At 43.2% G+C, this 72,089-nt stretch overlaps 1 protein-coding gene across 1 annotated transcript; it reads right to left on the reverse strand.

Moving 5' to 3' along the window:
* Window positions 1-3,743: 3,743 nt before the first annotated feature.
* Window positions 3,744-44,733, reverse strand: LOC128307080 (uncharacterized). Its single transcript, XM_053044800.1, has 5 exons — window positions 44,670-44,733; window positions 16,687-16,840; window positions 14,372-14,717; window positions 12,957-13,263; window positions 3,744-5,149 (listed from the first exon to the last, which is right to left on the reverse strand). The coding sequence occupies exons 1-5, from the start codon at window positions 44,731-44,733 to the stop codon at window positions 5,055-5,057; spliced, it is 966 nt and encodes a 321-aa protein (XP_052900760.1). The 3' UTR covers window positions 3,744-5,054.
* Between the last annotated feature and the right edge of the window lie 27,356 nt (window positions 44,734-72,089).

Genomic DNA, 72,089 nt, shown 5'->3' on the forward strand with positions numbered 1-72,089 from the left:
TATGGTTGGTTGGTGTGGAATGGATGCCCAAAGGCAGGAATTGGATATTATGCAGGGTACGTACTTCTGCCTGCTTCTGTAGTCATATGTAAACAGTAACGTTCCAGGAGTGGTTATTCAAGCAGGACCTATACCTAACCAACCCTGTTTTGAAGCGATATTATTCTCGAAACCGTGCCGTGAAGCATTGACACATTAGTTTCGAGGCTATTTGGCACAATGATGTTACGATTCATCATCCTGCGGCTAACGTTGCGCCCGCCTCTTGTGCTGGCAGTTGTTCCATTCCACCATTTGCGCTGCTCATCGTAGGCTGGCAAGCTGTTAAAATTAATCAGTATTTAAAAAACTAATTACCTTAATCAATACAAGCAAAACAAACCCACGGGGTAGGCAGCAGCCGGCTGAAGTTTGTTTTCCATCTCGACACCGCTCCGCGCAGTTTCGCCTTAAGGACATTCATCCGCATCGTCGTGTTGCTGTCGTGCGGCACCAGCTGGATCACGTTCACGGCCGCCAAACCCCGCGGATATGCGGGAGCGCGTTGCGAGGTTCGGGAAAATCTGGCTGGCAGAAAATTGCTGGTACAGGTTTCGGAATCACATTGCTGCGCGTAAAACGTCGCCCGGAGAGCAGAGGTTGAATCAATTCGTCTCAAGTTTATTTACATAATAATGAGTGTCACTGAAAGTTGTATAAACATTGCTATCAGCCATTTTTCTTCTGCGAGGAAATTAAACCAAAGAGAAAGGCAGGCGTGAAGAGTGTAGAGTCAAGCCCGAAACCTCGTCTGTCGGTTTTGCACCTTCTCCCGGCATACATACTAGCACATATTGTTCACTCGGCCTGGAGCTGTTACCGCGAAGCAAGGCGTCTATCAGTCAGATTTTGGGGCAGAATCTGTGCAGAAGTAGTAGAAGCAGAAGAATGAAGTGCAGAAGTGTAAGGTAGATGATTTAAAGCCCGATTAGGCGAAGACAAAACGCAGCTTAGCGGCGCATTGAGCGCTGGAACCTCTCGCCAGGCAAGCTTCACCTTTCGCTCGTCTAACGGGCAGAAAGCAATAATCACCGTGACCGGTGATACTAGTCCGCCCTTTTTCTGCCAATACAGGGTACAAGTACGTTCCAAGGTTGACTAATTGAGTACCGGCCGTGAAAATCTTCGGCACCTTTCCGAACACTTCCATTTCGTACCGGTTAGCGCCGTGGTGAGCAGGTTGATTAATTGCCATGCGGAATAAAGTCATTACTCGGGCGAGGCTTCGACCGCTTTGATGCGTTGACTAGGGGGGCGCTGGACGGTCTCTGAATCGATGAAGCGCATCGTTGTGGTTAGCAATGTCTGAGGAGATCGTAAATAATTAGCGTCCGGTGTGTGGCTCCGATCTCACCTTCCGATTTTCCGATGACATCAGAAACTACATGCCGATGGGAATGTATCGCGAGTCGAATTCTGCTTAATTGGATGCAAGGTGATGGATATAGGGACGATAATTGAGGAATTTGGTGAGTGTTTACTTAGAAGGTAGATTAGTTAGCTGTGGGTGCTGATTTTTCTATTGCTCTGCTGGAGTCTATTGTCCGTCCTAGCATCCGTCATGGTGTTTATTTATGATTGTTTTATGATCGCTATTGTGTTTGGGTAAAAGTCAGAAGGAGATATTTGTAGCATTGTACTCATTTTTGTGGAATTTTAAAATTCTAAAATTGCTTCAAGGCTAAGTTGAGATATTAAAGATATGTTGCTCAGATGAAAGTTGTCTAGAGAATCCAGCAAGGAACTTGCAACGATGGTCAATAGTGTAAGTTTGGGTATTCAACACAATAACATTAAAGGGCTTCCGATCACGTACATGGCAGAGCCATTTTCCGAAGACCGAAGAGCGTGTTTAGTTATTTATGCCAACGAAAATTGTATCCACAGATAATAGCACAAATCTTCAATCAACTAAAGCTATTGTGAAGATGTGGAGAGGATGGGGTTTTGGTTCCCATGTATGTTAGCAAACATCATCCTGATGATAGGGGAATGGCCCAACAGTTAAATGGCTAGTGTGTGTCCGATACAAATTGTTTTATTTTCACTTTCAATCAATATTACCACATTGACATTTGACCGCCACTCGAGATTATTAAGAATTGATTAAGATATTATTGGTCACACTTACACAGGTTGTTAAACAAATTGTTTACACTTTGAAGTGGTATTATTTTGTGTGGAAAAGAAGCATAAGGAGTTTTTCTTACAACTATTAATATAACCATGGATTCAAGTCGTTGGTATAACATGTTAATTTTTCAACATACTACACCAATCATTCCATCAATTTTATGCATTGGAAATGATGAGTTTGATTTGTTTGATTTAGGAAATTATTTCTACTATATCATCTCCAGCCGCAACTCTTCGGAAAACGAATCAAACCCCAGTGCATACGTGTCGCATAGTAAACAACAAGGAAGATGGAAAGCCTCACAGTTCGGAAGCAGTAATTGTTTAAGCACATTCGGTAGTGCTCCATGGGTTTGGAGCAGAAGAGAGGGTACATGGTTTATTGTAGGGCAGTTCAACTGACAACTTAATCATCACAGTGCACAGCTCCGGTAGGTAGGCTCGCATTCCGGCAGCAGCAACGTGAAGGGTAGATCGAATCCACCTCACCACATCGGTTATTCGGTCAGTTCTAAATCACTCTTGAGTGGGGTTTACCCCCTAGTAGAAATGTTCCCATGCTTCCGGGTACTTCCAAACCATTTGTCCCTCTCTGTTTACGTACATGGTAGTGCCTTTTTTGGTGCGTGTGTGTGCTCTCCTTAGCATAAAGGGTGGTGGGAAATGAGTGAGACATGTGGCAAATACCTTTTCCTTTGCACACATCTTCCTTGCCCTGGTTGTGTCTGGCTACAAATGTGGCTAAACGGTAGTACAACGGATTGACGATGCGGTAAATCCATGGTAAAGGTTATGTTTTATGGTATGTTCAATTGCATACCGCTGACCGGTGATCGACACACAGCTACATGCAGGGGCACGTACAAATGGGCACACGCACCGCAACAACAGTTGGCTTTTTTTGTGTGTGCGGGGCAGGGTTGCGCTTTTCGGTGTTTAGGGAAAGCCAAATCAACGAATCGATTGTGCTAAACCACGGAACACGTACATGCACCTAGTTCCGTTCCGTGTTGTCTAAAGCGAGCAAAGATGTCAAAATCGTGGTCAGACGTATGGTATTCCCAAAATTTTGGTCTCACAATGTGTGCCAGCTTTTGGGCTGGCGTCCAGACACCGTATCCGGTACAAAATGGTGTGATACAACGGGGGAAAAAACGTGTTGATGAATAGGGACTAATGCTACAGGAAGGGTTTTGGTTCAGTGAGTGATACTGAAGCTGGAAACTTGATACCATTTTACTGACTTTTTTTTAAATAAAAGAAAATAAAATACCATAAAGAAAATAAGAATTTATTGAATTAAAATAAAGCTAAGTAATACAAAATAAAATAAAATAAAATAATATTAAGTAACATATAAGGTATTTAATAGATATTAAAAAAACTGAAATATATGTTCTCCTTCAAAGTGATCTACTAAAATCATAGTAGAATAGTTTTCTGCAATACTACTTCCCCATTTCGTTGGTCATCAATACGTGAAACAAAGTACCCAAACAACTCCACCAGCAAAAACTGCCAACAAAATTCAACAAATGCAAAGCAAATCACTGCGGCTCTTTCATGTTTTCATTTTATTTTATTTGTTTTTGCTGTTCTCGTTTCGTTTTCGAACTGTTCGTTCCCTTTTTTTTCTTGTTGTTTGGTTTGGTTTCATCTGCGCAAATTGTTACATACGCTCCTTCTTATGCAAGTGTGTGACTGTTGCTGTGTATATGTATGTTTGTTTGTGTGTGTGTGTGAGTGTGCGTGATAATGTAATTGCCTTATCTTTGCCATGAAAAAAAGTTTACTTTATGTTTTACTTTCGCTGCGAATTTACCGCCGCCCATTGCTGCTTTCGTGATTTCGTGTGTTTTCTGTGTGTGCGTGTTGGCTTGATCCCCTTTATAAGGGTGTGTAAATGAATGTTTATTAATTTCCTTTTCGTCGCTGAACTCCAATATTTACAAATCCTTCTTCTAAACTAAGTTTCTTTTTTCTTGCCGTACCATTGCGTTACCATTTCGCTTCCTTTCCCGTGCATCCGTCCACTGATTCAAATGTACGCTTTCATATTTTCGGCTTTTCTATTTCGTTTTTTTTTCTCTTTATGTTGCAAAAAGGGTTTTTTTTGAAAACAGTACACACAACGTGTTTCATGTTTGCTGCCCAAACTTTACCCAAAAAGTTGTTTATTTTGATCGGGGAGACCTTTTCCTTGATGGTACAGCCGTGAGTCTTTTTTAATGTGTGTATTGGTAGCACGTGAAGCTGTTGTTGTTGTTGTTGTTGATGTTGTTGTTTGGCGCAAATATTTCATCATTTTCTGCTGTACGGGGATAAAAGGAAAGGGCAAAGGAAGTGTTTTAAACCTTTGGGGGAAGCATTCTCCGTCTGCATCAATCTGTTTCCATCAATTTTACATTCCATCAATCTTTTCAATTAGTTTGAATGCTTCTCTCGGTAGTTCTAGGAGACCACGGAGACCGTCGTCTGTCATCATTGGCTGCCTTGGCCAATTCTAGCGTACGACGAAGGAGTCTGGTACCGGTGATATTAGATGAGAATTTTGTATCGCTGCCAATGGGACTGCCAGAACAGATCCATTGGAAGGTTGAAATTTAGCCTAGCCTTAACAGCTTATTTGGGTGCGACAATTGTGGCAAATACGAGAGCCTTTTCGTGTACTGAAAGTCTGTTTTCCCCTCAACGGCTAAAACAAAATTGTTCTTTTCATTTACTGATACCATTTCAAGATCATCACTGGAGTGATAACAGCTGGTATGAATGGTGCTGGCATCCGTTGGAACCCAGCCGAAGTTGTGGAGCAGTACGTTTTGTTAAATTGCCGTTTAATTGCTGCTGCACAGCTGAAACCGATAACGGATGATTTGACTTCAGGGTCGGTTGTCTAGTAGGAATCGATGATCCTGCCCACTGTACCACCGCCAGCTGGCGATGGCAATTGATGTCAGTAGTAGAAGGGATTGCGCTGTAAAAACATGCAAATAAGGAGACACATAAGACTGTGTATTTTCATAGTAGCAAGCAAAATAAATTAAAGAATATTAGCTTCCAAGAGAGAGCTAAGAGTTTTCCAACTGTCCATTTCGCTCAATATGTTCCTGCTTGATGAATTCAGTCGTAAATAACGTCAGCGCTAGCATACATTTAATGGCTCTTGCGATTGATGGCCGAGAACCACCGAGCATAAACAAGATCGCCATGTAATCTAACCTCTCGGGCGTTGAGTGTTCATTCACACCCTTCATTAAGGCCCCCCACCCTCAATTTATTGCAAACCCAGCCCGGTCACTAATCTTCCCCACTTCGCGACTTCAGTTGATCAAATAAACCCAACGATTCGTGTGTATGGCGAAATAATCCAATTTCAATTTATGTTTACCCTTATTCCACCCAGCTCCCCTTTTTCGCACAAACACACACACGCTGGAAGTGCTTTGTTCCGCGAAGCACAGGTGCACCGGTGTGCATGATGTGATTCATAATTCAGTGCGAATTTTATTTCCTTTCATTTTTATGCTCCTGATCCTTCGCACTGACTGTCGATGGGAAGCTGGCAGCGTGTGTAATGTTTTCCCAAGCAAATTACCATCCGCGTGGCGCGCTTGACGCAGACAAAAGTATCTCCAAGAACTGCTAGCGACACCGAATTCGGCAGCATTCGGCGAAGGACCCGTAACAGTGGGCTGAAAAAAATGTTACTCATAAATGATTGTATAACTGCGTAAAAATCCCAATACCCAGTCCTTTTACAATATGAATGCAATGCAGTAAAATGAAATGTGTATTTTTGGTGTTGGTTTTTCGTTCACATTCTTGCGTACGAAGCACACAGACGAATTATGAACAATACATCTCCCATCTGCCGGCCACACGCTGCGGAGAAAACAAAAATCCGTTTCCGATCAAATCCACATCGGACGATGTCGTAAAATACCTTTTCAGCTTGCCATTTTACTCAGTTGCCACCACGCGTGTGTGATCGGCTACCGGCGAAACGCTTGTGGTGCAATATTGTTTTTCCTCTTTTTTGTTGTGCAGCTATGTATCCGCACGGGTCGCTAAAATCACCGACAAACTAGCGATACACGACGTCACCTAATCCCCGACCGCTTTAGAAGGGCTTCGGTCTTGTTATCTGCTTTTATGAGCCCCCTGCTTGGTACACCGACTGGGTGGGGTTTAATGGCTTAACCTGAATATGTTGCACGAGCATATTGGTCGAATGGGTAAGGGATTTCTATCGTAAGTCTAAGGGATAGCATATAATGTAGATGCAACAGCCTTCGGGATAGCATGAGTAAGGATTGTTTAAATATTATAATTATTCAACTATTTATCTCAAAACACATTTACACATATACAAAAAAATATTACGGAGCCTCAAGCGGTTTTGTGGCAATCAAAAATGGTTGTTCTATTATGAATTATTAAACCATATGAACTAATAGCTCTGTAGTGTATTTGGATTAGAGATGTGCACGCTGAGTAAGAGTGAGTGAGTGATTTAAAACCTTCGAGAGAGTGAATGAGTAAAAATCAGCACGAAGAGTTTTTATGACTTTAACCACTCTTTTGTGCCTATACTCACTCTCACTCTCTGTCCCGACTAGAAACTCACACAGGAGTGAGTATCACTCTTTGGATTATAATCACTCCTCAAGAGTGAGTAAAAGAGTATTATCACTCTTTTGAGATTGTAAACACTGATGACTGAGTGAGCAAACGTGTTTTGTACGGTATCAAGGTGAATGAAAAAAAATCTTGCTATCTCTCGGTGCCCATAAATGACCGATTGCATCCTATTGTTTTACAATATACCATTTTAACTTTTTACCATTTTACTTTCTTTATAATAAACCATTTTAAATAAAAAAGATGTTAATAACCATATTTTTTCATAACAACATCATTTATTCATGGAAAATTATTCGTATATAACATCCATCAGTTAATTATTCATTATAATTTTTTAATATTAATCACACCTACTGAATTATTTGAATCCAAAAGGAGTGATAAAACACTTTTACTCACTTCTATTCATCGATTTCATTCCAAAACGTATAATAAAACACTGTCACTCTCTTTCATACTATTCCTATTTTACTCAATGTTTACAATCCAACAAGAGAAACAACACATTTTACTCTCTCTTGCTAACCCGAAATCCCCTGGCGGGCTTTAAAATCCAAAGAGAGTGACAAAACACGTTTGCTCACTCATCATTAGTGTTTACAATCTCAAAAGAGTGATAATACTCTTTTACTCACTCTTGAGGAGTGATTATAATCCATAGAGTGATACTCACTCCTGTGTGAGTTTCTAGTCGGCACAGAGAGTGAGAGTGAGTATAGGCACAAAAGAGTGGTAAAAACATTAATGCAGTGTAATACTTTTAATGAATCTCAAAAGAGTGAGTAAAGGTTTCAACTCTTTAAACCCACTCTTTGACTCTGATTCAAATCCTTGAAGAGAGTGATTATTCTCATCTCTAATTTGGATGGTATTTTTTATATCGACTGCTTGATAGTGCAAATGGAAAACCTCAAAAGACTCCATAGCAGAATAAACGAATCGGCTCAACATTCCAATATTTCCGACCGTCCCACTCAAACTTCTTATCGTTGACCTTATCAGGAACCATTCAGTAGTAGAGGACACCCTTAATTGCGCTTATTTATGATGCTGGACGAGATTGTGCCGAAATGGGAACATAAAAGTAACGGGTGACGATTTCATAATTTTGTTTGCTTCGAGCGTGGGAAGAATTTGTCTGGATGTTGCCTTATCTAACGGCCAATCGTTTCAAATAGGTCTGTTTTACTGCTAGTACCATTACTCCACTAAAACAAAATTCTGCGTACCGATGAGTGGTGCTGAAGTTGAAGGCACCCTGCAAGTTGTTTTTCTCTTTCTGCAATAAATGTTGATAAAAGCACCCTAATGTAGCATTGTTGTACGTGAGTGAAAAGAGTTGCAAACAACGATCGCGTCCAGTTCGATTCTTCTATGGTGCGAAGGTAGTAGGGTATCGACACTTGCAGCTATGGCAAGAAGGGGCTATATTGGATGCAAAAATCAGTGTTGCCTCTGTGACTTTTCTTTTATCACAACGAACACCGCACTTCGTGTGCTTACATCCGCATTCGATATTATAAATTTTAAATAAACCCCAATGAGTGTTTGCTTTCGCTTCGCTCGCTGCTGTCCGGCTATAATTCATCCTCACGGAGTTCACATCCTGCAGCATATTACGGTTTTTCGGGAGGGGTTTACTTTTTGCGCTCGTTATGTGGAGTACAGCCGATGCTTTAGCAAACGCCAACGTTTCGTACAGAGTTTCTTCCGGTTGCAGGGTTTGGCACGGTTTGAACCGCGCCGGTGCCGGTGAGTATCATCACATTGGCGAAAGGGGCACCCTCCCCACTGTCCACGGTGTCATAACCTTTGTCCGCTTGCCCAAATCCAACGATTTTCCCAACGTGCTTGCTTGCTTCTTATCTGCTCATTGAACGGTTTAATTTGCGTCTTTCTGCCTATGTGTAAGGGAGCAAGACCATGTTGGTTTTCTTGCTTTTGTCATATTTCGTTACGGTTGGCCCTTTTGTTTTGCTACCTTTTTTATGAGCTATAGAACGGGCTAGAAATTTTTTGTCACCGAATATACGAACAAAAAATAAATAAACTCGAGCAAATAAAAATCATGCAAACAAATGCCCTCATCCCCAAACAGCCTGAGGGAAACAGCAAATATCGGGATGCAGATTCGGACCGTTCTCATGATGCTTTAAATTGATGGCATTTGGCCCACAGACTGCCCCCAATATTCATGCGCCACCCCATCGTTTCGTAGTTTGTTTTTTTGTTTTGTTGGTAGCAAAATTTATGTCACTCGATTTCGTAAGGATCAATCCCATCACCGAAACGCCCATCCCTTGCTGCTAGAGACGAAGTTGTAGTGCAGAAAGAAGTGGAAGAATAATGTTGCAATACTTAAGATGCACAAGTATCGCTATGCGAAAATGGGAGAGTAGAAACAACTCGGAAAAAAACAGAGGGGAAAGGTATCGAAGATCAAAAGTTTTCCGCAAACGCTCGATAGAAAAATCAAGAAGGAGTAACTTGATTTTATTACTGACTTATAAAATATACGGGCTCCTTCCTCCCTTGAAAAGGAGATTCATCTTTCGCAAGAGAGTAAGTGAGAGAGAGAGAGAGAGAGAGAGAGAGAGAGAGAGAGAGAGAGAGAGAGAGAGAGAGCACACAAGACGCTGGTAAAAATTATATCTCAAAGCTACCGACAAACGGCGGATACAGATTACACGATTCTGGATTTTCGATTATCTTAACTTTTAGTGCTGGGCAAGTTATTTTTAGGATTCGTTGTTATGCGCATCGCTAAACCCGGATTGATTATTATACGCTTTCATTAAAGCTAGTGTTTAAAAAAGTTACTTTATGGTTGCCCTTGTTGAAATAAAATCGCGTCACGGGGTTGACCCGCACCGTAAGATTTGTCGTTTCACGCACACCAGATTGCGTGTGTGTGTGTGAGTGTTTGTTTTATTCTTGCTTTATGGTTATATTTAACTACAGTGGCTTATCAATTTTATTGTACGTGCGTGTGTGTGTGTGTGTCCTTTCACGACTGCACAGAAAAGATTTACGGCAAGTTGTTTATTTTCCTTTGCTTCTGCTCTTACTCAGCTTTGTTTTACGACCACTGTAGCATGGTTTCTAGTTTGGTTTTTGATTTTAGCTTTGAAAATTGTCTCAGAAGTATAAGAATAGATACGGTCGTTAACACGATTTTATGAAGGTTTAGTTTTTTGGTAACCGTTGCAATATGTTGTGCTTATTGAAATTACTAAAATTCAATTAAAACGAAATGCGTAAAGGAATGATGCAAATTGTAGCTCATTGTCTAAAGCGGCCTCAAACTGCCCACATTATTTCGGTAAAGCAATGTTCAACGCACGTTTTAATGCAAACTAATGCCGGGGGCGGTGCGAGAACATGAAACCCATCTCCTGCACACAAAAAAAAATAAATAAACCGTTTTGCCCTAAAAGCTTTTCGGACGAAAAGTCGCTACTAGATGATGTAGTATCGTAAATTTTAATATAAAAGTTAACACGTGATTGATCACCGTTTCCATCCGCCCGAAAGCGTGCGCTGTTTTCACCCGAAACATAAATATGAAACACTGTATCGGATGAGCAATTTATTACGTAACAACGGAACGAGGGTCTCTCGAACTGTTACATTGCTGAAATCAATGCCTTGCTTGCCCGACTATATCGATACCAATTTCTACCCATCGAAAAACCAATACGTGTTCGTCTATTCGCTGTTAGCTTTGTTAGCGTCGACCGTGCCCTTTTTGTGTAAAAGCGGTTTGAACTATTCCCGGTCGGAATGTGGTGTTGCCCCGTAAAGACATATTCTAGCATCGGATAAAGATGAAGTTTTGTGCGTTAGGTTGGGTTTGACTTGGGGTATTGGGTGAATTTTTTTTCTCCATATCATATCCACAACAGAAGCTTGAGCAATATGGGTGAGCGTTCATCGCACATCTTACCATAAGGAAGATGCTTTACTACAGAAGCCTGAGTCGCAGATCTAGGAAGTATTTGGAAGTAATTCTAGAAGTATGCTTTTACTCGGCAATGCAAGAAATATGATAGCATGATCAGAGTCGAATCAAAAACCTAAACTAAACAACTTGAGTAAAATTTCACGTACGCACGAAGTAAAGGAAAGCCATCGGCATTGTAATGGGGTACAAGCGTGAAGAAATAAGAGTGGCTTGCAATCGAAATCATTGGCTGCTTGAAGCTCGTCCATTCCTTTAGAATGCACTTGCTGTTTGGGAGAAGGAAATGGAAAACTGGACCATTGTTTCCACCGCTTCGGTGCCGGTCGTTGCGTTCTGCTGGGGCCCTGTACCTTGGTTGCCGCTGACTGCAAATAGCCTGATCTTAGCTCCATTGTTTTTGATCACAAATAAGGGATCTGTTACAACTCGAGCCCATCCGTAGCTACTGTGCCGAGAAGTTACCGAAATACGGTGCTTGATACGGTTTTTGGGGGTCGGGCCGTCGGTATTCGAAACCGAGTGAGGGAAAATAAAAATAATGAACTCCAAACGGCAGAGCAACGTTAATCTTGAATCTGTGCATGAGCTTGGGCTGCATCCGCAAAACTTATGCTTCCGCTGCAGAGATTACACGCTCCCGGATGCTGCACGATACACGAAAACGCTGTTGGCCGCTGCTCGGCCAAAATGCGCCCGAGCTCATGGTGCTGGCTGGTAAGTTAATCTATCGATTCAGGCCACTCTTCAATAGCACTTGACTCTGCCCACACACAGACACCCATCAAGGATCGTCTCAACCGGCTGACTGTGGGATGGGCTGCGCTCGATAATAAGCGGCATGGTTGTGTAGTGCGTTCGATGCTCTGCTGATTCAGCGTGCAGCGGTGTAAGATAAAGGAATGCGCTCTCGAGCAGACCACAGATCCGGTTTGAAACTATTACGCAGCAGCCACAAGCGGTTGTGGGGGTAGTTGCTTTTTTTCTGTGTGTGTGTGTGTGAGTATAAAAGAAAATTTCTCCCAATATTCGGTCGATTGCTACTGACCGTAATTCGAGCATTCTAGTCAATTTTAGCAAACGATAGTTAAACGATGAAAAGGCTGAGAGACGACGGACGGACGAAAAAAAAAACCCCTCTCTACTAAACAAACCAAACCTACTACAAGCGGGCATGCGAGTAATTCAAAAGATTTCCCGGCTTAAGAGTGCTGTGCAGTTTTAGAGTAGCTTAAGGAAGGGAAAATCGAGAAGACCATAAGGCAAAACCAACCACTCGGTCGGTCGGATGTGGAATCCTCTGCTGAAGGTGCATGCTGCCGTGTTGTTTTGTATACGCTGCATAGAAGAAAAGAAAACTGCTAAAGCCATCGTTTCTTCACCGAGATAGGAGATAATAGGTTTCGATGTAATTCTGCCCAACAGGATGAGACGTAGGGCGCCTGTTTGTGACGCGTGGTGTGTGCTTTTGAAATAAAGGAATACGGGTTATATTGCAAACCGAAGCAACTCAGCTGATTGGCAAACGATGCAATGTATGCTTCTAACAGCTATTGCTAAACTCAAAGTTGATGTGGATTCTTTGTACGATGTGGACAGGTAAAAGGTACAGTTTTTGTTGTTAATTTCGCTTCATGTTTCCATGAGCTATCTAATTCCATTAGCTTGTATTTTGTAAGAAACAACTTAAGGTCTCTCCTCCAAATATCGGTAGGAAGTAATTGTTGATGTTGAACACTAGAACTGTGAAGAGTTTGAGAGTTTTGACTTCGTCTAACAGACAAGATATGTAAAAGTCGCATATCAACTATGCGGAAAAGTTAATGGTCCTGTGGCTCTAGTATCATAGGGTTCATGAATCATTGAGGATTCATAACATTTTGAGGTTTAACGAATCTTTAGAATTTATCTGAACATTATACTTAACAAAAGATCATTCATTTGATACCATGATAAAAAAATTGGATAAAATACAATGACAATGGCATTGAAGTACTGCTTTAGATGGAAACGTTCTCTTGGAAAACACTGGAACTCTCTGCATACAACAACAAAAATACAACTTTGTTAAAAAAACAATTTATATAACTGTCTAATCATGTAGATATTTCTACAAAACAAAGGATACACGCTCGAATGAACCCTTCACGTCGGACAGTTGCATATTGTAACTTACCGTCTTTCAGGTCGGAATTAAGAACAAGCCTCGGTACGATGTTGCTCCGGCCAGCAGCCCGGCTATGGCCACCGAATCCAAACAACGACGAACGATGGCTGCGCAGCGCCACCACCGCCTTCGCTTCCCGGCCGACCGACGGTATCGCGTCCACCGAGGCCATGCACTTGATATGGATAACGTTGTCTAATTCGCGCTGGACAAGCTTATCTACTGGTACACGCATTTCCAGCGTGCGGTAACGCAGGTAGAAGCCATCGCTCTCGAGCGTTGTCTCCTGCTGTTGCTGTAAGTACTCCATCGGAACCTGCAAATGAAAGGGTCGTTTGTTGGAAATAAGATCCAAACCAAAAACAACAAACGCTACCCCCCCAAGTATGGGGCTGGGCGTCTCGGGAGCAGTGGGAGTCTTCGGGCGTGCGTACTAATTATGCTGCCACTACACTGCGGTGCGAATGGCTTGCGGTTTGCTGCCGATCGGAAGTCGGCTGAAATCAATACCTCTCGACTCTGCCAACCGCAATACATTCGGTTGAGCAAACCGAACTGGAACCTGGCGTTGGCTTTGCGGTTTAGGTTGGTCCTTCCCGAAAGAAGTGCTCATTTCCGCTTTGACCGGTGACTCCCTGTAACTGCTTTGTGTGATATGTTGTCATTACAATTTAACCATAAGCAAGCGAGGGAAAGAAATATGCACGGACGCACCTTTTTTTCCAAGGATTAGTGGTAATATTTCTAGCAAATAAATAATGAGTTCTGGAAAGGTTTATGTAAAGTTGAAGGTATCATAAAAAAATCAAGGCGCAAGGAAAGGTAATTGATCGATTTATCCAACTATTCTCAAGATCAGACAATTAAAACTTGTTCGAAAATTACACGTTTGTGTCTACTTCCGATCGTATCATGTGGTGTACCATGGTGGTAATATTCAAAGAGTAAACTACAAAATTGTCCAACAATCCCGGATACAAGTATTACGAGCGGAACCCACATGGGAACATGACCGAACGGGCAAAGATAATCTGTTTCATGTTTCACGCACTTTCCACGGCCACCCCGATCAGATAAGGACAACAAACGGGATTAAAGAGCGGGTGTACAAAAATAGATTTTAAACGCGAACAACATGTCGCGCTGAGCTTCCGCATTACTTGCAGATACGCTGCGGCTGACATTCCATTTCTGTTGGTGTTTGGAAATGGACGTCACGAGTGCACTCCCCACTTGAACTGCTTCGCGCTATCCACTGATTGAAGGATCGATTTTCGCACCCCAATGCTGGGTATTGGTAAGTTGACACACAGACACACACACATGGACATTCCAAACACCCGGAGAGTAGCACCGGGGGGGTGGCGTGATTTTAATTGTCAGCTTCGTTGAACCTTGGAGCATACTGTAATGGTGCTACTTACTGTACGACCGTTGATGAACCACAGCAGTCGTGTGGCGAGACTGGACCGATCGGAGGTACAGTTGGCGGCGATGAGCTCGTTCGGTAAATAGCTGGCACTGAGTCCGTTGATGGTGGGATCGTCCTGTGGTAGCACCTCAACCGTCATGTTGCGCGTCCCGTTTGCCAGTTTAAACTCGGGCGCGTCACCTGATATTTCGCACCGGAACTCGCCACTCGAGGAACGCTGAAGCTCGGTTAACCGGATCGAGCAAAGATACTGGTTGCAGATGGTTGGCCGGTCGGTCGCGATGACGATGCCATCCACCGGGTAGGTTGTTACCTTTGGAAACAACATTGGCGCGTACCTGACGGGGAATGGAGTTTAAGCATCAAGCGTATTGGAATTACTTCTTGTTTGTTTTAAAACCCAGTTGTTTGTAATTGTGCAAATATACGAGCGTTGTAGAAATTTAGAGGATACACGACTACCGTATACATCTGATTTTCTCTAGGAACTAGCTGTAGACCACATTTTCCAGGTTTGTTTTGATGATTATTCCACAAAACCAACGTATTTCCTGAAGGATACACTTAATTCCTTTTTATTAAAAGTCCTGCCATAGTAGCACCTTCTTCGGATGAACGTGTAATCTTGAGAGTTGTCCACGTTTATCTCGCTTATTTGGGTTGCAAAGTTTCCGGCCCTAACGCTAGCCATATCTAGCATTTTTTCTTGGAGTTATTGTGATGCTCCAAGCGAAGGAGGTCGAGTTTCATTAGTATGCGAATACTTCAATTATCTATCTACTCTAATCCCCAGTGCTGTTGCTCAGACCTCCCGTCGATAGTATGAGATTGCTTCTCATATTACACTGTAACTGGTAATATTGCTGCTGCAGAATATTACAAATACCAGCTATAGCCGGAGTCTTCCAACAATCTTCCAACTTCTGGAGTAATTTTCTGGAATATCCTTTACGGCGGTTTAGAATCTTCTATATTCAATTAAAATTTGCTATATTGTTCCATGTGAGATGCCTATGATTTATGCTATTACATCCACAGAGGATCGTTAATACACGCTTAAACTCCAAAGTCCAATACCAGTCCAACTGTTGGAAATGAAGGAGAAGACTCCTTGAATACCTTCACTATCTTTGCTAGATGTTGCTACGAAAACGTTTTGGCTAACTCAGTATTTGTTATCAAAGTGTTACCCACTTACAAGTATTCTTGAACACCGCGTGCATCATTATGGTTCGAAATATAAAAAAATGATATATTTATCTAGTTCCAGTGGGTTTACGATGAGCCATTCGCCAATCATGCAGTTGATTGCCATCTCAACAAACTTCCGTCGTCCGTCCGGGGGCCGGGTGCTCGATAGGCTCAATAGGTCCAAAAGGGCTAGATTAAATGGGTCTACGTCTAGTTCGAAGTGTATGAAATGAAGCACGGTCTCAAACGATGTTTCCAGTATGTCGTTGTTTGGTCCTAGCGGCGCAGCAGGGAGTGAATGATTCAATCAGATCCCCGATATCACGTTCATTATCGTTCCGAGTTTCTTTCTCGCCTGTTTGCCATCTGACGTTGACCGGCGAATGGCACTAAATGTAATGGATACGCGAGGCGAGATCACCACCGAGCGTGTGGTGCGCAGAGAAAATGGAAGGTTTTTGCACGGTCGATGAGCAAACTCAATCGGCTCACGAGGCAGAAAAAGAACAACTGCACCGTACCGACCATTGCAGGTTTCAGGTGCAAGCCGACCAGTCGTCACTGATCGGATGTGTGTTAGTTGCTGTTGTCGGTGGTAGGAAGTTGCACTGGGTCGACGGTAACAGGCAAACAGGCACCAGCATGCCTCACCCCACGGGAGAAGCGCAAAAGCAGGGCTGGTAAAGCATAAACAAATACCCAACTCCCAGAAAAACAAGCAAATCCCTGGCTGCAATCTGACACGCTTCGTGAAACGAACTCATTTTGATGATCCATCCTGTTTCCTTTATCTGTTTCTTCCGCATGTAAGGGGCGGTTTTTGCTAGTAGATGCCGCATCAGGGTGAGCTGCCACAAATTGAACCGTCAGCGTTCGGGATATATTTAAGGACCTCCGACCTGATACAGCATCCAGGGTGAGCATCGTATGGAAAGACTGTGCGATGCAATTTTATTATTCCCCGTTCCAGCCTTCGCTAGAGCACACCTAGTAGATGCACCTATTTTTAACCTTCCGCGTTTTGTAAAGTAATGCGGAAAAAAGCAGATATGGGGCAAACAGTTTGCAGGGGTTTTTGTCGTCTGGTTGGATTAGTACCGAGCGATGATAACGTACCTGTAAAACTCCTTATTGCCCTTGTACCATTTGACGGAGTTTAATTGGTGGGCGCCCAGATCGTAGCTGCAGGACAGCGTTATCGTATCACGGTAGTCGACCACCTCCGGGACGTTCATGTTTGTCAATCGCAGCGCTAGCGTCCGGTGCCATTCTGTAAATAGAAGTAGAAATTTCGGACAATGTTAGGACCACCGGTTATGCCAACGGTTTTTCCGATACACATCGATGGAAATCTGGCATGTCGAAAGGGGTTTTTTTTTTTGTTGGACGATGAATGGGGCGAACACGGGCCGCTGTGGGTGGCTGCTAAATGAAAGTCAAACATTTGCACAATGAATCAAAATGTCCGCTCGCGATATCAACATTTTCCTGGCCCGTTTTCCGGGCGGTTGTTGCGGTGGTGGTAACGTACGGGGACGGGGCAGAGGCCATTGCGATGAATTACAAACAAAAAGCCATCACTGCAGGCAAACTTATCATAAGCTTCGTAGGGAATAATCACTGCAAACAGTGCGGCCATTGTTGAGTTACCACCCGTCCATCCATCCAGCGTGGGCCGTTGTAAAATGCATTGTCACAGAATTAAAAAACAAAAAATATCGATCGGGTAGTAAGAACATTTCCCAGCAGCAGAAAACATAACAAAAACGAAGTTCAGAGTATTTTCAGGCAGCTGGGCAAACGAATCCACCACGCAATAACGATTGCAATTAGTTTGTTTTGAATTAACGTTGTTGCACATCGTTCTAAGTGCAAACGCACGTGACTCATGTTTTGGGTCAAGCAAGGGTCTGTAACATGTTCAAAGCATATCAGTCATCATGTTTTAATGAAGCAACTAAAGTGAAAGTTACATTCCGTTTGGACGGTGCAAACCATTTTCCCTTGTTCGCACAAATGTACATTTCGTAAACAACTCGCGAATGCTTTAATATTGATGCTGTTGAACACGCTTGCTGGAACGATGGGGAAACAGAGCGAAAACGGCTTGTGTTTTTCCTCATCAACAATCGGGATTGTGAATGCACAAAAAAAAGGGAAAACGAGTGAAAAAAGTACACTTCCGATATCAACGTTTTTTCCCCCTCCTTGGTTTACCCTCTTAATCACTATTTGCAGCTTGGGCGTATGAAGCGCTACCTGGCCATAATGTTTCTGCAATGCCAATTCTTTAATGTTCTTCCATTGCATATGCGAGTCGAGGCTTTTTTTTTTCTCTCGGCTGTAGCGCCACACTCCATGCCGTAGCTAAACACCGGTGCCGGATTGACTCCGACCAGTCTAATGCGCTCACCGTGTTATGGTTGATCGCATTCAGGGCATGCAATCATTATTATGAGGCGTATCGGATCGCCTGTTCCTTAGCCCGGTACGTGTGCGGTGTCGTTTCTTTTGAAATTAAACCTGCACGCAAAAAAAAAACAAACTGGTAGCCGGTAGGCAAAGCTACACGAAAAGTGCATCTATTGATTGCGACCGTGTGGGCATCAAAAGGATGTAGATAAAAGTGACGTCAACCATTCAGTGGAACTGCAAAACAAGTGCAGCTATGCAAAAAAAAACGAGAGCGAGAGAGAGAGAGAGAGAGAGAGAGAGAGCGGAAATAATAACAGGAAAATGATGTCCCTGTACGAGAAGCAGCTGTACACGATACCACGGGTAATGCTGATGCTGATGGTGATGCTGGAAATCAAACATTGAAAGGCATAAAGGAAAAAAAATCGGGCACAGTGCGATGGAGCGAGCATCTCACACATTATCGCAATATTGCTTTACGGTGTCGTCCTTCCAGATCCGCACCGCTTGTTGCAGATTCGCCCGTACGGGCCCGTGTTTACTTTTATCTGTTTCATGATACAGGCAGTAAAACAGAAACAGGAAGGTGAAGATGAATTGATGGTACTCATGTCGCCCCCATCGGTACCCACTAGTCGTTTATTGCCATTGGCAAAATTATCGTGACTCGCAAGGGAAAACTACAACGAACGTGAGGATAAAGAGAGAGAGAGAGAGAAAAAGAAAATCAGAGAGAGAGAGAGAGAGAGAGAGAGAGAGATAAAATAAAACAAAAAACCGTCCCGGCCCCCGATGGAGAGTTGAACTCTTTGGGGTGCAATTATAGTAATAAAAAAAATATGAATGTGAATTTTCATGCTCATAATCCTTTAATTCGCTCCGGTGACATAGACCACCTGGAATGCGCAACATGAGGCAAAAGCTCAGCCCATCCGCCATCTGTGCTGAAAATGCATTCTGCTGAAATGTAGGGATTAAACGATGATGCTGCTTTCCATCACGCTGTGGTGTTTCACCGACGAATTTCGTGCTTTACGGTGGTATTTGCTTTCATCGATTGGAGTGTGTGTGTTTTTTTTTATTATGTATTTAATTTGCACTCGAGCGGAAAGAGTTGTGCATTAGTTTTTTAGGATTCTTATTGGCGTAAATGTTTCGTAGGTCATGCATGCCATAATTTAGTTTCGCAACGACAACGCCGTACGGTTTGGTTTAGAGGAATTGGCCCTGACGAGTCATTCTGGCCCCAGTCTAAAGGATGCTTAGACGTAGTTTTTGTTGTGTTGGAACTCTATTGTGCAATGAGGTTTATATCTTCCCGCCCGTTTAGGGTATTGCGGAGATGAGTAAGAGTAGATTTGATTCACAAACTCTTCCAGATATTCTTATATCTTCAACATCCTGACAACACCTGAGTTGGCAAACTCAGTTGCTTCTGAGACTATTCCTCGGCGAACATGCTAACCTAGTTCCGTTCCCGAAGGTAAACTTCTTTTACTCAGCATATGGAACCTCCTATCTTAGATCTCTCGTATTGGATGAGTACTAACTGCTGGTAGCTGATCAAATATTCCAATAACTCCAACATCTGCTCCAATGATTTACAATACTAGTATGCTCCTCTAGAACACATACCTAAGATATATCAAATATCATCTGCCTATTCAATGGTGGTAGGATTAGGTGCATGTGTGAATAAAAAATAATGAATTTCACTAATGTGAAAGATATTAATATTATGCTGTCTCCTCATATTAATTTTGTGCCACTGAGCTATTTGCTCTTTCACTCTGGATGAGAGGCATTCCAGCATTGAAAAAAATAAACGTAAAATTTGCATCGATGAGCAGAAATATTCGTACGCCCCAACATTCCTCCTACCACATAGCCAACATTTATCGGAAAGCATGGGCTGCGGCTGAAAAAGCACTCCCTCGATGGCCATTGAGTGACATTTTACGGTGAGATTAGCATCGAGATGGGTTGAACACAATAGAAACGTTTGTGTTTTGTACACGTTTGTTATATATCGTAGTGCATTAGTGTGTGTGTGTGTCTGTAGCAGGACAACAATGCACATAAATAAGTGCTTACATTGCACCGCTGCATGTTTTCAACTGTTGTATTTTTTTCTATCAACAGCGTCGCATGAGGACGAACGAGAGATAGTGGAAATTGGGTGGAAAGGAAAGGGGGAAAGCAAGGGGAGTATTTTACCATTTCCTCGAGAATACAGTTTAAAACAGTGCAGTTTTAAACAACTGCATGCAGAATAGCGAAATTATTATGGACTTTTCAAAACTACCGCGGCGCATCTCGTTCATATTGTTCTGCAACTGCTTCCACTATTCTTAAAATACAAAAAAAAAACAATGCAAAAACGCTACGATGGTAAAATAATAGTACTAGCCAGACATGTGGGATTTGTCGGGTGTAAGCACCAGGAATTTACTGCGAAAAACATTCCCTCTCTTTTCTTAACGATTGCGATGAGATCGAATGAAAAAAAAGGAGGATAAATGATTTATTTCACTGTAAAATACTACGAGCTCTGAATCGTCAACCTGTCGCTTGTATAAAACCCAGTTTGTGATGGTCTCTAAATAAATGTAACTTTCAAAAATCCATCTAATTTAATTTTTCTACCTCCCCTTTGCAGGGAAGGAAAAATATGAACAACAAATTTAAACAAATCTGACAACAGTCGGAACAGGGGACTGTTTTAATGTTACAACGTGTTGATGCTTAAACTTATTGTACAACGATGTCGTTATGGTTAATCTTCCGGCTTCTAATTCACCTCATTTCCTATTAATTCTTCAATTTCCCAAATGAGTTTCCCTTTGCAAACACTTTGAAACAACACCGAAATCGCACACAGCACCTCAAATAGTGAAACTTCACCACAAGCTCAAGTGCCCCAACTTCTTCTCACTTATTTTCAATGTGTTTAGCGATAGAAATGCACGTTAGTGTAAATGAGACTTCAGTTTTGCGAAAAGCAGCCTGTAATCAAAATGTCATCGAGTTCTCGGAAACTCCACGCAAACGAATCGCAGCATTATTTGTTTTAAAACTTTACTTCTCTACGTGCTACCCATTCTTCATTCTCGCACGCCTAATTGTTGGCAGGAAATAAAGAATCTCGTCCAAAACTTAAAAACATTCATGCAGTACATGCACACCTTGGTACACGCCATAGCAGCACACACCTGCACGGGGGAAAAACTAGGCTGAAATCGGCATGTTTCCCTGCCGGTGTACGTTTGTACATGGGAAAGTAAGCGCGGGTTGTAGCTTGCAGGTTTGCAGCATTCGGTGTATCTTTCTCCGACACGACCCCGGAAATTGCCCACCGCACACCCGTTTACCAAACGTCGAACCTAATTATGATCTGTTTTTCTTCCATTTCGTGCAACTAGCTGCGTACCAACGCCTGCGGCTTAGTTCTGTGCCTTCAAACCGTATTCCTCAACCCACCCGCACCGTGTTCCTTCCATTCCACCGCTATTGCCATTTTATACGGGGCGCTAGCGCAAACAGTTGTGAGTGGAAACGAAGCTAGAAGCTCGGAAAAAGAAAACGGAAATTGAGGTTATGGAAACACGTTTGCTCCCTGCCAGTGTGTGTGTATATGCACATATGTATAGCATGCTGTGTACCTCCACCACGTGGCAGGATTTCTTTCCCTGGCACGTTCACATGGCGGTTCGAATTCCGGCATTGAAAACGTGCCGCTAAACGGTGGAAATTCGTTAACACACAGTGACACCGGAACGTACCGGAAACATTCACGCGAACAGCACACAAGGAAAGGGACGATGTTTGCAAGCTGTCATGAGAATAATCCGTGCATGAGCCTAACTCAATGTGAAGCACCGTGATTTCTCTTGTCTTCGATGTGATTCATCATGCAAAAGGTTGGAGTTTTTTTTCTTCTTCTTATTTTACAGTTCTTTATATTCCCCCAAAAGTAGTCATCGTTTTCGGTAGGGAGAGGGGATATTGGGAGAAGGGGGAATGAGTAAAGTGCCTTTTTTTTTTTGCTTTCTAAGGTTTAAATGTCCCCAAAGCATGAATCTTCGCACGAAACGCGCTAGGTGGCGATGAGGACCGGCACCGCCAGACAAATTCTGAGTAGAAATGATATTAAGAATAATTGCTCCCCTAATAGCCCTTAGCGTTCGCTGTTGAGTTTTGCTTTATTTTGTATGAGTGTGTGTGTGTGTGCTTTCTTTTTTCTTGCACCGTTGGCTTCCATTTTGTCCTTCGCTAAACGATCAAACTTTGCACCACATCAAACTGTGCGCATTCATTTAACTGAGCCATTTACAGGGCTCTAAGCTTTGCGGTTCGTGGTGGTGAAAAAGTTGTTGTGACAGGAAAGAGTGAGAATGACAAAGAGAGAGATACAGAGAGAGAAAAAAATAATAAACAAAACTTGAGAAAAAACACACACTCTGGATGGCTGGAACAGAGATGAAGCGACCGCCGATAAAATGGACAAGATGATCCACAAAACATGGAGATTGTCACGGGATTATGTCTTCAAAAACCTGATGAGTACGAAGCATATTTATGCGAACTCTGCGATGAAGAATGCCCACCAATAGTATATCCCGATCCTGCTTGATGATCTTGATGCATAATAAAACCTTTCGTTTGATTATTTTTTAAGTTAGTAAATTTAACTCTAGCATCACTAAACCACAATACCTTCCACATGAGAACAAACTGCTAGAGCCTCAATAAAATGACGAAGAATCTTAACACAAAAATAGTTTTTTTTCCGGAGCCTAAATACTTACCAAAATGTGTTATAATTCCGTTTGCAACACAGCAACTCTGTGGCAAAGTGGTAATCCATCTAAAACGTTAATGGTAACAGTAAAGACGATGTTGCTAGAACACATATCAGTGCAGTTTCTAAGCATCTTGCGCGATAAGCATGGCTGCGCACTGCCAAATCGGATATCTGTGTCCAAGGGTGAGTTACAGCGCAGTTGGCGTTTCGTTTGTGTGCTTCGATGTACGAAACAAATCGACACACCAAGCGCCAGACTGTAACTGGTTGCTCCTAACGAGCTGGAGAATAAATCAGATAATTGGATGTGAGTAGTGGGCCACCTCCGCGCGTAACATCCCTGCACCCTGACGGCGCTAAATTGACTCTCCGGTATCCTTCGAGCGCGACATGCAGGGCTACTGCCCTACGCGAACCACAATCGTGGCTACCACACGCGACTACACCGGTGACGCGCGGGTACAACATTGCCAACCCGAGAATGCCTTGGCATCGTTGTTGGGGTGGATGCATTTAACCGTCGTGCTACCGTTAACATCTCGTCTGTTCTACTGCAGCTTTCGGTTCACAATACCGCGCGTAGTCAGTCAGCTAGTAGTTGGAAAACTTTGCCGTGCGCTAGGATGCACATGAATGCGATACCGAGGCGTTGTGAATCGTTCTACTAATTTAGCAAAAGATTTAGCACTCGTACGTACCACGCCTATCGGCACGCCGGGCACACCACGGGTAGCATGGTGGAAGGTGCCGCGAAGTGCGCGGGATTTTCGAATACTTTTAAAGTTGCATCATGGTGCTCGCGGTCGGTTCTTGGGTTGTCATCGTTAATTGGCTTGTCACGTGAGGTCGATCCTTCTTCGTATCCCGTTGACACGAAGTTGGCTCGGTATGTGGGTGACGGTGCTGGTTCCGGTGGTCCTTGGGACAGGCTAATCAATCAATCCTATAATTAAGGTCTGGAGAAACCGGGATGAAGTCTGCCTTTTTTGTGTTAATTGATGAGCGACTTGGGGAAAGCGTGTCGATCAGATGTACACCGTTAATAACTCAACCATAGTGACGGTTCAGAGCGACTCGTCGTGATGTGAAGAGTTTGTAAAATCGTGAGCTATTTTTATAGCAGAATGTTATGAAAACTAACTACCCTTTTCAATATATTGCACATAATCCTTACATCACAAAACCAACGAGAATTCCGCAACAAAAAGAAGATATTTGCTATACTCTATCCAGTCAAACACTCTTCACTTACAGGCCGAAACGCCCAAGTGCCATCGTGAGAAAATTGACATCAGGCTGTCAAACCGTAAAGAGAAGTGCTTCATGCTTACTGCGTTGAATTGTTTTAGAGCTAAGTATCAATCATAAACGGTGCCGGGTACGGAGTTTGAACGCAATGAACCCATTATCTTGACAACCTGATCGCTTACTGACGTCCCGGTTTGCGGTCGAACGCTTTCGATTTCTCACTGTCTGTTACGCAAACATTAGCATGATTTGCGAGACAAAACCGGCGCCGAAACCGCCGGCTGCTGCAAAGCCGTCGACTGGCCTTTCTACCATCCCGCTTTCGCAACATCAATCTAACCGAGGTGTGGAGATGAAGCGGCTGTGGTGTGAGATAATTTGAAGAACGTCTCACAATATCGTGCCCATTTCCCAAACATGCGGGTCAAGTGCAGAGCGGCCGTAGCCGGGAGATAAATTGCTGAAATATTTCTGGATTAGGCATTAATTAGTTTTCACAGCTTTCCGACACTTTGCGGTGGGAGGTGGAAAACCCCGGGCCTCATTCTTTGAGTTGTAAACTAATCTGATAACTGGAAATTTTCAATTTCCGGTTGACTGATTTTCTGTTCGGCACCAGGGCCGTTTTAACAAATTTTTATCGCCGTTTGGTAATGAGCCAGAAAATGGCTAAGATACATTCCCGTTCTGTACTCATTTCCGGTCCAGATTCGATCGATCGGTGATTTGACGATGAGTTTGATGCATTGACCAGCGCTGGGATTTTCGATTCCCATTGTGTGGTTTCAATACTTAAGGGGAAAGTTTCTGGCAAATGTAAGGTGCCGTAAGGTTATACACACTTTTACAATACTAAAGCAACAAGCGAAACTTTCTTGAGCTTACCCCACGCATTAAAAATTAAGCAACCAGCCAGTGGCGGTGAAAAATGTAAAATATTAATTTTTCACTTTGGATGTGTCCATAACAAGTGTAAAAAGGTAGATGATGAGGTCACAAAACTCGTAAACGATTTTGCGGAAACCGTGCCAGAAGTAGAGCGAGCAATAAAAATAAACGTTATCCGATGATCCGATGAAGCCATTCGCGATATCTAAGGTGAGTTCGTTCGTTGAATTGAAAAAAAAAACACTGTAAAAGAAAGGTGGAGGGACGGAATTGTTTATTTTTTTATGCGAAACGTGCTTCCCGGTAGGTTTTTGTGAATTGTGCCGTTGGTCGATGTCTGGAGAAGGATCACCGGATGAGGAATAGCAACATAAACACACACATACACAGGGAAAAAGCGACACAACGGCAAGTTTACGAGTCAAACCACTCACAAGCGGCACGGAATCAAATGCAAAGTAGCTGACATGTTACAAAGGTGGGCGGGCACCACACCTGATCCAGCTTCAAGCGTAAATCTTCAACTTCTTTCTGATGTATCCGAATGCCGGGGCCGAGAGTTATGCGCGCTGGAACGATTTTAACAGGGCGTACCGGGGCGTACAGCAGCAGGTTAAAAGGGAACGCAGGATCCGCTACGTGTTGCTACAGGGTTCGGGCCAGTAGCAAAAAAAAAAATCCATCAATCTGCGAAACCTCACAGGTATTGCGAAACCGCCGAAGTGAAGGAAAGCCCGACCAGTGAAGTGATTTATAAAAATTCATTTCCATCTCTACGCTACCGTTTCTCAATCGTTCGTGTTTCTTAAAGATTACCGGTTCCTCGAATAGGGGTAGCATTATGGGCGAACGGAGGAGGAAATAGTTGATGTGTCTTCAGAAAAAAATAGAAGCAAAAAACCCGGACTGAGTGATTGGGAAAAGGTAAAAAAGGACCAACCAGGATACAGGAAATGTAACAAACAAAAATTTAACGGTATTGTGCAGCAGATACACCTCAGGATTTCTGTCCCGGGGGAAGTTTGGAAAACAGTTGCTGTTTCTTTTTTACGACTGATGTTTCAATGCTGGCAGGAAGTTGCAACTGTTCCTCGAATTCTTGGATGACATGTTTATTATTTATTTGATACGAAGGTTTCGCGTGTACTCGAAATGCGTTTACATGCAATACTTGATTGCTCTTTATGGATAGCACTCAAGGAGTACCTATATAAATTTATAGTACGTAGTGTCGAATGGGTTCACATTGAAGCTAGTTATCTCTTCTGAATTCTTCCCAAAGTTCGCAGAAATATAAAGCACTGAAGCTTTTATTGGCGGTGGTCCAATAAACCGTGCTCTTCCTTTACATCGCAAAATAACTGTTACGACTGGTAGAACCACATCATTAACATTAAGAACATGCATGAGAGCTGTTGAATGCACAGCGTGTCGGAAGTGTTCCTGGATTTCACTCTTCTTACTGCGAATAAATGCAGCATTAACGGACACTATAGATAAACTCAAGAGTTGTAAATTTGTGGTAAACGGGCCATTAGACCAGTGATTCCTAAAATTTTCGCTTACCTCAGTGCTTATATCAGTATTTGTTTGAAATATCTTTGCCTTCTGCCTTTGCCTTTTTTTTCTGAAGTTTCATCTTAAACGCAACGAATTGTGTTTGCTCCTCTGCACGCAGAGGCTCTTCAGGGACAAGATGAGGGGACATCAGCATCCTCTTGGGACGCTGACCCAGGGTCCTTCATGATGTCTGAGGAGTGGTCGCTTAATAAAAAGACAGACGACTCTTTTAAAAGTGTATAATTCAGAGAACGTCACGTTATACCGAAAGGCTCAAGAAACTAATTGCAGCTAAAATATCAATAGTTTATGAGATGCTTTATTTATAGAATAGTATCTTCAGAAGATATGTTTTGATTTAAGGTTGAATATGTATGTATCTTAATTGTTGCATAACTTCGTGTATTAAGTACACCCTAATAAGTCTATTAGATGTGTGTTGTTGTAAACTCTCAAATTTCTCAGAAATTTCAGTTGAAGTCGTAGCGGAACCAGATTGTCACAAGTATTGGTAGTCAGAAACGGCATACCAACAACTCTCCTGGTTAGTGGTATCTTCAAGAGCATAAAGGAATTCAGTTTAAAGCTCGCTGGGTACAGTGGCATGATCAAACAGGTCAATCCATCGGTTTAATTCACGAAGGGCTGAGAAGAAGCCCTTGTTACACATACATGAAGTATAAACATTATCCCTTGTTTTATCAATTTTCAAAGAAAACAAATGGCTACGCATGAAAAGTGTTGCGTGGGAGCAAGGGAGATAGAAATGCACTAGCAGAGCATGATATCAGCTCAAGCAAACAGCATAAACACGATGAAAGTCAGCCCGAATGAGACACCAGACCAGACGAAAAATGGTCAAAATAAAGCCGAACCAGGCAAAGGTGGTGGTGGTTTGTGAAAGTTTTCCTGAGGAGCTACGTCATCTCTTGTACCTGTCGAGTCTGCGAATGTATCATTCGCTACCGTCCTGGAGCCCTGGACTCGTTCGGTAAAGAGCACGAGCACAACACATGAAGGAAGGAGAATAAAAAAAGGTCTGAGACTTGGCAAGTAAGCTGGTGCAAGCGAAGTTTGGGCCATAATGATGGCAGAAGCTAGACGACTTTGTTTACGTACGAACGGGCACGGTTGGACCGTTGGCAAAGGGTAACACCGATGGACGAGTGATTATTTTAGGGCTTTTTGCTCGACTTTTCTTCCAAGGATTCCGTTGGTCACATCTCAGCCTCGTGCCATGGGATGGGTGGCTTAAGTTTGTCTACACCATCTACCCTGGCTCGAGTGTGTGTGCTGGCACGCGTGCCGGCCCTGTTCATGCGTGTGCTACCGTATTGGTGCGGGGGGAGGGAAGGATGGCTCGTCTTGAGCCATCCGGTTCCGGTAGCAAAGTGATGTACAATGGCAAGCGTGAGCGGTGAGTGCCCGTGTAAAGTGTCAAATTGTTGACTTAGCTAAGGACCACCCGGTTTTTCTTTCAAAAACCACCGCCTCCTATGGTGCTTACGGAGGAGCAGCCTCAAATAAACGTATTGCCACTCGGCAGCTTTTTCGCCTACCCGCGCCCTCACAGTGTGACTAGTAAAGATGTTTGTTTATCTCGCAGAAAACAAGCTTTGAAACAAGTGGTAGCACTGGTGTGTGAAGGTGTGTTACGAGTGGGTTTTAACGTAGAGTGAATGTGGGCAAAGATGTCTTCGGTGACATCAGTTTTTCCCAGCATACTTGCCCTCGCTCCCACGAGTAAGATTTATCCGTTTCGATATTCCTGGGCGTGTGTTTTGTTTTTTTTTGTTGGGTTATCCTTCAGCAGAGAGTAATATTGAAACTGTTGTGCTGGCCGCATCTCACAACTAAACCTCCAAATCGGATGACATCTGCCAAAACGGGGTAAAGTATGATATTTCCACCTCAGTGAATCCAATTTGCGCTTCGGCTCATAAACCGGCGAAGGAAATTTCAACCCTTACCCAAAAAGAAAAGGAAAAAACCCTCGAAGCACACTCGTAAGAAATCCTCACCGCTTGGGACGCAGCTGACGATAAAAATTTTGCAATTTAAATTATGCTTTATCAGAAAGGCAAATTTAGCGTACTAAACCGGTAACCACGCGGTTCATTTTAAAATCTTTTTGGCAAACGAAAAACTAAACACCATCTTACCGTAATCGAGAAGCATAAAGGGAGCTGCATGCCGAAACAAGCGGAAACGAAAGGGAAAAGTGCATGGCACAGGTGCAGGTGCAAGTTTTACTTGCTTTATTTTACGCTTTTGCTTATATTTAACCTCTTTTATTTATCTTGTGTTCTCCTATAAGCCTTTTGCTGGCGTTTAATTCGGGAGAGGGGGTCATACTTGGTGGACTAAGTGGAAAAAAGCGCCAGAAAAAGGGATGAAGAATAACAAAAACGGCATGCTCTTTTTTTGCCGAGCGAGTTTCGTTTAGTTAAGCACCTGCACCCACAATCGATCCATTCCAAAGCTGCTGGACGATACACGAATCCCAAAGCGGCGTGGCGGCGTAGATGAGGGTGAGGATGAACAGGGCTGCAACAACAATCGATTCATTTAACAAAAAAAAAACGCTAAAACAACTGGCACTGGTGAGGCAATAGCTGATCACAGGGGAGAAGCTGCTGAATGTCGCGGGTTGTTCTATTGGCCGAGGAAAAACAGACAATGTCGAACGGCGTTCGCACAGGGAAGTTTATTCTGCCCGACACAAGAGGCACTTTACAGGTTCGGCTCTTAAGTTCGATTGCTACTCGAGGCACAGCGTAAGCGTGGGTAAGAAAAGGTGCCTGAAGATGCCGATTGAAGCCAACCATTTTCCCTGGCAGGGTGGGGGACAACAACGAGCGACACGAGGATCCATTGACGGCACGAAGCGAAACGGTAAGTGGTGTATAAAGTGTTTAAAAGCATTATTGATCTACCAGCACTGGTGGGTGAGGTCGGCCCCGTTGGGGCGTTGTGATAAGGGAGAGAGGGGGGGCTAAAGACGTGGCGGTAGCAAAAGTCAAAAGTTTCAATCTATTTTAATTTGCTACTTCTCAAGGAACCCCACCCTTGGTTGGCGGAGCGGCTGGGCAAATGCAACCATGGGTGGGTGTGTGTGTGTGTGTGGGTTAATGCTCACGAATAGAGATGTGGTCGGTATTGAATTTCCGCTTTCCCGGGATCGGGGATTCCAAGCCACTTGCCAGTAATCGCACTTTCTCAAAGTACCGGGGCATCTTGAAGGACCTCTTGCAAAGGGTTCTACGTGTGGAGTGGTGTCGATTTGGGGCCAGCTGGGTGGCTAGTTTTCTCTCCTGACGACTATTTTTATCGAGTGGTGGACCGTGGCAGCACATTGGCACAAGGGGAAGAATCGCATGCAAGTAGCTTAGGTCACTGCGATGATGAACAAACAGGAAGCGGGGAAAACACGCGACATGGTTTTGCGTTTCAAGTTTGTAAAGCTAACGAGCTATTCTACTTAGGCGCTGGCCGGTTAGCACTGAGAGTCGATCCTTGGGCAGCTTGAGCCATATTCTATCCTATCCGCTTTTCCACGGGCACCACTTGGTGCAACCTCCCGAAAGACTTCTTAGGTGAATATAAACAAAATAACAACGCTGTGCGGTACAGATATAGAGTGCACCCAAATGGACTAACTGAAAACCCGGGCTGTGAACGGCGGCCGCAAAATGGCGGAAGATGTGCAAAAGTCGTGTTTTTTCCCCCCTCGACGAGTATCTTAACGATACCAAAGGCAACTCCTAAAAGTGGAGTGAAGTAAATATTGCGTTTTTTTCTTCAACCCAACTGAACTGTTCTAAGGGTAGGCCGAACTAGAAACACTTGGTGGTAAATGAGATGATGAGAAAATGGGAATTCCTTCATGTGATATCTGTGATATGTTGGGAAATGCAGAGGCCTTTTATTGTTTAATTTCAACATTCTTTCGATCAACGAAACAGTTTTTTTAGTTGAAGTAAGAGTGATATGTTTTGGGTTTCTTCACTTGTTTCAGTGTCTATGATGAACCGTACTATAAAAGAACTTTAGTCACGAGACTGAGTCCTTGACGATTGTATAACAGCTGATCACGGACGTTAAAGAATGTCCGAGGGTCGGTATCGGACATTTGTCAAATGACTGCAATGATTTAAAGCAGAAAACGACGATCTTGAAAAATTTCACAATATTTACACAAATCTTAACATTGACAGTTCTCCGTGATTCCAGGATTTTGATGAAACTATGAAGTTTTTGTACTTTGGTGGTCTCGAAGTTTGCGCGTCATGTACAGTCCATGAGGTCGGCAACGCCTTGCTACGGCAAGATTTAGTTATTTCTTGGAATAATATATAAGTATTGGTAATAGATTCTCTAAAGGCATTGAAACCGGCTCTGTGGTGTAGTGATCGTGGCGTCGATATTTCACACGATAGGTCGCGGGATCAAATCTGATTTGGAACCGTTCCCGCATACGCAGAACAGTGACTACCAAGTTGTCAGTGTAGACAAAAGTCAAAGGAACCCATGAATGACAGGTCAAGACCTCCGAAGATGTCGTTCCACGGAAGGAAGTAGATAAGGAAAAATAAAACAAGTACATGATAGCCTTGTGATAAAGTGTTGACCAGGGACGGATGCCATATACATCCTTACACCACTTTGCAGCATGAACGTATCCCTAGCGTGAAATGATACAACCCCATCAGTAGAACATAATAGCGTTAAAGTTACTGCGAGTCGAGTCCATAGACTAGGCACGGGTGACTGCATCAGACCGAAACGTGTTAACATACGCTCGAACAAGACCGAGCTAAATCGACCGTGGCGGTTATTTTCCTTTTAAGTGTGCGCGGACACCGAACCGGTCCCTGCTGTTGCCGATTTCCTGCCGGAACCTCAGTTCGAACTCGGTATCAATCAATCGTATCCTTCGTTTCTAATACGCTTCCAGCAAAGGCACTTGAAATTCATCGCTCTCCTACACGTGGCACGCATGCATGCGATCAACAATCAATCATAACTCCAACAAGTCGCCCGACCTACCGTCGGTTACGACTTCCGCATCATTAATTCGCCGCTCAACCCGCCACTTTACTAGTTTTCTTTTTTTTTTCATTTGTTAGCTATCTTTTGCTCGCCAGCAAAAATCCGGATACCATGGAAAGAGCACGCCATAGATAGTAGCTCCTTTGTTCGTGAATATCCTTTCTTCGACTGCTTGTGGGGGGAAAAAGGGTTTCTTCCGGACACAACAAAGATGAAATGAGATAGAATATTGAGCAAATGGAATTTTGGAGAGGAGAGTACGGCAACTTGCTGAAATCAATGAAGCAACAAACTTAAACAACATGTCTTTGTGACCCCGGTTTGCTGCTTCACTGTGATCCCGACTGCGTAACGATGCTCTGGCGCCGGTGGAATACGTGTCCAGCCGGGATCAGAAACAATCCTAAAAATACATCAACAGCGATGTCAATCACATAGCAGCTGCCCTGATTAGGGTACGCACGCCACCGAATGGACGTTGTGCACGGACAAGGAATATAGTTACATCTAGCGGAACAACCTTATCGAGTGGAATTTTCCATCACTTTCTGTCTATTTGAGCTAGTTAGCGTAGCAAGCGGGACACATTCCAGACATGGCTGGGTCTTCATTTGCGGCACCGTCTCGGGAAGTTCGGGAACAGCGATAGGGAAAGTGTGTAAGCCTTCGTTGGGGTAAAATCGTTCTTGCTGCCTGCCCAGTGTCTCCATTCCGGCGAACGGTGATGACGATGAGCAAACTTAATTTGAACTTCTTGCATGCCAAAAACCGGGAGGACGGAATGTTCGGCAGTCCACCCAACGCTCTCTTGGAATGTTTCTCGGGAATGCACTTCTCGGACGGATCGGAGAGGGCATGCAAAAATAGTACACAGTCTTGGGGGTGTACGGACGAAGAGTTAAATGGTCTGGTGTTCGCGATGGAACCATCACAATTTCAGGTCAAGTCTGCAGGGGAGGCATGGAACTAACGTCTAAGAACTATCCGCTGGTGTGCGAGCAGAAGCTCACAATGTTCGATTGCACGAGCAAGGGCATCGGAAAGTAGGAAAATAGGGCAAACATGCAAAGGAGGAACATTTTTATGATAAGAAACGAAATTAACCAATACCAACTGGGGCGAAATTCCCCCTATGGTAGGAAGGAATGTTTGGTTCCTTTCGGATCGTGCAGCAGGACACCAAGATTGGGATGCGTAAAATATTAAAACAAAGCAAAAGAATCATGTTCGATAAGGCATTTCGAAGGGCACAAGTTGCACAACCACACCATACAAACACTGAGCTTTCATGCGCGAAAAGAATGAGATGGACAGAAAGAAAGAGGACAAGAAAGAGAGACGGAAAGAGAAATAGAGAGAAAGAGAGAGAGAGAGAGAGATACATTGTATGTCGGATGGGAAAAGTGTGAAAAGTAAACAACATAAATTCCATATCCGAAAACTTTTCCCATATTTTGTTACGGTTGCTGCTTGATAAAAACCTACAGGTAACGCTCGTTCTGGACAGGTCATTTTAGCCATCGTACACCTGCATACCAGCCACTAATCACGTATGTCTGTGTTCGTGCTTGTGTGCCTTGGCTTGGTGCGATGGTATGCCAACAATGTGTACGACACGGCGGACCTCAGAACAACATACAATCACTGTGTCTGAGGTTTTTGCTAACACCTGCACACACCTGCCCCAAAAATGCTTCCTACCTCCCTCCGCACGTTTGTGAGGAATCTCGTGACAGGGGCTAAAACTCGCCCGCAAAAAAAAGTAGCCAACACATTGTCAGGCATGCATGATAACGAACCTTCCGACATCTAGTGGCAAAAGTTAATAGGTGGGTGCACGAATAAATTGCTATATTTGAAGTTGTGTGATGTCCGTCAGAAATGCTTGGTATGCAGATTTTTGACAGCTAATTTGTGAGTTTAAATTATTAGCATTTTTAAGATGGTTTTGTTTTTTTTTTTTGGTAAAAAGAGCTCCAAACAAACGGCTCCGAAGTCTGACCCGACTTCAGCTCAAATCTTTGCACAAAAAAACAATAGGGATTCAAATGAAGGGAGGATAAGACATCCTTTAGTGTAATATAAATATAGCCATTTTGTTTTGAAAAGATACCAAACAAACTGATTTGTTTCCAGTGGATCGGTGTTTGCCTGACGAGGCAAGTAGTATTTATGACTCGCATCAGCGAGGATGCACCAGAAATTATTGCAAGTCCGAAAATCCTTGAAGAATGCCTTCGTTCTAAGATCGCTTAATTTCCATCGTATTTTATTCATAGCTCTACATTAGCTGTTGTTGTTCCTATTTTTAAATCGTTCGTGCATTCCATCATGTTGTTTATTCTTTGCTGAATGCTAACTATTGCCACCTGCCAACAGCTTATCAGCGCCACGTCCCAACTGCAGCAGATCACGCCTGAGTGCGGATAGTGTTCGTAATAAAAAAAAAGGAACAAGCTGGAAGAATGAAATCCCCAAATTTGCCAACGCGCTATTTGTGCTGGAGCTTTTCCTTACGCCCTTCATCTTCATCTGCCCTGCGTTAAGTGCATTGTGTAGAAATTGTTCGAGATCAGCGACAAAACGCTTCAATCGTTCCTGCCCCAGACTGGGATGGTAGTTTTGTTCGCAAGAGTTTGTTTATGTTTCGTATTATTATTTGTTTTTCTACCTGCCGTTTTGCGTTTTGCCGTGGGACGGAACGTTCCGATTTATGCCCAAAGATGCACCCGACCACACACCGGGCAAATTGCATAAAACAGCAGTTCTCGTGGCAGCAGGGAGACGGGTCCCTTTCGATGGGGATGGGGACAATAAAAGACAGCAAAAAGGGGAAAACAACAAACATCACCCTTCGAGCGTGAAAGAGAAACGATGGTTACCGTAAGGGAACGAAATGGAAAAGGGCAAAATATTTGGAACGAGTTTTGCTGCAGTGATTTTACGCTCAATTTAGAGAATAAATGATTTTTATCACCCTTTTTCTATGGCTTCACCGCCCCCCCCCCCCCCCCCCCCCGCCTTCCCGCAGCATCAGCTTGCGCTTGATCATTATTTAGACAAGTAAAACCATTTGAAGAAGAATTGTCGCAGCTTCGAGGTTATCGACGCTTCGTTGCCGATGCTTGGCAGTGCTGGCAGCAATAGCAAGCACCGAAGTACTGACACACATACTGTTTCATGTTTCAGCCTTCGGTGAGGTGCACCGTAAAAGACATGTCCCTCGCAATCCATTCGACATAAATGGCCACAGCCTGCAACAAGAAAAAAAAAAGAAAAGAAAAGACCAGAAATGCCACCTAATCCTCTCGCTGCTTGCCAATGGAGTGCCTTTCTTCGGCCTGGGTAGGGTACGCCCGGTATTTCTAGTCCCTCTGCTCTGTTTGTCCTTCGATTGCTTTTATTTTCCTCGGTTTGGTCTGTGATTTTCCCGAGGCAGTACTCTCGAAACCGGTCCCGGCGAGCTGGACGGTGGAAATGCTGAAGAAACACGATATGAGCGGTTCAGGTCCTCTCTTTCAAGATTTCTTTTCGGTCGGTCTTTCGGACATTTTTTTTTCCTCCCCCTTTGCCGTACCGAGTGGAAAACCTCAACGTGCTGCAATGTTACCGGAGGAAATTAAAGTAACGACAAAGCATACGGCACCGAGCGTATATCTTCCCGTGGGGGTTTATACGATGAGAAACTGCTCATAAAAGTGCCAGTGCCTGGTGATGGCTTAGATGCCCTTTTGCCGCTGTTTCTGGTGCAGCTTAAAGGATCGGAGCCTCGGGATCTTCACAACAACGATTGCATTTCCTTCATTCTGAAAGCTTTATTGTCGTGGATGTGGATGTGTTCGTGTTTTGCACCAATTTTGCTCCTTGGTCGGTGCTCCTACGATCGGTATGACCATTTCGTCCGCACGTAGGATATCCTCTCTAAGTGTAAGCGAGATTTAAGCATTTTCCTTAGGTCAAACTCGTCGCCGGTGTGTGTGTGTTTCGTACGATAAACTAGAAACAGACAGACGATTTTTGGACGTTTGATCGTTAGTCATAAATCTTCGACGCAAATCTCAGCTGGAACGTAAAGAAAACACACCGGTGGCCCCGAACTTGTTAGCAATGCAAAAAGTGAAGAAAGCACCAGGCAAATACAGGGCAGGGCTGAACCGGCACGGAAGCAAGAAAAAAAACGGACGCTTTGCCTTCACGGGATTACGAGCCTACCCTTCAACTCAGGCAAGGCAAGGGTAGAGTGCTTTTATTTTACTTTTGCTCAAAATAATGTTATTATATCTGGAGGAGATTAGATAGAATTAGGTTGCCCTTTGCGCCATTCCCTGGTCCGGGCTAAGCAATGGCATTAGTTTGTCTACAAAAGATTTCATCGAACTGGTTTTGTGAGTACAGGGATGCTCGGGACAGTCGGAATGCGCAATGGGAGATGTGAGAACACTATCTTTGGATGGTTCGAAAGCAATCATGGTTACTACATGTGTTAATCGTTGCGAATTATTTTAATATGTGCGAATATTTTAATATGAATTATTTTAATATTATTTTAATATGTCCGATCGGTTAGTTTTGTTTGTACGTTTCGTATAAAGTCCCATAGTCGTTACCATTTACAATAAGCAATAAATAACATCCGTTAAGCTTAATGTTTTGTAGAACAATTCATAACTCTAAAACAACAATTCATAAAATAAGCCAGAGCCTAGAATATGTCTTTTCAAGTAAGACCTTCAATATCGACTGCCACATGCGCAACATCAGAGACCTCTGAGTCTTCTCAATTGCGTGGGGTATTTTTAAGGATCTTGTCTGGACATACGCTTGCATAGAATAACCCAACGGATTAAGGGGGTCACAAATCGCTAGACCCTAAAGTTTGTATTCCTCGTTCGATAAGATAAGAAGTGTCAATTGATGCTCCATCCTGATGAAGGACAATGTTTAGATTCCTGGAGAAGTCGTCCCAGTCACTTATCTTGAGTCAAAGCTCAGTATCTGTCAGAGTTGACTGTCAACCGGTCATTCTATAGTCAACCCTTTAGGCCTGAGCCAACTTCTCTACACTGAACACCAATCGCGACAACCTAGACTAGGACTATTTGGAACTTCTAGTTCCTAGTTCCGGTACTCACATCTCTTAGACGCGTTCGCGACGAAGATGTTTAGAAGGATTATGGGGCCCGTATTGGGTGTGGGAAGTCAATGGAGTCTACGAGCTCGCACTGAGCCTCATTCTTCTTCGGTGGGCTGGTCGGTGGTGGTCCATGAAGTAATTTTCGGTCTTCCACATGGACAGCGTGGTAGATAGAGTGATGGTGCTGATGCCTCTGCCAGACTGCCGTCACGTGAGTGGTTTAGATGACTTTTACAGTGCTTTGATAGTACGAGGCGATTGAATACTTCGAAGGCTGATATTCAAATGGTATCTGAAGCGGTCTCCTGTAGTAAGTTCTGAGTTCTCCAGCTAAGGAATAAAGTGCAGTTAATTGATCCATACTATGTCAGACCTGTACTAGTGAGTTGTTAAATCCAAAAGAAGTATAAAAAAACAATCAACGCATGCTGGCGAGTTAAACCGATGTTCGAAGCTTAAGGTACGATACGATTTGAAGCTTAGCGATCAAAATGCTGTTTAAGCCCCTGTTCGAATCGCTGATACATCCCTTAAAGCCATTATTTTAGCATAGGAGGAGGAAATGGGTTGGTGAATGTGTGGTTTTCTACCAAATTTGATGACAACAGACTGGTGCCCCCATTCGGCGTTGATAGCGTTTCGCGTTGACTTTGGATTGAAATAATTTTCAAATTGCACCGACAGCGCTTTACCCCATGGGTCACTTTGGTATCGCCACTAGAGGGCGCCCATCGCTCTGGCACGGTGTGCGGCAGAGTGATTTGCTGTTTACACATCCCCAAATGACGAGTTCCTGTGCAATTTGTGTGCAGCTGGTTCGGTTGAAGAGACACGGGGTGCCCGACACGATGGGATTGTCGGGTAGAAATTGATGGACATTTAATCGTTATTGCTGGTGGCGGCACCATGAAACCAGAAATACGTTTTTTATTGCATCGTTAATGGTTTTGCGTTATCTTTCGCGAAATGCGAAAAGTGGTTCTAACGTCGAGGTCATGAAATAGTACACTTAGGAGCGTATATTGACGTTACAGTTGGAATTTTTTCCACAGAAATGGAAATAAATGCCCACTGTGCTTCGGAACAACGCATTCCAATTTAACCGAGAGTTTCATCTATCAGAAAGCTTGCCAGCTCATCTGCTCGATAATGAGAAAGTAAAATTCATACCATGTTATTCCCGAGCTGGTAACGGTTAGCATTGCCGCACGACGGGCACTGGGGATCTCAATGGCATTTGATGGTATTCGGTGCAGTTGTAAGTGCTTCATTCGACAGTATAATCTAAAAGCGGGTGCAGCGTGCGGAGTCGATGTTTTTAAATGCTGTTATTACTGCAAACCGAAATACATTGAATCCGTAACGGCAAGCACTTCGGACCGAAAAGAACACGACAAATTAATCATCCCACAAAACCATTACGATGTCGGTTTACGATTTTACCGCGCACTAATGTTGGACTGTTTGGAAACATACCTAGCCACGCATTTGTTTGTTTGCAGGTGCTACAGATTGGTTGTACGTGTGTGCGCGGGTTTAGCGTATGTGTGAGGGGAGGAAGTTTTCAGTAACAAGGGTGCAGCATCCACATACTGATGCATCTACAGATTTGTATTGCAATTGATGACAAGTTTAATACCCGGATAGTTGCATTGAACAGATTTTGAACGTCAAATCGGTTAGAATTGAAATTCGCTTAGAACGCCGTAGGACAGACATAATCTGACTAAAATGATTTTCCGATACGTTAATTTTTCCCGTGATGATTACTACTTCATTGATTCCGTTGAATATATATGGACTACAACGTTAGGCTCACTAGTTTGAAGTATCTTTCAGGATGTTTTACCGATAGACAACAACTTACTTGTTCGATGCATAGAAACATATTAAATACTTAATTAATTATTAACTTATCCGACTTAATTACTAATGTTTGGCACGGTCCTGGCACGATTCACCCATGAGGCCTACCACGCTTCTCTGTCCATGAGGACAACCTAAAAGGACTCGTTCATAGTCATTCAATTGACATAACCAGCCCACCGGATCCTGGCGAGTTTGATTCGGTGTTCCAAATAAATGTATTCAACAGTTCAAATTTACTGACGCAGTGAGTCGTTTAACCAAGGAAAAAAACTTTCATCTTTATCTCATACTTCACAAACATCCAAGATGCAAATGCTTCGACATTGTATCAAACAATAAGACAGCAACAATAACTTGTTCTGGTAACGAAGCGATGAATCGAATTCCGTGCAACTTGATACGGTACGTCTACTCGCATCGTTTATCGTTGCGTGAATCGGCAGCTCGTTCCTTCACTCGCGCTTTCCAAGTGCTTCGCGTAATTAAAACGGCATGCCTATTCGCAGTAAAAGTAAAACGCGCGAGAAATCCCGCTTTCATTGTGCGGCAAACAAAAGGATGGATGGCAAAATATTTGAAGAAGCAGGAAACGGTAGAAGCGGCACCGCCGAAGGATGTAATGCAGTTAATTATAATTGAGAAAATATGATGTGATATTGTTGTAAAATGTTTCACCTAGCGCTCTTCCGGTGGGCGCGGCAGAAAAGCGCGCCACCCAAAGGCGAGCGCATGAATCACAAGCAGTAATCGGGGAAACAAAAAAACTTTGCGTACCCCTTTTCCTACCACCGGCTGCGCAACAAATTTCGCGCCGGCAGATTTTCTCCAACTGAATGGGCCAAGGGGCTTCAATGTGGCAAAACTCGAAAGTGAAATATGATACCGTGACCAGGGCAGTGGCGGATTTAACATTGTTCCAGTTTATGTTTCCGGCTCATATTGTCCTGTTCGCACCGACTGTCCTCGTTTCGTCCCGTTTTCCGTCTCCTGATGGCGGGGGCTCATGAAAAATAATTTCCAACTCGCTTCGCGATCTTCAATTCGGGTCTCTTTTTTGTACTCTCGAGTAAGTAAAAAGACGAATCTAGTTTGTTTGGCAGATGACGGGTGCCATTTGCCGCTTCCCGTACTCCTGCCGAATGTTTCCGGATGTGTACTCCGTCGCGCTGCTAATGCTTTAAGGGCTACCGGTGGAATAATTACGTTACCACCGTCCCACCGCTAGCAAAACCGTTCATTCGCTGGTAATCCTAGAGCGTGCTGGATATGCTTCCTTTGCGTTTTTTTTTCGCATTGCCGGTCGGAAAGCAGCGATTAACTGATGAAGTTTTCAGTTTCATCAACTCCTATTACAAGGCCTGGCAGAAATTTCCACGAAAAACCAGTTACTGGCTGCTACTGAATGCTTTCTGTTTTTATCTTTGAGAAACTGTTTCAGTTCACAACGAGAAGCATTCGCACTGAGTATACGTTGAATCACATTGAAGCGTAGATAATGTAAAATTTAAATAAATTGTTTTGCTACTATTCACCGGTAAGATCTCAACTAGCGCACTCTTGAAGGAAGTGACTATGAGGAGATGTTATACCATTCCATGTTATATAGAGTTTTGGTGATTGAAAGTACTTTTATTAGCATGGACATTTATTCTTGTGTCTGAAGGATTACTTACTACATCTAATACCATCTAGCAAGGAATGAATTCATCATCATCTTCGTAAATTAGGCATAATTTCTGATCTCGTAAGCGTAACTGAGAACCAAACACCGCCGGCATTTTATTCACCACGCGGTGTTGAGCCATCCGAAGACCCATCTATGGAATAATTTTCGATTCTCATCTATTAATATTGTAATGAATTCATTATTTCATTGGCTGGTGGATAATATGAAACTGGTTGGAAAGTTCCTCGCCCCCCGGTGAAGCTAAAAGCACCTAATACGCCATGACACAACGCAGCATCCAGGCACGTTTTGAAGCCATTTTCCCTGGTAAGAATTCACTGCTAACGGCTGTTTGGTCGGATCGCCGAAATAAAGGAAAAGAGAAACGCAATGGTCCTGGTTTATGTAGCGTGAAGGCATAAATTGGGCAAAACAACAAAACCCTGCGCGGAAAACCCACAATGGAATTGAAATTTGTTTTCCTACGTGAGACGCATAAGGCTCGTTGATGCAAATTGTGAAGTGGTCGGCGGCGGCTCAGTGCTGTTACTTTGTGTACGTGCGCGTATGTTGTTGCTGCATTACCATAAGCGTGATGTTTATTTATTTTGTTTAGCAGTTAATCTTTTGCCACAAAACAAAACAAAAATCCGCTAATGGCAGAAGAAAATATGCAGAAAGTGCGAGTGAAATTAACTTGCGGCACACACAACACCGCGGCTAATCAACAACAATGAAATGCTAAAATCTTTCGATCAGGTGATTCGGGAGTCGATTCAAGACACATACTTCAGCCTGCTCTTTAGCACATTAACTTTAAAGGTGGTAGCAGGTGGAGGAAGGTATCCTGCAGCAGTTTCGAAAATACGAAGTTAAACGATCCAGTTACACGGCTACGCAACAGAACTACGAAGTTAACAAACACTCTTGCAGGTATGCAGAGGAGTCTTCTTGAGGTCTTGGAGTTCTTCTTATTTTGGAATAAATTTGTGAACAGAGATGCACGTGACCTGTCGTAGGTGGCTATCGTCTAGAGTAGGAGACTGATTTTCAATGACAAAGAACTCGATAAATCCTCTCTTTCTCCGTATTGTTCGAGACTGACTTCAATAAACCCTAAACTATCTGTTTATAAATTGTCTTATTTCTTTGTACATATAGCTAAATAAGTACTGACGAACCAGTATCAGCAGCCAGGGAATTAGTAAAATGTTATCGAAGGCAGCGAGTTTATGATTTAATGGCTTTGATTAAAAGATACAAATCAAGGAAATTAGAGCCTACAAGAAGTTGAAGTTGTAGTTCTTAGACGAGTCTCGTGATATACGTAGCATATAGATACTATGCATATGTCTAAGCCTGAGTAGAATCTAAATAGAAAATTTTCAAAAAGGATAAATAAAATTAGGATAAAATAAAGGAAATGTTGTAAATTATAAAACTGATTGCAACTTAAATTGTGTTGTTTTTGCTGCATTAATGCAGCAAAGCTGAATTCTGAAAGCTTTATAAATACATGTCGTACACAAAATGTCCCAGATTCCCTGAAGATTGCATGATATCCTCGTTAATGTGTCGTTGCTGTCTCGAAGCTAGCTGGAAACCCGATTTGACCCAACTAACAATGTGTGTACATGTCCTTCCTGGGATAAGAAAATCGCATTCCAGCTTGAAAGAGCATCTTGGGCGGTGCGCATACCGCAACTGCTGCGGAAGTCGTCACTTCGACGCTACTCGACCCAAACAATAGACCTTCTCAGCGCTCCTGGGAATGTATTACAATGTTCGCTCGACGTATCTAAAACCGATCTGACTGCCTAAGATATCAAGCATGCAACATCATTATGTGTCATCGCTAGACGTCGCTAGAGCGCACCCTGGAGTATGTTTTAATGGTACGCCGGAAATCCGATTGCGATTGGCAACACACTCGAATCACACTACGTATTCATCGTAGCGCACGTGATTTCCACGAATTTTAGTGCAGACCATCCGACTGGCAGTGCGACAGTGAAACGCGCACTTGCCTTGAAGCGCCCAACACTAACGGGACACCCGTGGCATATCGGTTCTACCGAGGTCCGAGGTCACCTGCTGGCGGAAGGTGCGGTATCATCTTCATGCCCGTTCGTCAATAGCTATCTATCAGCGTAGGTTTGCAAAGCCGATTTCGCCCGACTGTCTGCCAACTTTTGGCAAAGCACGCTGTGAGCAACCGACATTGACTGTTGCATTTGCCAGCCTTGGCAGCTGGAGCAACAGTTTCTTTATTGCATCACCGTCTCGGAAGCCGTTGGAAAGTTTCGCTGTTGTGTTGCGTCTTCTTCGGGGCATCGGTGTAGTCGTATCCGTCCGGTGTCCGGGTGAAGCTGCTCCACGTTTGCCTACCATTGCCATGGCGACCGTTTAATGAATGCTTGCGCTTCTCGGTTCGCTTTTGTCCTGGCCGACCCGAACCGAATTAGGGACCGAATGAACTTTGCATATCGTTTTCAACCATTACTCAATGCATTACCCCGGATGTGCCGATTCGTGGGTGATCGAACCGTACAGGTGATGTTGTTAGTTAGGCCGAGTACGAACAAGGGAAAAACACCCGTGAACGTGACAAGCGCCTAGTGTTTGCGCTGTTCCGTACCCGAACTGGCGCCTTGATGGGACATTTTGCAACATTTTCGCTCCTGCCGGTGCCTCAACGGTGTGGTGTCTTTGGCGTTTGACTAATCGTGCCGCAAAAAAAAGGGGTTCCACGGGTTGCGATACAGATACGTTCCAGCTCGCAACACCCATACCAGCACGTCCAGCAGCTCAGGCACGTTTCGCACGGGCCGGAGCTTGTTCACTTCGATTTACGGTTGATTCATTCGTGCGAATATTTTTCCCAAACCCAAATACCGCTGCCGAGGGACCGGCATCGGCGAGGTTCGGTCGTTTCATATTTCATGATTATTGTGTCATCGCCATTCCCGCAGCCGTCCCAAAAAACCGGGAGCACCGTGTTATGCGCAAGAAGATGAACGCACATGTGTGAGGACTCGCCATTTGCATAACCGTAGGCTAACGATTCGCATTGAGAAGGAATTTGTCAGCTTGTCGTCACTCAACATCCGAGCTAGTTGTTGTGTGAATGTCTTGCGGTTGACGGTGTGTAACACATGCTCGCGTTGATATGGCACTACCATACCCAGCTCGTAGACGAGGTTTTCTTTTTGGTTGCGCAGAAGTTTCGTGTTGTGAGTGCGAATTATTCAATTTGATGTATTGAATAAAATATCACTGGAATTGAACCGCGTCAAACGTGTCAAGCTGGCTGCTTGTATCGTGAAAGCACCGTGTATAAGTCAATTTCCCTGCCGAATAGAGAGCTTGCGACGTCTTTAACAACTTATCGCTGAGCTGCTGATGAATTCGGTTAGTGAAGAATTGCAAAAACCTATCAACTGGTCATGGTTTCGTTCAAGAAGAATCAGCTTGCCCAACGGGCGTGCTGATCCATTCGGATGCTACCAGAATTGGGAAATGTTAATGAATCTCTTAACATGGACATTCTTGGTAAGAAACTTTAAACGGTCATTCAGCGAGACTGGACATCATTAACTATTTAATACACACTTTCTGAACTCTTTACAACTGTTCAATAATTTTGTAGCAATTTATATTATTTACGAAACTGTTAATTAATAAATTTCTTCTTATTCTACCACTTTCGCGAGGTAGTTCCATGGTAACATACAGGAATCCAGCTTTTTAGGCATTAGGCCGTTAGGCTGTTGTATCATTTCGTGTACTGAACTACAGGAGGAGTCATTTTTTTGTCATTTTTATAATTCATACATTAATTGATAACAGTTGATGCAACATTCGAAGACTACATTTACTATTCATTTATTTCACCAGGTTGGATTTTATGAATTTATGCAGCGACTTCGAAAACTATTTCATCGCGTATTGAGCGAAATATCACCTTTAAATCAGTTCGTAAGCTAAACGCTCTTAGTCAAATTAGTTTTTTCGCGTTAGAATTTTAAATAACAAATATGGACCATATGAGTTTTCTGTAGATGATCCACCCTGTGATAATGTAAGGTGCGTAAATACGAGATTCAAAAAAGTCAACCAAAGCGCTCGAGGTTCGGAAAACTTCTGTGGTCGGTCAAACATTGATTGATCGATGCGTGATAAAATATTCACATTGGGAAGCTGAAACGTACATACACTTTATCGGTGGTTATACTGATAACAAAAAAACAAACAAAGCGTTTACATCAGTTCCTGATCGAATACGTTATTCATTATGCTACTGTATTTTTAACTACCACTGACAGATCTGATTGTTTTGTTTTGATTAAATTTTGAAGTAGATTGGAGTGTGACATTTATGAAATTTGTGGTGCACTACTCTCCATCACTGCTCCATGTGAGTATCTTGATCATTTATGCGAACATATTACGCCAGTACATACCTTGTATCATCACAAGCATTGTGCAAATTGGAATCCAGCGTAGTACCTGCATCAGGATCACCATCTTGGCTCAAATGACAACCATCGGGGATCGAATTCAACACATCACATTGTCACACACCGCACCGGTTTTTTGCAGTCAGAACACACTGAGATGCACCATTTGTTTTCCGTGCGTTTGATTGATGAAATTGAGTGACGTTCACCTTAACCGGTGTCTTAAAACGTGAGTACTATTGGACGCAGGTACACCGTGTTACTGTTATGCAATTTTATGTTATCACACTACTTAACGATCAGCGCCATTATGAGGGTAATGTTTAGGATTGCAAATATAAATAGTAGAAATATTGAAACTAAGTTAATTTTAGTTTAATTTTTCGGTTGGGCTACAAACCCGAATATCCGACCAGGAAAAATGGAACCAGTACAAAAAAATGTTAACTACAATTTATGCTATTTTAAACTTTAAACAATACTTAAGCCTGGTGGCAATAAAAAAAAAACAAACAAAACTGAAATTTCCCGAGGCTGTATATGTGTGCCTTTCCTTTGAGCACTTGTGGCAACGGTGGCATTTACTATTTGTTCTACTAACAGTCTGTGACCCACGATGCCTTTAGGGCGTGGTAGCTTGTTCGAACTGTCGGGCTCTTCGTTCCTTACACCAACCTCACCGCCGGTAAATAAGTCCACTACCCGCAAATTCCCGCGTAACCACAGCGTGTGCAATGTTTGGTTTTGCTAGCCAGCTTAGGACAGTCACGGGCACCTTGAGTAAAATGTCGCAACACACGCGCGCGTCAAGTGTACGATAATGCGCGTCTCGTCCCCGGGGTGGTAGAAGTATACGGTTGGTTTTACAGGTGGGGCTTTTTGCGCTAGCTGTGACATACGCAAGGATACGACTACTACTGATTCACGTCCAGATCGAGTCATGGCTGTCGTGTCGAAGATACGGGCAGCCGAATCTGTAGCACCGAATCCTGCTACAGCATCCGAAACGGACACGAGCATCGGGCGGGCCGAACCGCCGAGAGACAGCGCGCGCTGAGAGCCACCAGCACCAACCTGCTGGCGAACGTTGATGATTTTGATAATGATTGCTCAATGATTGGTACCAGTAGCAGAGAACCTTCTCTTCAGCGTTCGTTTCTCTTGCGCGGAGCGTTTGCTAAGGATAGTCTGCTCGCCCTTTGAATTTCCATTGTAATGATCCATACTTTTTACGGGGAGTCTCGTCCGCTAGTAAAAAAAAAACCAACCACATCCTGCATCTTGGCTGCCGATGCTTTGTTTGGATGAGCATGTTGCTTGCAAAGCGCTTGCTAAAAGGATATTGATATAGTTAAACCATAATAATTTCACATTTTCTGCTCCCTCTAAACGCTTCCGCTGCAAGGGAAGCTTTATACTTCGTCGGCTGATAATTCTCCATAAAGAAGTTTCGACCTTTGGAGCACGGCTGTTTTTGCTGTGAAATAAATTGAAAGAAATAAAAAAAACAACTCACACACACATACATCTAACCTTAAACGGCTGCCTAAGCCCCATCGGTTCATTCGGTTCATTTTGTCGGTTTTTGAAACGTTTTCCAAAATTGATTTATCTACGCTAAAAATGTTGCTACGAAATAAAGAACTTTCCTGTCATGATGCTGCTCGCGTCTTGTATGAAGTTTCCGTTTCGGGGCCGGGCCGGTGTTGAAGTACAGTGTCATGCACACAGTAGAAAGAGGAGCTTCTTTCGCCCCTTGAAAGCAGATCAACACGAGCCCTACCGTCCTTCATTATCCAACCGAAAGGCTTTCAATAAGCAAAGGCAAAGTGATGGCAAAGCAAATAGAATGCAGGAATGTGAAACTACTTCATCGCCGAAAGCAGCCATTTCGTATTGGTAATTGAGAGTAAGATTTTTTTAAATATCCTCCTAGAGCCTCCTAGCATGGGAATATTTCAGCATGTCAAAATGTAGGTCGATTTTAGAACAAGAACGTCGTACTTCATAAAGGTGTGCTATAGGCGCTAGCAATGTGAATATACAGGAAAAAGATGGCCTGCCTTAAATTTCTGTTAAGGAAACAATCACAATCAATTAATTATAAAATCCTACACGGGCGGCAGAAGATCGAGAGTCCCACGCAAACCAGATCTAGTGGGTGGCGCAATTCGAACAGCTGTAGAGAATAGACCATCCCAGAGGTACTCTTCTCCAAAAACCGACCTCTTCATAACGCTCTCTTATTTTCGCCATTTTTTGTTGTTGTTGTGGTGCCTCTGCTGTCTTGCACTGCATGCATCCATGTGCGTTAGCCAACACTTTCACTTTATTTATTCACTCTTTTCATCGCGCTTTCTATCGTTTGTCTGATCTTCTAGGGTGGGTAGTAGGTTCGTCTAGGGGTGCTTTTTTGCTTTCAAATTTATTGTTCAAGTAATTTTGGGTTACGCTCTCTCTGGAAAATTAAGTTTTTTTTTTTAGGTATACTTGAAGCGATTGAAAACAGAAACACGATTTTGATTTCATCGTTGAGCGCTTTTTACAATTTTTAGACATATTGCATACGTTTATTTGTAGTTAATAACTGTTTCTCTGCATATTACACCGCGAGGTTTATTTCAGTCATCTTTAAAAGGTTAAGTGATCTTTTTGGTTTTTAGAGGAAATTTTCGATTAGAAGCCAAGAGTTCAATGCATAAATGTATCTGTTTCCGAAAATTGCTAACTCGTGCTTTTTTTTCAATTTTACTCCCTATAAAATTGACTTCAGTGTATAAGTGCTGTCTATGACACAATGACCATCTCTTTTTCCGTAGGCCTCTTTATTGGAATGACAGTTCCAACAAAACCAACATGCCTTTGTGTTCAGTGTGTTCTCTTGTTTTGAGTTATCTGAAGTGCTGGCTGGTGTAAAATTTGCTAAATTCGATTTATTTCGAAGCTGCTACCATTGCGTTCCGTGCGCCGAAGCGCCATCCCCTCGTCGGCTTCGGCTCAACGACTATTCATCCACACACATACATTCGTTTGCACGAGAGCATAGTTTTGGGGGTTCTTTTTTCCCATTCCCATCGCAGCTTCCTCTTTTCCCGCGCCGCTGGATCTGTCTTTGGTTTGTGGAGAAAATGGAACATGCTGCCGGCACGCCATGGTAATAAAATTAAACCTTGACGACGCGCTGCAATGGGTGGGTAATAGAAATTTGGCCCCGGTCTCTTTCCCCCGGGGTGGAAAAGGCAGTATCAGTCGCGTCGATTGACGAAATTGTAAATGCTTGACGGGTCATGCAGAACGGTATAGATGGGCTGGATAGATTTGTGGAAATTCAGGGCTAATTTAGTCAGTCGACGCGAATTGCTTCTAGAATGCTTAATCGGCCCGGCCCGTTGGTAGCCCGTATTTTCGTGCTCGAATCAGATCAGTTCACTGATTATGTACCAGTGTGTGTTTCGGCGTTTCTTTATGCCAGTGTTTTGCTTTCTATGCTTTTAACGTGTGTTATGTTTGTCAGTCCAAAGTGCATCCCCGAAAGGAGTTAAAAACACCGGAATAATGTGATGCCGCAAAAGATTGGGAGACCATAACACCACTTTAGTACATATAATCTAACATTTTAGGCAAGCGTTTAGTGTATATCAAGTGATCGTTTCGAAAAAAGAGTATCGGTTCCTCTAAGCCAATTGTTACTTTTACTTCAGGTACCAGGCGCCTCCACCAGGTACCAGGCGCCCCCATTCGAGATTGTAGTAAATAGTCATAATTGGTATTAAATGCATAAAATCTTCTCGACGTAGAGGATACCATTAATTCGGGATTGCAAAATAAGTTATAAAATTGTTGTGTAAGAACGTAGCTTTAAAAGTGTAAGAAATTTTTTAACTCGAAAGACATAACAAAAACACTTCCGGAAAGCCGCTACTATCGTGCAGCACGTCACTAGTCACTGTACTAGTTCACTGGGTAAAAGTGCTAATTTTATTATTTGTAATTAATAAAAACTATCCCAAAATCTAAATCTGCTGATGTCACTTAACATGGATTAGCTAATAAGGTACCGGGCGACCCCATGAACTACCAGGCGCCTCCATTGAATTAATATTTTTTATTTATATATTTTATTCTTATATTTCATTTATTTAAGTTATCATATCTGTATTGACGTAATCATTTTCTTAATAAATTATTCTTTTTTCATTATTTTTTTTAACCATCATTAATCTTAATAATATGGTTTTTTATGGGAAGAGGTTTGTTTCATACTGCTCCAAGATCAGGCGTTACACTACAGGTATTTAACGTATGTGAAGTTTTTCTACTCTAGCCCTTGCCTCCTTTAACTCCTTCTTTCACTTCTCCATTAACTGTGCTGTGTGCAGTACGCACAAGTGTAATGTGCGTGTTAGCGTGTATGTTTGGTGGTAAATATGTGTTTATAGAGCCAGCTGGAGGGCAGCTGGCAAAGCGCAACGTAGAGTGCCAACTGGTCAAATAGAACGATTTTGATGCAATCATTTAATCCGTCCAAGTCGTGCTACTGCCACCCCTAGACCAGGACCTTCATACCCCATGCGACTGTGAGCTTACATTCGTGTATGGCAAACTACTCTTATAGCCTTGCCACCATCACACCGACGCAACATCCACTTCCGCAGCGTCTTTGACACCATATCGTTTTGCTGTAATCGGATTTAATCCGCTCATGCTTCCAATGCCAATTGGCATGAAGGGAAAAACAAACTAACTACTACCCGGCCCCACACCCATGCTGGTTCCATCCCGGTTCTCGAATAGTTTCCCGGCCCCACTCTGGCCCCCCCGTCTGTGCCGCCATTTTCAATCAGACAATCAGGAAGTGGGGCTAGCTGGACGGAACCGGGCGCCCTTGCAAAGCATAAACGTTTCAACGGATTTATTTCATTACTTTTGTTCGCTGTCGCGGGGTTCACAGAAGCTCACTTTTTCTTTCTCTGATTTCCGCTCCGCACCACCCCCGCTGCTCTTGTTCCATTATTTCCGTTAACGACACATATACACGCACACTCACGCGCTATTTGGCCGCACCCGAGCAAGCTGGAGAACGAAGGCAGTTTTAGTATTTTTTGTTTTGTGCACGTCGTGTGTGCACTCGTATGTGTGTGTGTGTGTGTGTGTGTCTTTGTTGGATGGGGTGTACTTTTCCTTCCAACCATTAACTCAATCTTATTCTTTCCACTGGCATGAGTGTTTCTTCTTTCTCTCGTCTGCCACTGCCGACAACTGACAAGGAAAAAGGATCGACCGGGCCCATAAAACCATATTAAATAGCGTAAAGTTAGCGTACGCGTGCAAAATTTACAACACCCTGGGCACAAAACCCATGGGCACCCGTATATGAAAATCGTTGTCCTCAACGACGACGCGTACGGGGCCTCCGAGCTGTCCGAACGAAGTCCAATAGCGTCCGGCGCAAAAATGCGATCTTCATGTACATATTACAGATAAGACAATAATGAAGGAAAATGGATTGCAATAAAAATCCGTTCTCGAGCGTTGTCATATACGCTTCCCTTTTCTATTTTCATTCCGTTCTGCGTACTTTTGGGGTAAAATATAAAAACCGGGAAAAAAAGAAATGTTATTTTCACAGTATGTCACGGGCCTGGTAACAGGAGCGAATGAGCGAATGAGAAGAACAAAAGAGAGAGAGAGCGAGAAAGAGAGGGAGAGAGAGAGAGAGATAGAGAGAGAGAGAGAAGCACGACCAAAACCATCTATACACGTGCAGACGGCAGTGGCCACTGACCATGCTGCTAGCACTGTTCCTCAATCATGGCGGTGTGATGGCTGTTGCCAGCCACATTCCAATAAAGCTGGCGCTAGAATCGTTGCTAGGACCGCATTTAAATTCCAGCGGAACAGACACGGTTAAAGGAAATTCACACGTCGCCGATTGTGTGAGTTGGTGTGATTATTTCAACCAAGTCACGTGCCAACGAACCAGCGAAGAACAACAAACTTGGCGCTATAACAGCGCGGAGAAATAAAAATTGTAACAAATTTCAAACACAAGCAGCACGGGAACGGCCATCCACAAAACTATCAGCACTGCGTTGGTTTGGGGTTTGTTGATGATAGTAGCACTACTGGAGGTATTCGACGTCGAATAACGAGGCGAGAAAACTTTTCCTCGCTTCTCGTTTTAGACAATAGCGTTACAGAGCGTTTGCTACAAAACCGCTTACTCGACGACTTGAAGGGAGAGGACCGTTTAGCACAGGGAAACTATGTTTCCCTTTATGTAATGTTAAATTCAATTAAAAAATTCACACCTTTTGGCAAGCACGCGGTTGATGCTTATTTAACAAAACTTTAAGTTAAATCTGCTGTTATTGCGAAATGTATTCTAATTTTTAGATCGTATTGGAAATAATGTTCGGTAAAGTAGCTCTTTAAAATGAATTCAGCGAACGGTTCGCCCTCAGCGAGGTGAAGGGTGAGCAGGAGGTAGCTCAAAGCTCGAATAAATTAGCTCAAATCGAACGCAACGATGAGCACGATGAGCAGGATTAGTAAAATAACTAGCTGAGCTGCCTGTGTGCAAGTAATGCGCAAAGCGCTCCTAGTTCTCTCAGTCTAATAATCAGTCTAATACTAATTGTTATAATTCATGTGCGTATGTTACAATTTTACACATTGTAACACAAGGACCTTACACAATTTAAATAGTTCATTTGTCTCGATTTTTCCTAATAAATTTCACGCTGTCAATGGTTTATATTCTATACGCAATGTTATCACTAACATGGGTTGATTTGACATTTGACTCCGTTGAACTTGTCGTCGGGCGCTAGTCAGCCATGTCGAAATCGAGCACCGTAGAGCAAACGAAGCTAGAACACTGCCCTTTATGTCTACCTCATTTCGTTGATGCTGCTGCTCGGTGCCCTTTTCTTGTTTGATTCCGTGCCTGTTTCGGTATGGTGTATTAAAAACCAAGCGAATGAAGGCCGGAGTGCATCACGTTCAATGATTAATGTTTCTCAATAAAACTGGACGCGGTTCATTCTATGGGTACAGGCTTACGCTCTAATGCACGTGGAACGTGCGATGGCGTGGAATAGGGGCGGACAGTGTGTGTGGTTTTGTTCACCATCCTGTGTTTCATCAGCGAATCAACTTCCTGCCTTTAATACCTCAACACAAACGTTGGTTACGATGGCTCCCTGTTTTATGTATGTGCTTTAACGGGTAGCGGGTACCTATTTAGCGATCATATTATTTTGCTCTCACAGAGGGCGCCCAAAGTAGGGCAAAAGTGTGAGAAGGAGGAAAATAACTAAAAAAAAACACACACACACACTCACATACTACAAGGTGACTGCATTGTGGTGCCCATTGCTCCTATCGCTGCACTGTTATTAAACCAATGGGGGGGGGGAAAAGCCCCCATTTCTGTCCACATTCCACGCGAAAAAAAAAAAACCCGAACCGTTTGCAAAGAAAAGGGATAAAATGCCAGGCAACACTGCACACACGCTCAATTCATAACCCTGCTTGGGACAATGTTTGAGGGTAAAACTGTGAAAATAGTGCGGCACCAGGCGTCACCTCCGTTGTAAAGCGTGTGGGTTTAAGTACGTGCATTCCGAGCGCTACGGAATCAGTTGACTCCACCTTGTTTTTTTTTTCTTTTTGCTACACACGTACACTGCTTTTTGTTGTTGTTGTCAGACCACGGTTTCGGTTGTTGCCGTTCATTGATGTTCGCCTATTCCTGCACCACTTTCATTCGGTTGGTTTTGGCAGAATGTGAGGTATGTGAAAATTGTCCCAGCGAGCACATAACGTGTGTGGAAACGGGCCGGCCAGGTTTGTGACGAGAATTTTTATTTTCCTCCACCCCGTGCGCCCAGCGTTTGTTTGACTGCATAGGAGAGAATTAGTGATGCATTTCGCTGGTTTGTGTCTATATAAAACCCGTAGTCGAACCGCACGAACCACCGACCGAAGTTCTAGCGACTGCATAAAAATGCACCAGCGTCTGTAATATGCAAGCATTGCGCTCAGACTACATTTAGCTTTTTTGGTAGCGGTTGGCACGGTTAAACACTTGGTTGAAGAATTTTGAAGAAAATTTGCGCCGTATAAATTATGTCTCTCTCTCACTTTCTCTGTTTTGACAAAGTGTAAACTAGCAAAAGAAAAGTCAGGTTCTGATAAATTATGGTGCATTTCATGTAACAATCGACGTACGAGGTGTTAATACTCTTACACGGCTCAGGCACCTAATTGCATCGTGGATTTCCACTTTTTTGTGATTTTGTGCAGTTTTCATCAAGTTTTTTACTCAATTGTTTAATTATTAAAAGTTTTACCTAAATGCTGATGCATAAATCGAGGAGTTCGATATGTTTGCTAGCTCTATTTGAACGTCGTCTTTGATTATTTAAGTATTAGTAATGTTTAGACTAATTTATAGATTTATTGTATAATTTAAACTGAAATATAATAATTCAGAATATCATATCATTCGATCAAGTTCAATGAACTCCATTAGCTACTCGTTCAGGTGGTATCTAACTCCTCATAACTCCCATCACATGCTGAAACATCGTGTTTTTTCGATCAACAACTAAACACCACACTAAAACTATAAACAACCAAGGTGAACAGAGGTCAAATTGTCGCTTTTCTTTTTCTCCAAAATACTGTTTTCCTCTTCCTAATTCGCAACCATTCGAACTAGTTTCCACGGTCTGGTGTTCCAAATCTGTGCAAACTTCTCCGGGCACGCTAATGGAACGGCATTTTGAAAAATGGTTATAGTGGGGCGATCGGTTTGCTGCAAAAACCTTCTTGTTGATCCATCGCCGAAAGCAAGGACGTGCCAGACTGTCACCATGTGTGTGTGTGTGTGTCAAAGAAGGGGAGAGTAAAAGTGAAGGTGATAGAGAGAAATAAACACTAGGAAAGAGTGGGAAAAAGGGGCAAAAGTTGCAATGCAAGAGCACAAACCGCCTGGTGCTTCGCCCGGGAGTATATGCAGCAAAGCAATAATTTTCCCATCTGCTCAAACGCACAGAAGCAGTAAATGACGAAAACAGTGAAATGAAATGGTTTTAACATAAAAATAACAAACGACCGTTCGCGTGTCGAGCTGCAGGCAGACGAGTGCGGATCGTTGGGAGAAGCGAAGTTTGAGTCGAAGAAGTGAATTAGTGCCCTGAGTTCAGGTCACTTAAATACTGTCGGCAACAAATTTCGAGTGGCAGCAGGAAGCTGTTTCAAGATTAACATTACACCGTTTGACCTTTTCAGGGGCGTTTATTTATCTTCCACCCGTCGTTCGTATCCTTTGATCGATGCGGTTGCCCTGCGTGACGTCTATCCAAGATGTGAAGATGCTACCTGCTACCCGCAACTGTTTGGTGAGATTTGTAGCAGTGAAGGGGCTGCTCTACGCTATTGAATGTTTGCTTGATGCCGTTTGATTTGAAATGCTCTTCCAGCTTTACCATCCAGTAGCTTATAGCAATCGTACTTATCTGTTAGCATCCGAAGCGACTTACACATGCTTACGTTTGCATATTGAAAACACATTTGCTCGGATCCAGGATCCGTTGTAAAAGTTGCATCGTGGCATTTAACCTTTTCTGTGCATATAAAACTTAAGACATCCAAAGTTATGTTAAGTTCAAAGTCCACTAATGAGTATGTTATCACATCCAGTAAATAACAAACACGAATATTAAGATGTATCCCTCTACCATACCTTTCAAGTATGTCAAAGACGGCAGCAAAACACTCACACCGAAGCAGTTGAAACCATTTCAAATTCTACCCCCACTCGCATCACCCCTCCGCTTCCGCTGGATTGAGGACCCACTCTGTTGAAGTCTTTCTACGACATCCTCCCATAATGCGCCTTGGTATACGCCATAACTAATCGTTCACGTTTCAGTCATTAATCTTCACCCCATCGTTTTTAGGAGGTGAGCAGATTGGATCGACCAACCTTTTTAAAAAGACACTTGAAGGATACTGCTCATAACACAAAACTGGGGCATTAATACAGGAAGGGCGAACAGAGCGAAAGGCGGGCAAGCAAGAGCAACCGCACGAAGGATGGAAAGGCACCGCACAGTGGAAGACAGCATGAAGCAGAACATTGCGAGGGAAGAACTTTATCAAAAAGCAAAACTAGGCAAAGAGCGGCCGTGTCGGGTGAAATGTTCGCTCTTTGTCCTTGCCAAAGCCGGTGAGGTTAGATAGAAGCAACAACAACCAACAAAAAAAAAAAAAGACATGGTAAATATGATGCAGGGTATGAACGCTTCCAACGAACTGACAGTTCATCACTTGTCATCGTCTATAAATATATTAAAACTCATCAAACATGATCGAAACGCCATCAGTCACCTCTCAATCACCGTTTTATTACCGTTCCTTTTTGCCGATTAGCCTCGCTGCTAGTGCTATGATTTCTTAGCGCACGATGACGATGGCGGGGTGTGAAGCGGTAGCGAAAAGGAAACGTGGCTTGATTTATTTCAGTGAGTTAACGCAAGACGTACTACGTACATTCGGTCGCTTGCTCGTTTCCTATATCCAAAGGCAGGAGTGTTCGATACTGTAAAATCGCATGGTAGCTTAATGGAAAACAAGAGCGATCACATTAGAACGGATGCAGCCATCGTTGAGGTGTACGCAGCCAGTTTGCATGTGAAAGCCACCTGGCGTCTCCATTTTCTGGCGGCATTAAAAACTTGTTCGCTCTACTTTCCCAAATGTTTTTGTTTAAGCAAAATATTATCACGAAGATTGTTTCTTTCTCCGTGAGTAAAATCTGTGACTCTAGTACGTCAAAATGGATATCAATATTCGGAAACAGTCAGTCTAAGTCAGCTGTAAACCAAGCGACAACCATAAGAAACGAACTAAATCAAGAACTCCTGAGCTGAAGAATCATGTTATTTGAAGGGACCGTGTTATGTCCTGCGATTGGAAAGCAATGTTTCTGCGAGATATAAAATCCAGATAAAACATTTTGTTGTCTAGTCCGTTGTATTTTTTCTTTTCACCTAACCGGTTCTTGTCATAATGAACAAAAGGTTAATTAGGCTTTTAGTGAACGAAAACCAGACTGTACTCAAAAAGATAACCACATCTGCTCGGCCACTGTGGATATCTGCGGGTAAATTTACTTACGGGCAAGGCCACTCCACGGCAAACACACAAGGGTTATCTATCAAAATGGTTGTACTGTAACTTATTGACATAACATACCTAAATTTAACTGTAACTTAAAAAGCAACCAATATTATCAATTTGTAAACTTTGTCAATTAAAACATCAAATATCTCGTATTTCTGATGTATTCTCGTCTTGTTGGATATACAAGAGTAGTTGGTTTCTTTTAAGTTGATTTTGGGTTAAGATATCAAAACAAGCCGAAATGGCTTTTGAGTGCTGGAACACGTAATTGTTATGTCAAAATAAAAAAAGTGCAAAGTTATATCATAATACACAACAATATGTATACCTAACGAAAGGAAGGATAAGAAACGAAACAAACGGTTGAAAAGATAGAGAAACGGAGAAATAAAAAGGGTTAAACCGGACATAAAACGGATAAAACCAAAACAGAATGAATGAGCGCTGGCACTGCAATAATAAAAATAAGACATTCGAGCAGCGGCAAAGAGCACACGGTCGGGGCAACATTACCGAACGAAGAAAACGATAAGGAGACACAGCAAAACGGTTACAGCAAAGATCAAAACGCGTTGCGGTGGCGAACGAGGTAGCTTTACAAATAAAGTGGGCACATCGCCCAACATTTCGGCAAACATTTTCGCCGGCGTCAGCAAACGACCCTGCAAAGGCTGAAAAGCTCGTTCTCGCATCTTGGATCACTGCTCTTTCTCCTTCCCCATCCCCTTCAACCCACCAGAAAGTTTGCATAAACACGACAGAGGAACAGGCGCCCTCCCACGCGCTTTTTCGCGCTCAAAGTTATGGTTGTCGTAAAAAGTAAAGAAAACTTTAAACCTTCAGACGAAAATTGCTGTGCCCTCTCATTCGCTCACACTTTTCGGCATAACGATTGACTCCCTGGTTTGGCCTGCTAGCCACGCGTGGACCATGCAGCAGAACGGTTTGCGAATTCAATGACCAAAGTGCATGAATTTCATAGATGATGTAAATCATCGACCAAATGGCACACTAAGTAACTCTGCACGTGTACAGCGTGTGCGAGCGTTTGGGTGAACAATGGGAGATAATAATATTAGTTATCCCTGCCGTACTATTACAGATGCACCAGAGCCGTACGCGCTCACGAACAGTCGCGAAAGTCACCGAGATATTTGCCGAGTGTTCTTCGGGAATTGGTGGCGCCCTGTGATCGCTAGCGACGTTCGATCACACACCCCCGGCGACCATTTTGGTGAGCAAAGTACCGATTTCTATGCAATCGCGTATCGCTTGTTGTAAGCTACTGGAGCAAAATAAGGCCACGTCCGGAAGAGGGCTAGGTTCCCGTGCCACTGGTGGACATATTTCTCGTGCTTGCTTTGATTCACAATCGTTACCCACACGACAGCCGAGAGTAGCCAAACAGGAAAACGATAGCCGGTTCATTTTATGCAAAAACGTAAGGGCTACACACGCTGCAAAGAATGAGTTGAGCATAATAAATGCAACGCGCAAAAGGGCACGATAAAATTTGCCACTCCACTGCGAAGAAGAAACTGCTGAATCCATCCAATCTTGGCGCGAGGGCACACAGTTTTGAGTGTTTCTGCTAGCAATAATCTCCCCGCCCGCCGCCAGTATGCCCCGGCCAATCTTCTAAACATGCAGAAACGACGAACGTATCGAAATAAGTCTGGATGTAAATTATTCATTCAACATCAATCCCGCACCCAACGTATCCCCGCTGCTCGGGCCGCTCCACCGCTGAGACAGATCGGCAACGTGTACGGTGCTGCAGATAAAGCACGTCATCCGAGGCTGGGTCCGATGGCGAGTGCGTTCGTTTTGTGTGAGCTTGTGCTTTTTATGTGGCCAAATTCAAATTTACTTCTCGCTCCGCGCACTTTGCGCGTCTGGAACGATCCGACAAATGTGTGCAAAAAAAGAAAAACAGAGAAAAACGAAGCATACTCTTGATGCTTACGATGTACTGTGATGCACTTCCAAGCGTAGGTTCTTTATGTCTGCTAAAGAAAACGCACACCCTGCCAGATTCTAGCGCAACTCTCAACAACAACAACAACAAAAGAAAGAATCGTTCCCATCCATTGCCCGCCGTCGCTTAAAAACCAGGTTCTGCCTTTCACACGATTTCGCTATGGATCATTTGTCAATCTTGGTACGCTGGGATCTCTGCAGCGCACCACAATCGTCAACCTCGAGACGGTTCAAGATGCCTCTCCATAGGGCTGCACCCGGGCCGGTGCGAAATGGTCGTTGATACGTAGCGCGTAATGAGTAATGGGAATCCCGTCCGATTGGAGTGTCCCAAAGAATGTGCACCGAGGCGTCAGGCTGAAGTGCTGATACACTGGTGCTAATGAATTTCTCTGGTCGACATCTCATTAACTGCCACTTGATCCCCCTCCTCGCCTCCTATGTCTCCGCCCCACCAGCAAAGGTTGCAAGACAAGAGCGATCCATTAGCTCAACACCCCTCCAGAGCCCCGGTGCTCTAAACTTCCAAAGATGACGACGACGATCTGGACGACAGAAATCGGTTTCCAATCGCTTCACGCACGTACTTCATGCTCATCGACGAAACCGTTACCCCTTTATCGATGCGCCCTGTTCCCGGGAATGGGAGACCAATAGCTGCGGACCAGAAGCGTTACGAATTAGTCTCAAGTTCAGCCCGCATCAATTGGAGAATGGCGAAAGAAGGGTAATCTTGTTACGATTACGATAAGCAGTAGCAGTTTTATCAGTTAATTACACACATACACACACACATACACACACACACACACACGCATACATACATGCACAGTTCCATTCTACTGAGGGTTACTGGGCGTTTAGCTCTGAAGTTGATTTAATTAGTCTCAGCCAAGTGCTGCTCAAGTTTCTATTGATGAGCATACATACGACCTTAGCACCTTGCCGGGCGTCAGCAATCCGGCAATGGCTAGGTACGGCCACTCGCCAGCACTGGCCAGGCCCCAACGTCACCAACCAGATGATATGTGCTCCCCGATATCATTTTCGCATCATCTTAGGGTAGTTGCTGCAAACCTTTACTAAGATCACTAAGCAACTCGTCCCATGGCCTCGTAGGGAGAAAAAAACAACCCAAAAAAAAGGACCTTTTGCTTCTGCGACCTCATCGAAACGAACCTTTTGTAGTGGCAGTTGCTGGAATTTTCATAGATAAACTGTCTCCGATAATACTTTCACTTACGCCATTGTCATTTCTTTATAATATTATCTGATATGTTGGTGATTCGGTTGACTACTTCGTTATTTTATAACATTTGTAAATCACAAAACACTGATATCAGAAGAATTTGCGAATTCTTCGTAAAAGCATATCGTATAGCAAAGCTTAATGTTAGTTTTTGAAACAGTTTGCTATCGCAAGTGGTCTCGGGATACTCTTACATCTTGCAGCTCATTTAAGAGTTGAAATCCAAACCAGAAATACCAGGTCCAGGATGTATCCTTTTTGGGTAGTGATGTACCCAATACCATCCATCCAGCTTCAAGTTCGCAAAATCAAATCTTGTAAGTCACCACACCTGACCAGGCATGACCCAGCAGATCGTTACAGCAAGAAGTGAGTCTCTATATGGTGCAATTGCAGTCTACATCTCTGAAAAGCAATGGAATCTCTACCAACACCCGATGACATGCTGAATCTTGTGGAACATACCCATCGACCGTCGTGTTTAGCGAACCGGTGTGTTGGATATTCCAGCTAATCGTAATTTTACTGTTAAAAGCTAATCGATATCATACGCTTCTCGACGGTAGCAGCCGACAGTACACACCGGCATCAGCAACCGTAGCCATCCGGTCTCATCAATTTAAATAGAGGCAAAACGACATGGCAAATTGGTTGTATGCAGCGAAACGGTGATGCTGGTATTCAATTGCAAACCAATCGAGTTGTTGGCAAATCCTTGAGTGGGTATACATTTGGCGTTGCTGTGTAATCTAGCCGGTGCACCCATCGACCAACAAGCTCGTGCAGCTTGCCCGTACAGTTGTTGTACGGTTTACGAGTTATCTGCGACGAACGTTTCCCGAACGTACCAGCGGAAAGGCGAAGAATATCATATATTCTTTTTTACGATCATTTCATGCGAAGCAGCACGACAGATACTGCACTTAGTGCATGTCATAGTTAGCCCCATGAGAAGAAGGACGCCTGTGAACTTAACTTTTGCACATATCGCACCGCTACGAGCAACGCATCGCAACGAAAACGCTGTGAAGCAAATGGCGAAACCACTAGCTGAAAATGGAAACAACAGACCTGGGTGGCCCACTTTGTGTGTGTCCCAGTGTAGGCACACACATAATGGGAAAGGACGATGCTCAATAGAATACAGATACCAGCGCTACCGACATGCAGCTGGCTCAATCTTCGACCGGAGATGGAGAAGACAGCAACGGGAGGGAGCAATGAGTAGTTCTATCACAACATCGGGTAAAGGACCTTTTAGACAGCTTGAAAGTGGCACCGGTGTGGTAGTTTTAGGGATCAAATATCACCCGTTCGTACGCTAAACTAAACAATGGTTTCGCTCTGTAATACAGCGAGGCAAGCTGTATAGAATGTTTGACAACGTTAATTGCAATCATGATTGTCCATCGTGTAAGCCCGTAAAACAATATTGCATATTTTCCCCCAAAACTTGCTTGACGACCGTATAATGCCACCTTAAGCAATACGAGGAAGAAGCGCACAATTATTTTTATTTTTCTATCCAAACGTCTCCAGCACCGGGGAAGAACTTTGACGCAAGAAGAACGCATTTAGATTCACCACTTTACGTTGGAGCTTTGTTATTACCTCCATTTTTCATCTGTTTCGATTACCGAGCCCGGAGTCATGCCAGGGTAAGGAGTCTCCACGGGAAGATACTCACAATAATAATAATATTCCACCGAATATTGGATCACTCCGCTCCATGTCGCTTAGCAGGGGACGCATGCCGGACGGTTGTTGGGGATGCTGGACGACTACTAAACACGAGCCGTTACGGCCGTAGACCTTTGACCGGGTATCATAGACCGACCCAATGAGCTTGAAACGGATGCCGGACGGATATCTTCCGATACTATAAGGCACCGGTGAGCAGTACGGCCCGGATCGTTCGCAATGAGTAAAAAAAAAAAAGTAAAACAAACGCACTGGTGCACTGGATTTGCTGGCAATGGAAGCATCCATATTTTTTATAGCTCCTGTTCGTTCTTCGACGCAAGAGTACGCCGTACGCAGCAATGACTTTCCAGCTGCGGGTAAATTGTAGTGTCGGGGGAGGGGCCAGAGATGACTCAAGACGAAAGTGATTGTAGCGCACACCAAGAAAAGCAGCCCTGCACCCACATGCATCGTCGGAGCGCGAAGGCAAACTGACGGATGGAGACTATTGGCATATCAATTCAATTGATTCTCCATACGTGATAGCATAAAGCAATTCGAGTTAAAACCAACAATTCAGAGCAAGCAAATCCCGGTGGAGTATGGAAGAAAGGCGGAACTACCACGAGTGTCTCCGCAAGATTAATGTTATATTTATTTTCAATTAAAGAAAGATATGCCAATGCCTTTGAGTGTATTATGAGAACCGGTTCCAACCCATGCGTTCGGATATTCCCATGAGGTGGTAATAGATATTACGTTGGAATAGCTGGCTCAGTAGAGCATCTTCCTCATTTTATCACTTGAACGTCGGAGGCCTTAGATATCGTCATAGCTGGAATTGCTGGACTTTATAGTAACCTGAAGCTGAATAATGAAAGTTGAGCTCAGTGGTGCGAATGGGGTTTGGTACAGGACTTGTTATGTGAAAAGTCAACTCTGGTACCATTTTATAATAGGGACGCCCCAAAACTTCAATTACAATAAAATAAACAAACATTAGAAGAAGAGTTTTTTTTCGGGAAGACTTCATTATTAAAAATAATGTCAAGTTATCCAATTTGAAAATTATTGTTCATCAAGCATAGAAATAGTTCTTAAACAATTCCCATTCGCACAAACGTTTTCGAATCAGCTTTGAATACATATAATAAAACGAGCGCAAGCTTCGTTAAGAATAGATGGCCACAGGCAGCAAGGACCTGATTCCCGCCGCATACACAAACGCAGAGAAGTTGCTGCGAGGAGCTTGCTTGCAAGGAGAAATGTTTCTTCGTCTTCGGAAGTGAACGTTAAAAATGTTTCTAATTTTTCGTTTCACCGTTTAATTTGAATAATCATTCAATTTAAAATCACTTTATTATAAATAACATTATCCAGCTTCTTAGGTCAATTCAAAATCTGCATAGAAACCATAAGCGCATAGGATAAAATCGACCGGTTCCGTCCGTCCGGCGTGAATTCGTTCCGTTCGTTTGGGTGCCGAGACCCAGCGACACTGGACCAATTCGAAGCGGGTTGGTGGTGCTGGAAGATGGTACCACCCGCTGGTCGGTACGATCCGCTAGGTTGTTTAGTTTTATCTTTCAGGTTTTATGACTTTTCCAATTCTTCTCGTCCAACTGTGCTGCAGAAGAAGCGCCACATCCTTTGCGGAAACGGAAATCAGTTGAAAATCCCAATCGAATATCTTATAGGCTTTGTACATCCAATTACCGTGCGACGGCCGGACCACCTACAAACGGTGGATGCTAATGCAGGCCGAGCATATTTAAATGATTTAATATCGAGGACAAACACAGGCAAACTGACCGCAAAACTGTGTAACCGAAGCGAAACAATAAGCTAAAGCCAGATTGATTCTGTTTTTTTTTTATTTTCTCGCTCCCTTTCCCTGACCGGGTCGCTATCGAAACCATAAAACTGCGGTAATATTCAATGACTTCCCAAACTCTCCAATCGAAGATATTGTGTTTAGCCAGCATCCGCTTCGATTCGGGCGGGGAACTGTTAAAACAGCAACAAGAGCCTAACCACACTGGTGGGACCGACCAGGCGGATGACGGTTTGGATGTCAGCAGCGTGTTGCCAACCCTGGTGACGTCTTTCAGCCGAGCATGAAATGGCATTTGGCACTGGTTTTCCGCACTGGCACTGGTTTTCCGAAACCCCTACCACTGCCGTATCTGTATTTTGATTTGTTTTATTCAGGGCCGTAATTTCCCAGACCTCGGTTTGCTTGGCGGAAAATAGGCTCCGTGCTATGAACCGTAGCGGCTGCACACGGTCGCAATAGCCAGCATAAAACCAACCCCCATTCCGCGCTGCGATTACGTCTGCCCCACCGAAGCCACCTAAGAAACAATTTCGACATAAACAATTGTGCGCGCACTAGTAACGCTATTTATGTTGCCCCAAATAATGCTGCAGCCGGCAGTGCATGAATGGTGGATTTTTTCTCCATTCCCCCCCCATTTTACCGACGTTTTAAAGTTTAATGTCATTGTAGCGATAAAAATTACATACACACCTGAAACAATTTCTCCCACTCGCGGCATTAAGATTCCTGTTCGGACACGGCGGCGATAGGATGAAAGAAACAACTTCGCTTTATCTTATTACTCCATAGAATTGTTAATTCTGGCCTCGGAGTGTACTTTATTGGTCCATTGATGTTGACGCATAGCGCTCAACCTTCTCAATGCTGGTAGGAACATGCATTACCACTGCTATATATATATATATATGTGTGCGTGCGAATGTGTATGTATGTGAGTGTGTTTGTGTTTCAAAACTCAAATGCTTTTTAAGGGCATTATAGAAGCACATCAGACATCATGCGAATAAAACAGGATATGTTTCAATTAAAAGAAGACGCCATGGTCTCGCGGCTCGAAATGGCGTGAATTTCCGATACTCTTGCTCGTGGGTAACCTTCTTTTTATGATCGTCTGCTACGGCACACACTTAAAACCCCCGGCGTTTCGCTAACTCTCTCCACCCGCTGGGGAGTTAAAGGAAGACGTGCTACCTTTCTCGAACGCGCTACCGCTAAAGTAGGTCTTTTACTTCGCCTCGCTCCAAATCTGCCATCAGACGTAAATGTAGCTGTGTTGTTGGATGCTGCAAAAGGGAAGTACTCTCCCCCGTTCACAGGGAGAGAGTGAGAGATAGAACGAAAAAAGAAAAACAAAAACATTTGCGCATACCTTTTCGGCCGCTGACGGTACACGCCATCGCTTTTGCTGGTGTCAACCCGGATCGTCGACAATTATCCAAATGGCTTGTACTGCGCTAAACAGATCCGTGTGCGGGGGCCTTGTACCTGGCACGTAATCATTAGTGGCGGTTTGGCGAAGGTAGGTGCTTTTGCGTACTAGGTTTTGCGACAAAATATGATAATTTCCGAATGGGGGGGGCGCCCCGAACAAAACCCCGGGCCTAGTGCGACGAGCCGCGGCTGTTATGAGCCTCATCCAATGGTACACACACACACGCACGCACACGCACGCACAAACATACACCTTTTTATGTTTGGCCGTGTTTTTCTTGTCCTGCGCTTGACTTTGCGGACAGTTTATTATGAATAGCTAATGAAGTTTCGAATTGCTCGTTTTGCTTTTATGGTTGCTCACCGGCCGACATGCTGCCTAGTCCTCGCTACAAGCACTAGCATTCTGTCGCGGTTGTTTGATGTTAGACAGTGCTACCCGCTACCTGCTGTTGGTTCAACAAGCGCAAACAAAACATAATTGATGCTCGAGCTCGAGCTTAAAATTACAAATGAGATACGCGTAGAAAGAGAAAGGATTTACTGCATAATAGCGAATGAAATGGCAAAAAATGCTGCTGCTTTCCTTGTATTCTGGGCGCCCATTCTGGACATGCCAATCCGGTCTCGAACACCACAGCATTTGCATTGAACATTTGTACTTTTTATTACAGGGTATCCCACAATTTTTGTGACAGTTTCCCAAGGTTTTTTGATTGCGTCCCAGGTATTTTTGAATCCGTCCCGAAATTTTTTGGCTGCGTCCCAACATTTTTTGAATGCGTCCCACAATTTTTTGACTGCGTCTCACATATTTTTGAATAAGTGTCGAGGTTTTTTGAAGGCTTACCATATATTTTTGAATTCTTTCCGAAGTTTTTTAACGGTTTCCCAAATAATTTTGAATGCTACTTTAAATAAATTGTCTTGTAACTTGTAATTAATTGTAACCACAACAGTATCCTGCAATTGTATCGAACCACATATAAGTGAGAGAAGGTCACAGGTTCAAATGCATTCCTGGAAAACCGGTGGCCTCCGTATGCCATCTTTGAGGCGAAACATGTTTAGAGAAAATCGACCGCTTCGGATGAGCTGCTTGGTTAGCGTGCTAACAATCCGCAGAGATTTTACCGTCAAGTTAATCACCAATGCTTGATTCACCTTCAACATCTCTCTTTCTTCTTTTGGGAAACCGTCAAAAAACCACGGAACGCATTCAAAAATATCTGGGAAACCGTTAAAAAACCTCGGGGCTAATTCAAAATTTGATGGAACGCAGTCAAAAAATTGTGGGACGGATTCAAAAATATATGAGACGCAGTCAAAAAACTGTGAGACGGATTCAAAAATTGATGGGAAACTGTTAACGAATTGCGGGATACCCTGTATTACATGACCCATATTCGAGTAGTTGATAGCCGGCGTGGATTTGAATACTGCGCATAGAAAAAATACAAAACCTAACAGTCAATACACATCAAGTCAACAAGTGCTTGTTTGTCCAAATGCGACCTATAAACAACACATTCCTAACATCAACACTAATGTTTACTGGCATTTTTTGTTTTGAGTGGAAATTTCTCCGGAAAGCGTTAGTTAGTTCCGGGCCTGAAGCCGACCAACAATGGTTTGAATACCGATTCAACGAATTAAAATTCGAATTTGTTCGTCTTTTTCGAGTTAAAGGGGAAAATGTTAAATGTTAGAGCTGGTTTTTCTTCCCTGACACTCGAGTGAACTGTAGCTAGTACTCGCATTCATAAATGGTCTTAGTAAAAGTTAATGAAATAGTCCTTATTTAGTTTTGATAAAAAACGAAAATCATTGTTATCAATTTCAACGATCAACAAATGCCCAATGCAACTGCAAAATTGTTCATTTTTCTCCTTTTAATCATTTCTCAAACCGAGAGTGCTAATTGCGCTCGCAGGTAATGCGCCTGCACGATACCCATTCCATCGACTACAAGTGATAAGTAATAAATTCACAAGAGTAATTGATTATTAATTTTCCTCATCGAGTGTATTCCGCGTGCCAAGCATTCCCTGTCCTGTGCTGAACCCTTCAAAATTTAAGCATTCCAGCATTTTCCGGCAATGGTGCGTGGCAGCGGTGTGCTTTAACGCGTGCCATTAAATTGTCTATTCGGACGGATGGACAGTTCGATAGAATTTTGAACGAATCATTTGTAAGTTGCTTACGGTTGAGTTGTAGCGTTTCGGTTGGTGCGTTCTTGCAACCAGTTTATGCTTTATAATGTGTATTGTTATTCGATGTTTGCTTTTAATGCTGAAAGGAACTTTTGTTCTACGCAACTGTGTACCAATACCAAAATGTGTCAGGTTCACGCACATAATAATAAGCTACTGACTATCAAATTGTGCTTGAGTGTTGTTTCATACTGATGTAAATATGCAAGTGTAAATGTGACAAAATGAGTGTCTTCACAATGACCGAAGAGGTTCATAATTTGCAAGAAACTCGACCAAGAAATCGGTCCAAAAATTCCTGGATTTCTTGACGTACGAACAACCGACCTAAAATGGTCAATTGATGGTCAACTGTTGAAAAAGTTCAGTAAGTAAAAACTCACTTCAAAAAATAAACCGGTTTTTTGTGTTCATCGCCTAAAACATCAACATGAGCGAAACAGGTTTCTAAGAAATTTAGCATTTTAGTTTTCAAATGCTAAAAGCTATGCAAATGTAACCGGCTGTACATAATGCAAATTATTATTGTTATATAAAATTTGCGTTGTTTGCTTAATGGGAAACACAGTGTTAAACAATCCACTAAATAATAAATAAACAAAAAAAAATCGAAATTCAAAACTTAGTAACTCGTCGGATTGGATTTGAATTCTTGTTTATAATTTTGATCCGATAATATAGATCATCGGATATGTAGATCGGCTTCTTTCAAGTCCCACCATATTCACAATATATTCTTCCTATCCCTTATTAGCCCTTATTTGTCCAGCAATTGGGACTTCACTCACCTACCGAAAACATTGATTCTTATGCCTTTAACATTTATGTGTAATATAAAAAGGGACCTTTGTTTCGTTCTTCAATTTAACCTTTTTTCATGTTTATTTGCTAAAAAGAACGTAGAAGAAATAAGCTCCAAGTAGTTGGGTTATTGGTACTGGAACAGATTTCAAAATCAAAAAGTGTATTTTAAAAGACTTTTACATCGCGATGCAATAGCGTGTGACGTGTGATGCGATCACATTGGCGCGGTCCGCTCCGATTAATCTTCCACCGGACTTACCCTTTGCCGACGGCTGATAATCGGTTCCATACACGATGTTGCAATTATCATCAAGTGTGCGAGCTAATTAAGTCGAGCGTTGTAACATCAATCAATTATTCACTTGACTCCGATTCATTAAAATGGTAATGCGCAGTGGGAGATACGCGGGACTGCCCATAGGCATGGTGTTAGGGTGTAATAATTCGTGTTACCGTTCTGTGGGTTGCTAGCGGCTAGCGAGGTTGTAAAGTTTCTGGAAGCAGTGAAGACATGCTGGCTATAGAAGGAAAAGCCCTACTTAAATCAAGGTTACATGCAAAAGCGGTGATCGCGTGTTGAGCAGGGTGATGTTTACTTTCAATTTTGAATGTTACATAAAAATCGTAATAATTTTCGTTTGTTTCGCTGTAAACGCGTATCAACTCACATTTAATTACGATGGTTCGGTCAAAATCCATTTAATTTCTTCACCATGGTAAATCGGAAGGGGTTTATGGAAAAGCCCGTGGAAAGCACCGTCGGGGCTGGAATGAGTATTCTTTCCATTATAAGCTACCAATTACCGGGCGTCTCCATCGCCATCCAACACAGCTGCCATCCATCACACACGATACATTGTTGAGCGATGGTAGCGAATGTAAAATCCAAATAAAACATATTAAATGTTTCACCATGCTCTGTTTGTCCGCGTCTCTGTTTTGTTCCGTGCGATGTGTGCTTTGTTATAGCGCACTGTGCAAGTGACAGTGAACGGATGGTGAGTACGGATAGGTCACTGGTCAGCCAGTGGATGTGCGCAACCAACCAAAAAAAAAAGAAACAAAACAAAAAAACCGTAACAAGTGAATTAAAAGTGAATCAATGAAACTTTGCAAAATTCATGACCCGCTAAAGACGAACAATGGCAGGGCGGTGTATCACGTAAATCACGTGTGCTAATTGATTAATTGAAGGATAATGGGGTTAACGCTTACCTCCGCAATATACGCTTACGCAACACGTTTATCCTACGTTTATATTTGTTCCCCGTACTGTCAAAGAAAAATGTTATACAGTGTTACGCTGTACGAAGCGAGCCTGTTCAATATGATATTGCGATATGTTTGTTAGCAGGTGACAATTATGTTACAATACTGTAAAATGATAAAATGAAAGAGCAAAGTAAGCGAATGGAACGTGCTGGGATTTTATAAGAATAAAGAAGCACTTTCGTAGATAGGAGAACCGCAGTGATTCTCACATGATGGGACCCATCGTAATTGAACAGAATATTCGATAATAAATTTTGAAATTCAAGGACTCAAGGATTTTGCACAAACCACGAGGCTAACCAACACCGTACGGATAATGGCGACAAGGAAACTGTCTAAGAGACGGTACTTAATTTCACACTATGCGATATATTCCGTTTATCCCGCGCCAAGGATCAACCATTGTTAACGATTCTCTCTCGCATGCACATCGTCGTGAAAGACAGAAAGGGAAAAAATACTGTGCATGTGTGAGTGTGCCGTAAGACGAACGGTACGTGCATGTCCAAGCCCGTTGACGGGGTGATGATGATTTTTGCAATTTCACCGGTGATAAAGTTGAAGAGTGAAGAGTGAAAAAGTGTAGCACGTCATAAGAAAAATTATTTAAAAGCACCTGCCGCCAGTGGGCGGTGTCGGTGGGTCGTCCGAAATGCATTCCAGCCGACAGTAAAACCTAACTAGGAGGAGGATGGTTCGCGAGCACGCGATATGGTGTGACACATTTTCCAGTCTATCTGTTCCGTCGCGATGGCGGTTTCTTCTCGCTTTGCGGGCAGAAACGAAGGTTCCCAGCTGAACTATGTCTAGGAGTGTTCTATAAAACCCGATAGTAGGCAATCCATTTTTTTTTACAATTTGTATCAACCCTTAAGAGGGGATATGCACACAGGGCGGCTCAAGAGAAAGGTTCTTTTTGGGAATTTTAAAAAAAGAAAATCCTCCTCGAATGTTGCATGGGTAGCGTGACTATTTTAAATGACAGTCAATTCACGAGTAATATGGATAATGCGTTCCATGCGGATATATTGAAGGATTTGCATTGTTTGAATACGAAACACAAGCGAATCTTTGTTTATTACCACTGTATGTGATGGTATAGCTAAGATTTGTATCGTGTAACCGTACCTAGTTACATTTTTGTAAATTAAATATTATGCCTCAAGGGTTAATCTGTTGCTAAACCCCTACAGTATAAGCTGGGCATGGTAATACCTGCCTACAGGTGAGATAGAGAGAAAATATAATTATGTCACCAGAGAGACGATAATAAATAGAAAAAAAGTGCATGCAGTAGAATTATGTAATGAAAATCAAATGTCATGCTAAAGGCGAAAGCCGGTGACATCCGGACCATTGCACCGTACGCAGGACAGACCATCCAGCTACGGGGCAAATAGAAGTCCAGAGATTCCGGGAAAGCTTGAAATGGCACACCAAGTCTTCCGAGGTTGTTGGTACCACCGACAGGCAGAACGGCAGAAAGCGGAAGCGGAAAAATCCTTCCTGCCGGTGGTCGTCACACCACTGGATCAGGTCTGGAGCATAAGGTTATATGTAGCTAGGTGCCCAATGGGAACGCCAATGAAACCCACGATATGTTGAATGCAGCCGTCGCTCGGAACTGTGCAGTTGTTCAGTTCGGGAGCAAGATTTAACATCTTGCTCGCTGTGTACGCCGTGCAAAATTCAACATCCACGCCTGGGCTGTCGGAAATTGACAGGGAACAATAGACGCGTCAAGATGGGAGACCCTGCTACCTGGCGCAGCGGTTCGCCCTACCCATAATAATGGCACACCGTTGGACTCCCGCCGTCCAAGCTAAGTAATAGTCAAATACGGGTAATTGTGTTCATCTCGGTTCATGAAATTTTAATAACACGTGAATTTTATTAATCTCAACTCACATCTCTCGGTCCGCTCGGTGAGATGCGAAGTGGTTCGGGCGGGACCTAGCTGATGGGGCGTACCGTGGGTCAACTTTCCGGTTTCGAGCTGCAGTTGGCGAACAGGGTGTCGTTTCACCGAAAACAGGACGTACGCCTCGACTGCTGTTTTGGTGCGGTGCCGGATGCTTTGCTAAAAGTCCTGCTTCATTGTGATACGTTTCCTCGCGCGCAGATCGCACACAACGGGACGAAACGAACAATGGGGACAATGTGGGGTACCACGTTACCCATGAATGGCGGTTCCTTGATGGTGGAAACATTTTTCGGCGATGGCTTTTGCTCGTACGGTAATATATTTCAATCTTCTTGAAAATTACTCACCTGGGAGAGGACCCGGTCCAGGCAATCCCCCGGACCAGCCCGTTGTGATTGTCCCTGTCAGAACGACGAAACCTCCCTCCCCTCCCCCCACCCTTCCCCAGCATCAAATGGGAGTGTGCTGAAATGATGGCATTGGGTGGGGTGGAAAAAGTGGCTTCGGTGGTGGCGGTCACGATGGTGACCATCATTTCATTATGGCAAGTTCGTCGCACACTGTCATCTCAAAAGGCAAATTGGATGGTGACAAGCGTACACTTGGGTACTGGGCTACTACTGTCGTGGATGGGATGCTGTCAGATGGATTGATAGGTTCATGCAATAATTCAACACAGGAAAATATAAAGCAATTCAGATCTCGGTTTACATTATTCAACAGCTCGTACCCGGAATATGCTCATGAGGGAAATTCTCGGAGAATGCTAATAAGATGTAGCTGATATATCAATTGTTTAGTTTTATCGCACAGGGGCATTCGGTGTCACGATGGCTCATTCAAGACTCAATGAGTCATCCAAATCATGAGTCGACTCTGAAAAAATTGATGCATCTGCAAGATGCATAAATTCTAAATTCTGAATGAATTTACGTTCATTCATAGTTGTATTTGAGCAGCTACATTAATTAAGAGTTTCTAATTTTTTGAACTATTTTTTTTAATCTAAAAACATTAAACATGTATGATTCTTTTGGAGAATAGTGAATCTTTAAGGGTCTCTGAATCTAAGAGGACTTATTGATCTTTGAAGATATAGCTGTGTGAATTTATGATTTTTTGAAGAGATGTGGAAGTTTAACGATTCATCAATAGAGCTTCCGAATTACTCATTCAACTAATGATTCGTGCAGATTCATGAACATGAATCAGATTCATTCAACACTTTAATTGCCCAGTATTTAATTTTTCACATTTCAATATTTGATTTATAATTCTTTGCTTTTTAAAAATGGCCGAGAATAAAAATAAGATTATATTTTACCGATAGCGTAGACCGAATTGATCGTCAGCCACGCGAGAGCAAAACACGAGACGCCGACCACTTGTGGAGCTGCCCGTTAAATTGTTAAACGTGACACTCCAGGGTTCAAAATTTAGCTTTCATGTGTTGATAAAATCATTATTGCGAAACCATAACACAGGGCACCGCCCAGCAAAACCATGCACTTAGATGCCCTTCGAAGCAAACAAAACAAAACAAAAAAACAATCCAGCTTATATTGTCTTCATTCAGCAACGCTACGGTACATCCCCTAGATGGGAAGGTGATAAATGTACACATTAAACAGTAATATACGGGGTGCCGGGTGCGAGGCAGATGATTTTGGTGCGCTATAAAACATACACACACACACATACATACACACACAAATTTTCAATTCTACATTTGGGTACGGGGTTTGGGGGGCGCTAGGGAGCGTTTGGTTATGGGAGGGGTTCGAAATTTATTTCCCACCAGGCAAGCGACACCGGAAATGAATTTTAGAGC

The sequence above is a fragment of the Anopheles moucheti genome, chromosome X, assembly GCF_943734755.1.
Source record: "Anopheles moucheti chromosome X, idAnoMoucSN_F20_07, whole genome shotgun sequence".
NCBI classification, from domain to species: Eukaryota; Metazoa; Arthropoda; class Insecta; order Diptera; family Culicidae; genus Anopheles; species Anopheles moucheti.

Coding starts and splice junctions, on each gene's coding strand:
- LOC128307080 (XM_053044800.1), bottom strand. CDS start 44,733: ATGGTGATCCTGATGCAGGTACTACGCTGGATTCCAATTTGCACAATG. Junction 14,718..16,686: donor GGCAATAAGGAGTTTTACAG/GTACGTTATCAT, acceptor ATTCCCCGTCAG/GTACGCGCCAATGTTGTTTC. Junction 13,264..14,371: donor GGTTCATCAACGGTCGTACA/GTAAGTAGCACC, acceptor TTTCATTTGCAG/GTTCCGATGGAGTACTTACA.